Here is a 72,089-nt window from a genome sequence, read left to right as displayed (position 1 = left end):
GCAGGTTCGAGTCCTGCCTTGGCCATGGATGTGTGGGATGTCCTTAGGTTTTTTAAGTTTAAGAAGTCCTAAGTCTAGGGGACTGATGACCTCAGATGTTAAGTCCCATAGTGCTTAGAGCCATTTCAACCATTTTTAAAAATTAAGCAGGCAGAATGGGCTACATTCTCCCACAGACTGTCAACTGATGAAAAACCAGTACACTACCTTTGCCCTCCTGGACCCGATTCATGGAGCAATTACCGTGATGCCCAGTACTCAAACAATTCATACAGCCATAAAAATTCCATCACAGCAGAAGTCCCAGGTACCATAAAACCTATTTACAATGACCTGGAATATCCGGAATTACGGAAGAAGAGTCTGCATTGTCAGACTCAAAATCGCAATGAGTCTTTGGGCTCGCTTACCAGAATTGTTTTTGTTGGAATGAAGACACTAAAATGGGATGCCAGTGATGCTGTTAGTACTTTTAATGATGGCAATACTGGTAGGGTGAAAGTGCGACAGCATATGGTAACTAATCCTAGAGCAAACTGAATCAGAGGACTTGAACGGATGGACAAGGTTCGCATTGATAAAGCATAAAATGCCGCACAGTAGCCAGTAAGGAATCCAGAAAGAGTAAAATGAGAAAAAACTTGGAAAAAGATCAAGAGGAAGATATACAGCATGGTGCAGGGTGCTTGTGAGTGACTAAAAACCGTATATTATGTGAGTTACAGTCTTTTGAAACGTTAGAAGCCGTTTCCGAAAATTTGCATTTTCTGTTGCATTTTTCCCTAAATCTCTGAAACCACTTTGAGTAGAGTACTCATATTTTCAGTTTGTAATAACACACATGTCCTGAGTCTACGGAACTAAAAGAAGAACATAATGTTATGTATAATTAAAGTTATTTAGGATAATGTACAAAAAAGTAAACAAAATTTTAACCGTGCAATTAAACAAAAGTATTTCCGAAGGCAGTGGCTGAAATTCAATTATTGTAGTTCAGTAGACTCAGAACATACAGTTTAATGTCCTGTAAAAGTTTCATGTCAATGGCTACAGTAGTTCCTGAAATACAGGAAGCCATGTCACTAAATTTAACAGTGTCACAATAAGGCGTTCCAACTCCCTTTAACTGACCAACAATGACCAGTTAATATTCGGTTTCTGTATTACAGTGTCTTTGTGTATAAACGTTTATCATTCTGTCTGTCTGACTGATAGAAATCAGACGTGAAAACGTTGTTCTGCTAAGATGGAGAGTAATATAGCAAGTGAATCTCTGATTATTGGAGAGGAAATGAATCGTGGAACGAGGAAACGAATAAAGAGCAAATCAAAAAGGGAATTAGAGTATGAAAACTGGTATGAGTAAAAACTAATAAAATTACTATTATTGCAAAGCGATGCAAATTAATCTGTTTGTACTTATCTGTATAACTATTTCTCTAGTAATTTTTTATTGGGACATAAAGGGATAAGGCTCCAACCTCATGAGCTTCGAACCTCCTTGCCAGCATAAAGTAGGACGCTTTTGCTGTTGATCGACTCCTGTTGGCACTCTATACAAAACTGAAAGCGTAGTGTTTGCTAAACCAGACATAAAGGAACAAGATAAAGGACTTTCCTTCCTTCTCAATGTGAGCAGGCCTAAGCGCAGGACAGTCTGGAATCATCCGAAAAATAAATCAACTACTCTAGCAGTGCAGTATCATTTAAGTAACAAATCGTCAAATATATGAATTATTGCTCTCATAAAATGTGTTAGAGAAATGATATTGTAATTGTCACCTTTAATGCTTTTCAGGTTTGTTCAAAAGGTGGTAGGGTTCCTGTGTATGGTTTCTTCAGGAAGCTTTTTGCCATTGGTCAAAGAAGAGTGCATACCATCGCTTATGGCATTAAAACAGGTGAAAGAGTGCTTGATAACGGAGGGGGAGATCATAAAACTGGAAAGTATAGTGCAAAAAGCCAAAAGTTAACTAAATTCATTTCACATCTACAAGCAAGAGAGAGTCACTACTTCAGAAGTAAGAGCCAGCGCTCTCATCTGCCAAGTGACCTTAGTATAAACTAACTTTTCATCACGTATGACAGTTCAGTCACGTCTGATCCGGAAGTGAAGAAAACATTGTATACGAAAATATTTCATACAAAATTTAACCTAGGTTGTAGCTCATGTCAAGGAATTATCACCAAATGAAAACTGCTACAGACCTCAACACAAAGAATAAGCTAATGTTTGAACTTGGGTCTCACAAACTAAGAGATAGAACATTTCACAAATTAATGAAGCATTCGTATGATTGTAGTTTGACATTTGCCATCGATTTACAGCAGATACAACTTCTCCCAAAGTTATTTATTGGTGACTCACATTATGAAAGACAGATATCTCTGTACTCCTCATGTGTAACAAATATGGCAGATACAGAAACTACATTTTACATTTGGAGTGAAACGCAGGCAGGTAGAGGGTCACAAGGAATTTCCTCGGCCATTACCGATTTCTTTAAGAAATTCACGATTGACAAATCTGTGACATTTCTCAGATTGTTCGCGGATGGATGTGCTGGTCGAAACAAAAATCAGCACGTTATTCATGCAATTGCTTTCTGGTTATTCAAAGAATCTCCAGTGCATCTTACTGGCGTAGTTCTCTCCTTCCCAGTTCGAGGACTTTCGTTTTTACCTCTTCACAGAGTATTTGGACGAGTAGGAAAGAAACTTCGTAAAATTTCAGAATTATTAAATCCAAACACGTACCAGGATGTTTATACAGAAGTGTACGAAACAAGTATTTTAGCGAAGGACTGGGCAATATTTGATCTCAATTTAGAGGCCGGTATATGGGATCACTGATCTGAAGAGAACCAATTTGAAGAAATATACGGTAGGTGAAAGGGTAACTGATGTGAAAATAAAAACGCATATCACCTACTGTTCTGAAGGTTCTTCACAGCGCTTTTTGCCATTAGGTAAACGTGGATAGAGCTTGAACGAAGCATCAAATATCTCCAAAGTGTCAGTCACTGATGAGATTAAAACAAGAAAAGAAAGACGATGTGGAAAAACTACTAAGCCTCAGATATGTAAGCAACTGGAGAGCAAATGAAATACTTCAATTTTTCACTCACACTATCAGCCTTCCCTGTAACGAACTTATTGCCCGAGACACTACTTGAGATTGTTTAGAAGAGGAGCCTGTTTTGAGGAAAATATTTTGAACTTGGTTATTGTAAATGAAACACATTTTCGTTTTTGCTCCTACTTAAATTGTGTTAAAATGTTTTACTGAATGCTAAAAAATGTATTTTCAAACAATAAAAAGTATTTTGTACCAGTTCTATTTTACTGAAAACTAATCAAGACGCCTTATGTCCAAAATAGCTTACATTAAAAGGCAGATTTTTCAACAGAAACCAACAAAAACAATTTCGTCTATCACCAATGTGCCCATAGCTTGAAAGTATAAAAAGCGATTTTCTTGTATTATACACATTTTGATCAATAGCCCTACCTGAGTATGTGGTGTAAAATTGATAAAAATTAATCGAATATTTTTTGCGGTATGCGTTTTTCGCTTCTCGTGAAAAATTAATTTTCGGGACATAATGCGTTTTGGAAAGTAGCTGCTCACATACATATATATAGCGAGAGAGACAGAGACAAAGAGAATAGGTTGAAAGACCCTAATCTCACATTTGTTAGGAGAATCAAGGAAAAAAGTCTCTCTTTTTGTGTATAAAATATTTGTATTCAAATTACTGATAAGGTATTCTGATACCACATAATTATTCTGCCCGCCTCATCAATGCAAAAAATTGTGATATAAATGAGAAAGTAAATAATTTATTACTAATGTTTTGAGTACTATACTTGGAAAACCATTTCTAGCGACCCAAACCATTCAGGGTTGCAAAGCTTCAGGATGGGTCAGATTAATGGTGCGAGAGGCATGATTTATACCGAGGCGATTTATGGAAGAGTGGTAGTATTATTTTTTAAATTATTATTTTATTTCTTTTGAGTCAATAGTCTTCTAACATGTTTGATATGGCCCGCCTCCAGTTCCTCTCCTGTGTTAAACTTTTCATCTCAGAGCAGCAGGTGCTACGTCCTGAATTATTTGCTGAATGTTTCTCTAAAGTTCCCTCTAGTACCATGAAAGTGGTTTCCTGATGTCTTAACACATGTCCTATCATCCTGTCCCTTGTTCTTGTCAGTGGTTCTGCGGAGAACCATCTCACCCTTACCTTATAAGCGCACCTAATTTTCGTAATTCTTCTGCAGCAATGCATCTCAATACTTCGAGTCTGTTCTGTTCCGGTTTTCCCACAGTCTATTCTTCAGCACCGTATAACCCTGTGCTGCAAATGTACATTCTCAGAAATTTATTCCTTAGATGAAGACGCTTGTTAGATACTAGTAGACTTCTCTCGGCCAGAAACGCACTATTTGCTCATTCTGTTCTGCTTTTTATATTCGTTATGTGGGTACCAGAATTCTTTCACTACATCTACTTCGTCATCACCAGTTTTGATGTTACGTTTCTCTTTATTTTCATTTCTGCTACTTCTCATTGCTTTTCTCTTTTTTCGGTTTATTCCCAATCTGTATGCTGTATTCATTAGACTGTTCAGCCTCGTGAACACATTGTGCTATTCTTCTTCACGTTCACTGAGGATAGCAATGTCATCAGGGAATGTTACAACTGATAACCTTTTCTCTTTAAGTTTAATCCCACTCTGATACCTTTCCCTTATTTTCCTACGTATAGGTGAATGCGTGGTGTCTGTTCTTCCTGATATATTTGAAATAACAGACGACACGCGGAATGTGTAGCTTTGATTCGTCGCCGCTGATTCCGCATAAAGTCCCGATGCACCTTATATTATTAGCGTAAATAAAACCTATTGTCTCTCCGTTAATACCACTTGAAATATTATTATTCTTACTGACACGAAGCCTGAGGTCTATGCTACGTGAAAATGCAGTGTTTCAGTATTTTTATCAGAAGAATTTCACCTTTTGCGATGAATTTTTAAAATTTGTATATTGTCGTTTTGAAGCCGTCTGCATTTTATTTTTAATACTGCCCCAAATTTCAGGTCCCGTTCCCATTCTATATTTTTTAATTCACTTGCCTGAAGAGCGGAATATTGTAACGCTGTCAGCCCCACCCCCATCCCACCCATATGGGGCGAGGGAAATGATACAGCAATAAAGTTAAAAAAAAACATTGGTCAGTCTTTGATGGCTCACGTGAAGGTGACTGGCATGTGCCCATCTGAAATTTCACGAGCCGCGCGGAGTGGCCGCGCGGTCTTGAGCGCCATGCCACGGATTGTGCGGCCCCTCCCGCAAGAGGTTCGAGTTCTCCCACGGGCACAGATGTGTGTGTTGTTCTTAGCATAAGTTAGTTTAAGGTAGCTTAAGCACTGTGTGAGTCTAGGGACCGATGACCTTAGCAGTTTGGTCCCTTAGGAATTCACACACAATTCAACTTTTTCATTTTATGAAATTTCACCAGATGTACCGTATTAAAGGAGGACCGCCTCCAAGATCTAAATTCGTCTGAACATCCATTTCTCCGGGAAAGTTTTAAAATTCACTGTTTCTTCTAGTTTTAAAAAATAATGTATTTGGATCAGCTAATAGAAGTAATCTTCTATCAGGAGGATAATGATACAGCCGCTTTTCTTGTGTAGAACAGTAGCTTCAGTGTCCGCTGGCTTCTGCTTCCTCTGGAAATGTACATATGTGACCATTGTACTTCAGGATGAGAGCAACATTCTACCTGTCCCATAAAATGATATAGCTTTATATATTCCTTGGAGCCGAATTTGAGCCAACGTGAACAGTTATAGTCAGATTATCTTTTTCCGTTATAGCGTAACTCACATCCTCGATCAAATGAAAATACCTCGACTGGCCAGCGAAACTGTCTTTCCAGTCTGGCGTGATTTCATGAGTGTCCATCGGATTCCGTACAATTCATATCAGTATCCTTACATAGTATATCCATTCCCTTTTAAAATACTTTCAACGCCCAAACCAAAACTCATAGATTCTAATTTTTGTTCTACTGAGCTCATTCGAGTTCTCCATTAATGTCAGATTTGAAAAGGTGGCTAATCGTATCACTATTATATAGAATCCTCCGATTATGCGTTATCATCATTACGGCAGGGAATGCAAACTTACTAATGCCTAATTCATTATTTTTTTGGAATAGTTATTATGCAAACGAAAGTGTAATTCACAGTGTAAAAGGCAAGTCCCTACAACGGAGAGATGCAGTATCACAAAACTAAACCTAATGTACCCTATTTCTAGTTGCAACTTCATTTTAGAATAAAAAAAACTTCGTCTCCTACAGTTGTCTGCCTAATCCACACACTGAAAGAAACTTTTGTCTCCAAGAATCGTGAGATAATGCTGTATAACTGTTTATGGTTAATCGAATGGTTTTCATGTTCACATGTTTGTAAATTGCTTATACAGGGTGAAAAGTATTTAAACCGACAAACTCTGGGAGGTTGTAGGGGGGCATCAAAACAAATATTTTTCCGTGATGTCAATTTCTTTTTGAGGATCATTTAAACCGGTGGAGGCGGTATTACGCTCTTCAGTTGTTACAAGCCATATTACGGTCTTCAGTTGTTACACGGCGTATTACGCTCTTCACGTGTATAGGCATCTGCTGTCCACCATTGTAGTACTGCATTGTCTCTGTTTACTAATAGAGCGATACACCTGGGATTTTATGACTGGTGCGTACTACGTAGCGCACCGTAACGGACGAACTGCTCAGCGGGTTTATCAACAAAATATCCTAATCGCCGTATCCCGCATCACACGACCTTTTCTGCTGTGTACCAACGTCTGCGTGAGACCGGGTCATTTACCAGATTACCTGGACAGGGACGCCGTCGCACGGTAAGAACGCTGCAATCTGAGGAAGCAGTCTTGCAGCATGTGGAGGGGGATCCCTCAATCAAAACTCGTGCAATTGCACGTAGCATGGGGACGAATCAGACCAAAGTAAGAACAGTCCTTCTAGAGCAATTGTTACTTCCATTTCACTTACAGCGTGTCCACAACCTGGAACCAGTTGATTATCCATCCAGAGCACAGTTTTTGCAGTGGTACCTGGAACTGTGTGAATTGCATCCTACATTTCCATCCTCTGTGTTGTTTACCGATGATGCAACGTTCAGGCGTGATGGAGTCTTCAACATGCGCAATTCACATGTTTGGAGCGAGGATACAGTTACTAACGCTGATCAAGTGCGGTTCTTCGTTTATGTGTGGGTCAGTGTTGTTGGGGACTGTTTAATTGGGCCGTATCTGCTACCTAGGCCATTAAATGGCAGGCACTATTACAATTTTCTCGCCACAGCATTCCCATTATTGCTGGAAGACGTCCCGCTCCCTACAAGACAACGCATGTCGATCCAACATGACAGGGCGTCGGCACATTTAAGTGGTCGTGTGCGTCTATTCCTGGACCGACGCTTTCCAGAAACGCGAATTAGCAGAGATGGTCCTATACCATGGCCTGCTCGATCCCCAGATATGTCCCCTCTAGACTTTGTGTGGGAAGAGATGCGCAACCTTGTTTACGCATCTCCTGTTGCATCAGAAGAGGATCTGGTTGCCCGGATAGTAGCAGCAGCAGCAGGACCAATTCAGGATACTCCTGAGGTTTTTTCCCGTGTCAGACAGAACATGATCGGACGGTGTAACCTTTGTTTACGTCTCAATGGAGGAATTTTTGAAAATCTACTGTCATTGAAACTGGGTTTTGTTAATGCGTTGTCTCTTGGTCATAAAAAAAATGGAAAAGTGTTTGTTGGTTTAATTGATTTGCCGCCGGAGAAATCTTCCTCTACCGGTTTAAAGACTCCTCATAGGAAAAAATGACATTATGGAAAAATATTTGTTTTGATGTTCCCTTCCAGAGTTTGTCGGTTTAAATACTTTTCACCCTGTATACATTATTAAAGGGTTAGTAGAGATTTGTAAGTGTGGCGTCAAATTTCAATTTGTTCCACATGAATGATCGTTGTTGCATTTAAAAGACTTATTTATTGCGTTTCTTGTATATTATACTTATCTTTTGAGTTCCTGAATGGACGAAATGCGTGCGTTGGTTGGTTGGTTGTTTTGGGGAAGACCAGACAGCGAGGTCACCGGTCTCATCGGATTAGGGAAGGACAGGGAAGGAAGTCAGCCGTGCCCTTTGAAAGGAACCATCCCGGCATTTGCCTGGAGCGATTTAGGGAAATCACGGAAAACCTAAATCAGGATGGCCGGACGCGGGATTGAACCGTCGTCCTCCCGAATGCGAGTCCAGTGTCGAACCACTGCGCCACCTCGCTCGGTAATGCGTGCGTACAGGCACATAGTATCGTTCTGCTATATTCACGATAGCGTTGGTCTAATTGAAGACTTATTGCTTATTATGTGCTTTCTTATAACGCCCCATTGCAGGAGAAATCAATTCTTATTCCTATATACTCTTATGGATGATTATGCCAACTAAGGTCAACCAGAGGAGAATAAGGCTATTACTTTATCTATAGTAGGAAATCTACCCTCTTTTTTATCAGTCATTTTCTGAAGTTAAGATTTATTACTTTTCTTTACTTAACTGATTTGTAGATATATAAAGGAGAACAGTCCAATGCCCACTTGGTTTCTCAGCACAGTCTTAAGTACATAATTTAGAACCCAATAAAGCACTGGGAATCGATATATATTTATTATAAATATGGTGGTACTATACGTGTATGTATGTATGTTTCACACATCCTCCTAAACCACTGTATCAGTTTTAACAAAACTTGGTACATATATCGCTTACTGACTGGAAAGAAACGCTGTCGCTTTAAAACCACTCAGCTACCATAGGGGTGGGCGGAAAAAGTAGCATAACGAACGAAAGGCAAATACCTATACGTTCATAGAATAGTTGAGGATGAGAGCACTTAGTGAATTGCAAAACACATTACACATAGTTTCAAATCTTAACTAAACGTTTTCTAAGTAATAACGCCAATGAAGTGATGAATTGGAAAAAAGTTTAGCGCTTGAAACATAATCGCTGTTCAAGTCCTAAGAGTACCGCATGAGGCATGATGTAATAATTTATTAATTATTTACTAGTAACTGTATTCGCGACACATTTTACAGGCAGTATTCGCTTGCTCTACTGCATATACCAGCTGAACATCATTGTACAGCACACAGTGCAGAAGACATTAAGTCATACTAACATGAGTGAAAAACTGCAGCATAGTGCATGGCGTTTTAAGTTATTACTTATTTACTACCAACTCTGATCGGAATACAGGCCGCAGACAGTATCCATACTGGTTGTTGAATGTACGTGCAAAAATATATCACAATACGACAGAGTCAAAGAGATTTGACATAAAATACTGAGATGTGTGAAAACTGCCGCATTTGGCATGACGTTTTTAGTTTAGTGCTTATTTACTATTATTTCTATTCACAGCACAGTTTGCAGACAGTCGCTGCAAAATTACAATGTAGTTCAGGAGATACAACGCCTTAAACGTTGAGCTACATGTAAGTGAAACTACAGGGCGAAAGTCGCTAGAGATGTACACAATTATGTGTGAAATATGTTAAATATAGGTGAAATATATTTGCCATGTGTGTACACAGGTAAATCCATGAGCAAAAGGCTCGTCTTAAGCCCCTGAATTTCAACGAAATTTGTTAAATTTTCCAACTACGATCTGGAAAGAACATCTGTGGCGGAAGGAACCACCAGCCAGAAGTGGGAGTGATTATGTGAGAGAAAAAGAGTGAGTAGGAGATGCACGGACAAACCGGGAATAGACGGACACAGGTAGCGGAGGAGGAGATGAGCAGGGAGGTGAAATGGGCAGAAATACCGTAAAGGAGGAGATGGACAGAGGAAGGAAAAAAGAGGAGGTAGTTAGAGACAGGGAGGATGAGTATATCGACAGAAAAGGTAGGAGAAGTAGGTCGTGGAGAAGGAGAGGAGCAAATGGGAAACAAAAGGGAGAGAAAGAGATGGGCAGAGAGGAGAGGAGGATGTGAACAGCGAGAGTATGAAGGAGGAGATAGGGACAGGGTACGAGGTGCGACAATGAAGTAATGAGACTGATTTTCTTTGCAAGGTGTGGCAGTCCTGCAGGTTTGCGTAGCCACAATACCTTGGACCTTGGTCTATAAGCTACTTCTAGTCCAAGCGGCACAACGATGCAACTGCTGAGTCGTGAATTGTGCTGTAATAAGTTAACACGTGTTTGTGTTTCTCATCACGGAAATGGAATAGCATAATATTGCGCAACGGAATGCTATTTCTTTTTGCGTTAAATTGGGTGAATACGCGAAGACAACATACGGTAAGCTTGAGAAGGCTTTTCGAGAGGAGGTTATGTGAAGAGCTCAAGTTTTTCGTTGGCATAAAATGTTGAGTGAAGGCAGAACGAATGTTGAAGATGAAGACCGCAGTGGACGACCATCATTCTTGTGAGCTTCTTTGATTCCAAGGTAATCGTTCATAAAGAGTGGGTGCCTCCTGGCCAAACAGTTAAGCAATACTACTGCAAAGAAATTTTAGAAAGTCTTCATAAAAAGCTTTCTTCGTGTCCGTGCCAACATTGCTGACAATTGGATTCTACATCACGATAATGCGCTATCCCATACTGCTCTGTCAGTACAACATTTTTTAACCTCAAAATAAATTTCAATACTACCGCAGCCACTTTTTTTCTATTTCAAAGAGTCAAAACGACGGTCAAGGCACACCACTTTCAAACGACACAAGATGACCAAAAAGCCGTGACGTGGGTCTTTGAGGATGTTATAGAGGATGAGTTCCAGAAATGTTACCATCAATGGCAGAGGCGCTGAAAAAAGTGTCTGTAATCAGAAGGGAACTACTTTGAAGGAGACAACACTAAGCGTAACTAAAACGGTAAGGAACATTCTTTTCACGCCAGTCTCATTACTTTATTGTTGCACCACATATGTAGGGACGGGCAAACAGGGTGAGGAGATGTTAAGAGAGAGGTTGCAGGAGGAGATGAACAAAGACAGGGGGAGGAGGAGATAGAACTAAATGGGGGAGGAGGAGAGGGACAGGGGGGGAGGAAAAGAAGAACAGGGGCGGCGGCTGATGATCAGGAGGGAAAGGCAGATAAGGGTAGGGGCAGAAAGAGATGGACGCAGGAGCAGGAGCAGGAGCATGTGGATAGAGTGTGAGCGTGGAGGACTTGGACCGAAAGAATGGGTGGCTGAGATGGACAGAGAGGGCAGAAGGAGGGGATTGACTAACGGATGACTGGAATAAATGCAAACTAGGGTATGTACTAGTGTGCAGCTGCTTAGGTGATTCAGTACGATGAATTTAGTAGGTCAATGAAAATTTCTTAATTCCCAGAACCGTATAATGATGACTTAATTTTATTTTGTTTCTGGTATTCTTAACGCAAAATTGTGTTTTCACTTCCCTCTCAAAGTATAAACCAGGTTAATTACTGTTGCAGTCTCTATATTTTCGATCCTAATTCCGAGGTTCGAGGGAGGGAGGCAAGGGCCCATGAGCCGTGCCTCCAAACTTGACGCCACGGTGTTAGCGCCGATGTAGCTGCACTTTCCATGCTGCCAACGAGCTTTCCCCTTTGAGATCAACGAGTTTCAGTTATAGCGGACCTAGCAAGCTGCTTGGTCTCTCTGTTGTTGGCATTACCACGGGTCGGATCCATCTCGGAGAGACTGAAGGTTTCCGCAATGCCTTCCCCTATTTAGGATCTCTGAATGCCTGCTTTCCAGTAAATCACTTTGGTGCCAACTACGCATTCATCTTATTACCCGTAAATTCGCAGCCTATCGTGTGGCCCACACTCATAGGTTGGCAATCCTGTACAGCCATTTTACGTCCAGAAAATTTTATCCATCATACGACCATACGGTACGACAGCATACCTTCAAGACCATTAACAGCTGTAATTTCCCCTTTCTTTCAGCCGTTCGGGCTCAGTAAGTCCATGTATTCTGACGTTACAACGACAGATCAGTCAATCATTCAGGCAGTTGGCCCTACAAGATCTGAGAAAGCTGCTGCACCCCTTCAGGAACAACAAGTTCGTGTGGCCACTCCATAGATGCCAATCTTTGTGGATGCAACGTTACGGCTTTATTTCTCGCTGTGGTACACAATCCACCCCACCTTTGCGAGCTATGTTATTCGTGGGGACAATTGGAATGTTTAACGAATATTGTGTCAAAACTTTCTACTATCTACATCAACATCTATATCTACGCCTACATGGCTATTCTGCAAAACACTTAAGTGCCTGAGAGAGCCACCTTCGCAATAATTCTGTTATTCTACTTTTGAACAGCGCACGAAAAAAACGAATACCTATATCTTTCCGTGCTATCTCTGATTTCCCTTATTTTATTATGATGATGGTAGGTCGGCCTAACAAAATGTCTTAGCAATCGGAGGAGAAAGTTGGTGGCTGAAATTTCGTAAGAAGATTCCGCCGCAATGACGAACGCCTTGGTTTTAATGATGTCCACCCGAAACCCAACTCTCTTTACGTACTCCTTTAGTCCTATTTGTAAGGATCTACATCTACATCTACATCTACATCTACATCGATACACCGCAAGCCACCCAACGGTGTGTGGCGGAGGGCACTTTACGTGCCACTGTCATTACCTCCCTTTTCTGTTCCAGTCGCGTATGGTTCGCGGGAAGAACGACTGTCTGAAAGCCTCCGTGCGCGCTCTAATCTCTCTAATTTTACATTCGTGATCTCCTCGGGAAGTATAAGTAGGGGGAAGCAATATACATATTCGATACCTCATCCAGAAACGCACCCTCTCGAAACCTGGCGAGCAAGCTACACCGCGATGCAGAGCGCCTCTCTTGCAGAGTCTGCCACTTGAGTTTATTAAACATCTCCGTAACGCTATCACAGTTACCAAACAACCCAGTGACGAAACGCACCGCTCTTCTTTGGATCTTCTCTATCTCCTCCGTCAACCCGACCTGGTACGGATCCCACACTGATGAGCAATACTCAAGTATAGGTCGAACGAGTGCTTTGTAAGCCACCTCCTTTGTTGATGGACTACATTTTCTAAGCACTCTCCCAATGAATCTCAACCTGGTACCCGCCTTACCAACAATTAGTTTTATATGATCATTCCACTGCAAATCGTTCCGTACGCATACTCCCAGATATTTTACAGAAGTAACTGCTACCAGTGTTTGTTCCGCTATCATATAATCATACAATAAGGGATCCTTCTTTCTATGTATTCGCAATACATTACATTTGTCTATGTTAAGGGTCAGTTGCCACTCCCTGCACCAAGTGCCTATCCGCTGCAGATCTTCCTGTATTTGGCTACAATTTTCTAATGCAGCAACTTCTCTGTATACTACAGCATCATCAGCGAAAAGCCGCATGGAACTTCCGACACTATCTACTAAGTCATTTATATATATTGTGAAAAGCAATGGTCCCATAACACTCCCCTGTGGCACGCCAGAGGTTACTCTAACGTCTGTAGACGTCTCTCCATTGATAACAACATGCTGTGTTCTGTTTGCTAAAAACTCTTCAATCCAGCCACACAGCTGGTCTGATATTCCGTAGGCTCTTACTTTGTTTATCAGGCGACAGTGCGGAACTGTATCGAACGCCTTCCGGAAGTCAAGAAAAATAGCATCTACCTGGGAGCCTGTATCTAATATTTTCTGGGTCTCATGAACAAATAAGGCGAGTTGGGTCTCACACGATCGCTGTTTCCGGAATCCATGTTGATTCCTACATAGTAGATTCTGGGTTTCCAGAAATGACATGATACGCGAGCAGAAAACATGTTCTAAAATTCTACAAGAGATCGACGTAAGAGATATAGGTCTATAGTTTTGCGCATCTGCTCGACGACCCTTCTTGAAGACTGGGACTATCTGTGCTCTTTTCCAATCATTTGGAACCCTCCGTTCCTCTAGAGACTTGCGGTATACGGCTGTTAGAAGGGGGGCAAGTTCTTTCGCGTACTCTGTGTAGAATCGAATTGGTATCCCGTCAGGTCCAGTGGACTTTCCTCTATTGAGTGATTCCAGTTGCTTTTCTATTCCTTGGACACTTATTTCGATGTCAGCCATTTTTTCGTTTGTGCGAGGATTTAGAGAAGGAACTGCAGTGCGGTCTTCCTCTGTGTAACAGCTTTGGAAAAAGGTGTTTAGTATTTCAGCTTTACGCGTGTCATCCTCAGTTTCAATGCCATCATCATCCCGTAGTGTCTGGATATGCTGTTTCGAGCCACTTACTGATTTAACGTAAGACCAGAACTTCCTAGGATTTTCTGTCAAGTCGGTACATAGAATTTTACTTTCGAATTCAATGAACGCTTCACGCATAGCTCTCCTTACGCTAACTTTGACATCGTTTAGCTTCTGTTTGTCTGAGAGGTTTTGGCTGCGTTTAAACTTGGAGTGGAGCTCTCTTTGCTTTCGCAGTAGTTTCCTAACTTTGTTGTTGTACCACGGTGGGTTTTTCCCGTCCCTCACAGTTTTACTCGGCACGTACCTGTCTAAAACGCATTTTACGATTGCCTTGAACTTTTTCCATAAACACTCAACATTGTCAGTGTCGGAACAGAAATTTTCGTTTTGATCTGTTAGGTAGTCTGAAATCTGCCTTCTATTACTCTTGCTAAATAGATAAACCTTCCTCCCTTTTTTTATATTCCTATTAACTTCCATATTCAGGGATGCTGCTCGACGACCCTTCTTGAAGACTGGGACTATCTGTGCTCTTTTCCAATCATTTGGAACCCTCCGTTTCTCTAGAGACTTGCTCAGTAGTACTCCAAAAGAGGGCGGACAAGTGCAGTGTAGGCAGTAGATCTGTTACGCCTTATGTTTTCCCAGTAAAACGCAGTCTTCGGTCCGCCTTTCCCACAACATTTTCTAAGTATTCTTTCCAGTTTAAGTAGTTCGTAACTGTAGTTACTAGGTATTTAGCTGAACTTACCAGCTTTAAATTCGATTGATTTTTCTTGTAACTGTAGTTTAATTGATTTCTTTTAGCTCGCATGTGCATGACCTCACACTTTTCATTATTTACGATCAATTTCCAATTTCTGCACCACACTAATATAATATTTAAATCGTTTTGCAATTGCTTGTGATCTTCTGATGAGTTTCCTAGACGATCAACAACAGAATCATCTGCAAGTAACCAAAGAAGGCTGCTCATAATGTCTCCAAAAACGTTTACATAGATAATTAACAACAGTGAGCTTATAACACTACCTGGGGAAAGCCGAAAATCACTTCTGTTTTACCCGAAGACTTCCCGTCAATTGCTATTAGCTGCGACCTCTCTGACAGGAATTCACGATTCGAGTCAGAAAACTGAGCTGATATTCGATAACAACGCAATTTGATTACAACTCGCTTGTGAAGTACAGTGTCAAAAGTCTTCTGAAAATTTAGAAATAGGGAATCAGTTTGAAATACTTCATCGATAGCACTCAAAACTCCTTGTGAATAAAGAGCTAGATGTCTTTCACAAGATCGACGTTCTGTAAATCCGTATTGAGTACGTGTCAGTAGACCTTTCTCTTGGAAGTAATTCATAATTCTGGAACACAGTATAAATTCCAAAATCTTGCTGCTTACAGACGTTAATCATATGGTATGGCGAAACAAGCGCTGTATCATTTGAGAGATATAGAGGAGACCGAGTGTACCGGGACTTATCCAGTTCGCTGCTACTAGCACCACGTCATCATAACGAATCTCTGTATGGCATATAAAGTATTGCGCCATAATCTAAAGATTAAATTAAAAATTAAAGTAGCTTTTCCACACTCTGTCGACACATGCACCAGTTGATTCATGTCAAAATTGTTAAATCTTAGGATCTTTTGATAAATGTTTCAGTAACACATTGTTCTAAGTGAAAAACAAGTGGCGCTAAATAGTAAAGCTAGAAAGCCAGAAATTTTTCAGAATGTGTTGCTGTTTCTCACACTCAACTGTTAAAAGTCCCAACTGGATCAGAGCACTATTTTTGTCAAAATCGGCTTTTTTACGAAAAACTTAAGGAGCTAAGTATTAGACTCAGAAGCACGAAAATTTGTAAGAAGCTTCAGTTTGAGATATGAACATAAACTATAGCTTCAGCCTGTGATATAAACATAAACTATGTGACCCTATTAAGATACGTCTATTAGTTTTCAAGTAACTTACCGAAACCTAAATATGGAACAAAACTGTCTTATTTGTTCTAGATTAAGTACCTTTTATATCAAGGATAACAATTTCTGATTACAGCACTTGAATACAGCCATTAAATAATAAAGCTATAACAAGTTTCAAAACTTTAATGTAAATAACAATCAGTTCAGAGATCATCATCTACTGTCAGTTCTGTTCTAAACATTCTTGCCGGCAAAGTTCAAATGTAGTCGAGTTAAAACATTTTCGGTGATTAAAGTGATCTTAATTCCATTCATATGAAAATTACGAAGATTATAAATTGATACACAATGGTGTCATAATGTAGTGTGTGTTCGAGAAAATGACCATTTAGATGGAGCTACCTGGGCATTGCGCAGATGACAGCAGATGTTCCGTAGGGCCGTCCGCTGCGTCGATATCTAAACATGGCCTTAGAGGCTGTGAGGGACATACTTCACATCCAGCTATCAATCGGTCCGCGTCAGTCAAACACCAGCTTACGCACTGCCTCGGCTGAAACACAGGCAGTCTGCTACTAGAAGCATGTTTTCGGTACAAATAGGAAGTGAACTCGAAAGACTGTACAACGTCGTGGATCGCCTACCTTTCACGGATGTAACTGTGTGCCACCCGTAATGTTAATAGAACAGCGTGGTAAGAGGTCTATTATTTGCCACTTTGTTGGCGAGCAGTTAACTTCGATGATTTGATGTAACTGGAACGTACCAAAGAGGTCGCCCCTGACTGCTCACAGTGCTGTTATGATAATGACATTATAATTATTATGTTCAGGAATATTATTATGTTAGTACATGCGAACGTCTACCGAATGTATGAATCAGATAGAATTAAGAGCTTTCATTTATGATCATAGTTCCTGATCCCGGTGCATAAATAGAGAAAAGAAACATGTCTTTGAATGAGCACAAAAAGACTGTGGAATTTCAGGCTGGAAAATACGGTCAGTATGGGCTCCATCACTTTCTTGCTTACGACAAAAATTACTTTCAGGCTCTTGTAAGCAGTAGCGAATATATATTTGCGAAAAGATGGAACCAGTCTCTGACCATGAATCATCAGGGTCAGAAACTGAAATGAATGTGGATGGCTCCATCGAATCAATAAAACCAAGATCGGAAAGTGATTTGTCAATAGTAAAAGCTGAGTAAACTTCAACCTTACTGTAAAGTTAGAGCCATTTTCTGATGAAGTAATTGAAATTGAAGTCACACAATAAAAAATAGAATTAATAGAGGTATCAGATAAAGAAAATGTCTCTAGTATTACTGAAATTCAGCGAATTCAGAGAATGCTAGAAACTCCTTTAAAACTAATGAAAATGCCAAGTGGCAATATAGAAGCACCAAATTGGATGCAATTACTATTTTCTAAACTTCAATCGCATCACAAAAAACTAAACAGTATGACCGAATCTAATAGTAAAGAAATAAAGAACAGTCGTAAAGAACTGAACACTAAGATTGAATCCAGTAGTAAAGAACTAAAGTATAGTAATAAAGAGCATTGTAGGATGAAATAACCTCAAAAGTGAATAGTTTAAATTAGGAAATTGATGCTAAACACCATGATCTGCAAGCAGGGCAACAGTTAAATAAATTGCTTAATATTTTCCATACCGAAATTGGCGAAGTTCGCAAAGAATGCAACGAAAATTGGTTCAATTGGCTCTAAGCGCTATGGGATTTAACATCTGAGATCATCAGTCCCCTAGACTTAGAACTACTTAAACCTAACTAACCTAAGGACATTAACACATCCATGCCTGAGGCAGGATTCGAACCTACGACCGCAACAGCAGAGCGGTTCCGGACTGAAGTGCCTAGATCCACTCGGCTACAGCGGCCGACAATGCAAAGACTCACATGAACTTATGGAAGAGAGATTGTCAGAAGGAACAAGCAATGAAATTAAAATATGCTCTGATCGATCTGAAGAAGTAACTACTGAAGTCAATACTTGTCAAAATGATATTAAGAGAGTAAGATCTGAGTGTGTGAAATTATATATATTGATAAAACCTTTTCTGACAGAGTGGAAGCTGTACAACTACAAGTAGAAGAGCTAAATACTAGTAACCTCCGGTAGTTCCTGTAATACTACTGAATAATACGTTTCTTCAGTTTACACATCTTGCATGACGTCAGTTTTTACGTTCAGATCCAGAGGAACATGTTTACCCATTATAGTACTTGAGTGATTTTCATGATGTTTTACCAAATTCATGGTCAGAGAGAGAGAAAATTTGTTTCATAAGATTTGCCAGGAGATGCTTTGCGATGGTGAGCTGACATAATAGTTAGCTGCAAGACTCTTTCCGAACGTAAAACTGCATTTCATAGTGAGTACTAGTGACAACCAAAAAAACGATGTCTTGAGAGAGTTTTGGAATGGCGAAAGGTTTGCTCCAGGTCGTGAAACAGTAAAAGAATTCTATAGAAAGTAGGTTACACGGCTATCGCATCTAATAGAAAAGATGGAACAGTAAATGAATACCATGGGACTTGAAGGTAAACTGCCTTGGTATTAGCAGAAAAGAATCATTTCCGTAACTATAGATAATGTGCGTAGGGTCACTAATTACATAGAGCGAGTAGAAAAACTCGCTGCTGCTGAGGAGCAGGTAAATAACAATAGGTCCTCTAACAACAATATGAACAACAGAAATAATAACATTGGGGACGTCAATGTTAGAAACGTGTAGGCTCAAAATACAAGATCTAACTATTGTGTAAAGGCCGCCGTAGAAGAAGAGGGATAGACGGCCACTGCGCTTTCATAGAAATTATTATGACGAAAGTAGGAACGTAAATTCACCGCTGAGACCAGACGCAGAGCAGAATGCTGAACTACCTGTTCTGTATCAGATGAACAGACTGCGCGTGGGAAAATGTCTATGAGGAAACTGGCGCTCACAAGTCTGAAACAGTGACATAGCCAGCAACAAAAACACAAATCACAGTTAGTCAGCAAACAAAAACAGATAATAGGGATTATGAAATAGAAACAGGCAGTACCTGTGATGCGCTAAACCACTCTGAAACACCCACTAAATCACGCAGGGCTAACAGGTAATTAGGGTTGTGGAAAGGGCCATCGAGTTGCGGTCGGAATCATTTCACTATTGTAATTTATTATCATTTAGTTCACAAATACACTTTTGAAAGAGTTAAATTTGCTTCGTGGCTGAACGCCTCCAAACAGATACTTCACAATAAGTTCAATTTTGAAAAATACATGACACACAGTTAAATTTACGAATAAGATAATCCGTATACATATATGAGATCGGCATCGGAGCCGATTAAATCTTCGAATTTGCATATATGCAATTTTGATTACTGAACGCAGAAGGCCACAATGTTTTAAGATGCTAAAATGCTGATAGTCCGCAAGGTGCACAGAAAGAGATAAACAAACGCCATAAGATGGATGAAGGCCACAAAGTTATATATATATATATATATATATATATATATATATATATATATATATATATATATATAGAGAGAGAGAGAGAGAGAGAGAGAGAGAGAGAGAGAGAGAGAGAGAGACCAAATATCTCTCTAAAGAAGCATTAAACGAAAGAACTACAAAGAACGAAACTCGTCTAGCTCGAAGGGAGAAACCAGATGGCGCTATAGTTGGCCTGCTAGATGGCGCTGCCATAGATCAAACGGATATCAACTGCCTTTTCTAAAATAGGAACCCCCATTTCTATCACATTTTCGTGTAGTACGTAAAGAAATATGAATGTTTTAGTTGGACCACTTTTTCGCTTTGTGATAGATGGCGCTGTAATAGTCGCAAACGTGTAAGTACGTGCTATCACGCAACATTCCGCCAGTGCGGACGGTATTTGCTTCGTGATACATTACCAGTGTTAAAATGGACCGTTTATCAAGTGCGGAAAATGTCGATACCGTGTTGATGTATGGTTATTGCGATCAAAATGCCTAACGGGTGCGTGCTATGTATGCTTTTCAGTATTCTGACGACATCATCCAAGGTTTCGGACCGTTCGCCGGATAGCTACGTTATTTAAGGAAACAGGAATTTTTAAGCCACATGTGAAACGTCAACCACGACCTGCAACAAATGATGATGCCCAAGTAGGTGTTTTAGCGGCTGTCGCGGCTAATCCGCACATCAGTAGCAGATAAATTGCGCGAGAATCGGGAATCGCAAAAACGTGGGTGTTGAGAATGCTACATCAACATCGATTGCACCCATACCATATTTCTATGCACCAGGAATTGCATGGCGACGACTTTGAACTTCGTGTACAGTTGTGCCATTGAGCACAAGAGAAATTACGGGACGATGACAGATTTTTGGCACGAGTTCTATTTAGCGACGAAGCGTCATTCACCAACAGCGGTAAACTAAACCGGCATAATATGCACTATTGGGCAACGGATAATAGACGATATCTGCGACAAGTGGAACATCAGCGACCTTGTCGGGTTAATGTATGGTGCTGCATTATGGGAGGTAGGATAATCGGCCCCCATTTCATCGATGGTAATCTAAATGGTGAAACGTATGCTGATTTCCTACGTAATGTTCCACCGATGTTACTACAAGATGTTTCACTGCATGACAGAATGGCGATGTACTTCCAGCATGATGGATGTCCGGCACATAGCTCACGTGCGGTTGAAGTAGGATTGAATAGCATATTTCATGACGGGTAATTGGTCGTCGAAGCACTATACCTTGGCACGCACGTTTACCGGATCTGACGTCCCCGGTTTCTTTCTGTGGGGAAAGTTCAAGGTTATTTGGTATCGTGATCCACCGACAACGCCTGACAACATGCGTCAGCGCATTATCAATGCATTTGCGAAAATTACGGAATGCGCACTACTCGCTGTTGAGAGGAATGTCGTTACACGTATTGCCAACTACATTGAGGTTGACGGACATAATTTTGAGCATTTATTGCATTAATGAAGTATTTGCAGGTAATCACGCTGTAACAGCATGCTTTCGCAGGAATGATATGTCCACAAAAGTACATGTATCACATTGCAACAATCGAAATAAAATGTTCAAACGTACCTACGTTCTGTATTTTAATTTAAAAAACCTACCTGTTACCAACTGTTCATCTAAAATTGTGCGCCATAATTTTGTGACTATTACAGCGCCATCTATCACAAAACGAAAAAAGTGGTCCAACTAAAACATTAATCTTTCTTTACGTACTACACGAATATGTAATAAATAATGAGAGTTCCTATTTAAAAAAAACGCAGTTGATATCCGTTTGACCTATGGTAGCGCCATAGCGCCATCTAGCAGGCCAACCATAGCGCCATCTGGTGTCCCCCTTTAAGCTAGACAAGTTTCGTTGTGTGTAGCTTTTTCGTTTGACCCTTATTTCGCGAGATATTTGGCCTGGTCGCGATCAATGGACTACCCTATATATATATATATATATATATATATATATATATATATATATATATATATATATATATATATATAGGGTGTTACAAAAAGGCACGGCCAAACTTTAAAGAAACATTCCTCACACACAAATAAAAGATGATATGTGGACATATGTCCGCATACGCTTACTTTCCATGTTAGAGCTCATTTTAGTATCGTCAGTATGTACTGTACTTCCTCGATTCACCTCCATTTGGCCCAATTGAAGGAAGGTGCTTGTGTTGATATGCGACTCATTGCTCTACAGTAGCAGCATCAAGCGCATCAGTACGTAGCATCAACAGGTTAGTGTTCATCACGATCGTGGTTTTGCAGTCAGTGCAATGTTTACAAATTCGGAGTTGGTAGATGCCCATTTGATGTATGGATTAGCACGGGGCAATACCCGTGGCGCGGTACGTTTGTATCGAGACAGATTTTCCAGAACGAAGGTGTCCCGACAGGAATACGTTCGAAGCAATTGATCGGCGTCTTAGGGAGCACCGAACATTCCAGGTTGTGACTCGCGGCTGGGGAAGACCTAGAACGACGAGGACACCTCCAATGGACGAGGCAATTCTTCGTGCAGTTGACGATAACCCTAATGTCAGCGTCAGAGAAGTTGCTGCTGTACAGGGTAACGTTGACCACATCACTGTATGGAGAGTGCTACGGGAGAACCAGTTGTTTCCGCACCATGTACAGCGTGTGCAGGCACTATCAGCAGCTGATTGGCCTCCACGGGTACACTTCTGCGAATGGTTCATCCAACAATGTGTCAATCCTCATTTCAGTGCAAATGTTCTCTTTATGGATGAGGCTTCATTCCAACGTGATCAAATTGTAAATTTTCACAATCAACATGTGTGGGCTGACGAGAATCCGCACCCAATTGTGCAATCACGTCATCAACACAGATTTTCTGTGAACGTTTGGGCAGGCATTGTTGGTGATGTCTTGATTGGGCCCCATGTTCTTCCACCTACGCTTAATGGAGCACGTTATCATGATTTCATACGGGATACTCTACCTGTGCTGCTAGAACGTGTGCCTTTACAAGTACGACACAACATGTGGTACATGCACGATGGAGCTCCTGCACATTTCAGTAGAAGTGTTCGTACGCTTCTCAACAACAGATTCGGTGACCGTTGGATTGGTAGAGGCGGACAATTCCATGGCCTCCACACTCTCCTGACCTCAACCCTCTTGACATTCATTTATGGGGGCATTTGAAATCTCTTGTCTACGCAATCCCGGTACCAAATGTAGAGTCTTCGTGCTCGTATTGTGGACGGCTGTGATACAATACGCCATTCTCCAGGGCTGCATCAGCGCATCAGGGATTCCATGCGATAGAGGGTGGATGCGTGTATCATCGCTAACGGAGGACATTTTGAACAATTCCTGTAACAAAGTGTTTGAAGTCACCCTGGTACGTTCTGTTGCTGTGTGTTTCCATTCCATGATTAATGTGATCTGAAGAGAAGCAATAAATTGAGCTCTAACAACGAAAGTAAGTATTTCCGGATACTTGTCCACATGACATATTTTCTTTCTTTGTTTGTGGGGAATGTTTCCTGAAAGTTTAGCCGTACCTTTTGTTAACACCATAGTATATATATATATATATATATATATATATATATATATATATATATATATATATATAGCAACAATCATTAAAACAATACTGCGCAGAGACCGACAGCGGCCCAGTAGACTTCGCCGCACAGACATGTCCTTGGACGAACCCACCGATCAACAATCCACTAAAGGTCAGGCCCGGCTTTAGTGATGCGCGACAGCAACGGTCGGGCGGGCGATGTCTACATAGGGCTCTACTGCTGCAAGCCGGCGCCTGGCTGGCCCGGGATGCGCTTCAGACGCGTTGCAACTGACTGCCAGGTTTCTATTCTCGATCCGAACTGCCGCCATGAACTCTCCTCCTCACACGTTCCGACTGACCCCTCTCAGAATGCCGACAACATCTAAAATAGTCACTATTAAAAACAGTCTTGATCACAATTTATTTTATAAGGTGACCGGTTTCGACCACTGCTGTGGTCATCTTCAGACCATTGAGTGGAAACCCCTTTCTGTTGTGATTCTCCAACAGAAAGGGGTTTCCACTCAATGGTCTGAAGATGACCACAGCAGTGGTCGAAACCGGTCACCTTATAAAATAAATTGTGATCAAGACTGTTTTTAATAGTAATTATTTACAATTTTATTGATCACTGCTGTTCCCATAATGCATTCAAAAGTAATCTAAAATAGTCGTCAATGGAAATAGCGCTAACTAGACACACACTCTGAAAAACACTTGCACGAAGACCTGAACAATACCCAGCAGTAACTAAGCACACACGAAGACAAATTGGGAGTTGATGTGCACGCACACACACACACACACACACACACACACACACACACACACACACAAACACAAGCGACTCATGAACGATCGGGGAGCGAAAACGTGTCGTCCGGTAGGACGACCGACCGACGATCCACCAAGACCGTGGCTCGGCTCAAGTAATGCGTGGCGGCAATAGTCAGGCGAGCCATGTCGCCGCAGACCTCACTGCTGCTCCAACCCGACTGCACTAGTGCCGTATTGCAACTCGCCGATTGGCAGGTCCGGACGCGTTCCAACTGACTGGTAACATCACCTGTTCCTGGTTAGTGGGTGATGTGGCGAAACTAGCATTATACAGGGTGATTCAAAAAGAATACCACAACTTTAAAAATTTGTATTTAATGAAAGAAATATAATATAACCTTCTGTTATGCATCATTACAAAGAGTATTTAAAAAGGGTTTTTTCACTCAAAAACAAGTTCAGAGATGTTCAATATGGCCCCCTCCTGACAACACTCGTTCCACACTCTCTGTAGCATATCAGGCGTAACAGTTTGGATAGCTGCTGTTATTTCTGGTTTCAAATCATCAGTGGTGGCTAGGAGATGTGGCCGAAACACCATATCCTTAACATACCCCCATAAGAAAAAATCGCAGGGGGTAAGATCAGGGCTTCTTGGAGGCCAGTGATGAAGTGCTCTGTCACGGGCTGCCTGGCGGCCGATCCATCGCCTCGGGTAGTTGACGTTCAGGTAGTTACGGACGGATAAGTGCCAATGTGGTGGCGCTCCATCCTGCTTATATATGAATTGTTGTGCTTCTTGTTCGAGCTGAGGGAGCAGCCAATTCTCTAACATCTCCAGATACTGTAGTCCAGTTACAGTAGCACCTTCGAAGAAAAAGGGACCAAAAACTTTATTGGCTGAAATGGCGAACAAATGTACAACTAAATGAAACTTTATAGCTCCCTTAATTTGCCGACAGATAGTGCTTAGCTCTGCCTTTTGTCGTTGCAGAGTTTTAAATTCCTAAAGTTGTGGTATTCTTTTTGAATCACCCTGTATAATTTCAGAGAAACAGAGGTTACGGATTGTGCTGGGGCTTACTGCTACTAGCGCCACGTCATTATACTGCGCCCCTGCGTAGCATACAAAGCACTGTACCAAAATCTTAGAATAAAATTAATAATTTAAGAAGCTTCTCCTGACTTTGTGAACACATGCTTCAGTATATTAACGTTAAGATTGTTAAATCTCAGGATCATTTGATGAATGTTTCACTAATAAATTGTTTTAAGTAGAAAACAAGTGGCCCTAAGTAATAAAGGTATGTAGACAGAAACTGTTCAGAATTTGCCGATTTAGGTCAGAATCAAAGGTTACACGTCGCAATTGAATCGGAGCAATATTTTGGTCAAAATTGGCGTTCATACGAGAAATGGAAAGCACTAAATATTAGACTCAGAAGCATAAAAATCGGTATGAATCTTGTGCTTGAGATATATTTATAAACTACGTGACCCCATTAACATACTTCTAATAGTTTTCAACTAATTTACTAAATACAAAATATGGAACAAAAATGTGTTATTTGTGATGGATAAAGTATCATTTTTCCTACCCCCATGAACCATGGACCTTGCCGTTGGCGGGGAGGCTTGCGTGCCTCAGCGATACAGATGGCCGTACCGTAGGTGCAACCACAACGGAGGGGTATTTGTTGAGAGGCCAGACAAAGGTGTGGTTCCTGAAGACGGGCAGCAGCCTTTCCAGTAGTTGCAGGGGCAACAGTCTGGATGATTGACTGATCTGGCCTTGCAACACTAACCAAAACGGCCTGGCTGTGCTGGTACTGCGAACGTCTGAAAGCAAGGGGAATCTACAGCCGCAATTTTTCCCGAGGGCATGCAGCTTCACCGTATGGTTAAATGATGATGGCGTCCTCTTGGGTAAAATATTCCGGAGGTAAAATAATCCCCCATTCGGATCTCCGGGCGGAGACTACTCAGGAGGACGTCGTTCTCAGGAGAAAGAAAACTGGCGTTCTTCGGATCGGAGCGTGGAATGTCAGGTCCCTTAATCGGGAAGGTAGGTTAGAAACTTTAAAAAGGGAAATGGATAGGTTGAAGTTAGATATAGTGGGAATTAGTGAAGTTCGGTGGCAGGAGGAACAAGACTTTTGGTCAGGTGAATACAGGGTTACAAATGCAAAATTCAATAGGGGGAATGCAGGAGTAGGTTTAATAATGAATAAAAAATAGGAGTGCGGGAAAGCTACTACCAACAGCATAATGAGCGCATTTTTGTGGCCAACATAGACACGAAGCCCATGCCTACTACTGTAGTACAAGTTTATATGCCAACTAGCTCTGCAGATGATGAAGAAATTGATGAAATGTGTGATGAGATAAGAGGAATTATTCAGGTAGTGAAGGGAGACGAAAATTTAATAGTAATGGGTGACTGGAATTCAAGAGTAGGAAAAGAGAGAGAAGGAAACATAGTGGATGAATATGGATTGGGGGAGAGAAATGAAAGAGGAAGCCGTCTGGTAGAATTCTGCACAGAGCATAACTTAATCATAGCTAACACTTGGTTCAATAATCATAAAAGAAGGTTTTATACATGGAAGAAGCCTGGAGATACTAAAAGGTATCAGATAGGCATGGCTAGAGGACAAATGTAAGAATGTAGAGGCTTATCTCACTAGGGGTAAGATAGATACAGCCTACAGGAAAATTAAAGAGACCTTGGGAGAAAAGAGAGCCACTTGTATGAATATCTAGAGCTCAGATGGAAACCCAGTTCTAAGCAAAGAGGGGAAAGCAGATAGGTGGAAGGAGTATATAAAGGGTCTACACAAGGGCGACGTACTTGAGGACAATAGTATGGAAATGGAACGGGATGTAGATGAAGATGAAATGGGAGATACGATACTGCGTGAAGAGTTTGACAGAGCACTGAAAGACCTGAGTCGAAACAAGGCCCCTGGAGTAGACAACATTCCATTAGAACTACTGACGGCCTTGGGAGAGCCAGTTCTGACAAAACTCTACCATCTGGTGAGCAAGATGTATGAGACAGGTGAAATACCCTCAGACTTCAAGAAGAATATAATAATTCCAATCCCAAAGAAAGCAGGTGTTGACAGATGTTAAAATTACCGGACTACCAGTTTAATTAGTCACAGCTGCAAAATACTAACGCGAATCCTTTACAGACGAATGGAAAAACTGGTAGAAACCGACCACGGCGAAGATCAGTTTGGATTCCGCAGAAATGTTGGAACACATGAGGCAATACTGATCCTACAACTTATCTTAGAAAATAGATTAAGGAAAGGCAAACATACATTTCTAGCATTTGTAGACTTAGAGAAAGCTTTTGACAATGTTGAATGGAATACTCTCTTTCAAATTCTAAAGGTGGCAGCGGTAAAACACAGGGAGCGAAAGGCTATTTACAATTTGTACAGAAACTAGAAGGCAATTATAAGAGTCGAGGGGCATGAAAGGGAAGCAGTGGATGGGAAGGGAGTGAGACAGGGTTGTAGCCTGTTCCCAATGTTATTAAATCTGTATATTGAGCAAGCAGTAAAGGAAACAAAAGAAAAATTCGGAGTAGGTATTAAAGTCCATGGAGAAGAAATAAAAACGTTGAGGTTCGCCGATGACATTGTAATTCTGTCAGAGACAGCAGAGGACTTTGAAGAGTATTTGAACGGAATGAACAGTGACTTGAAAGGAGGATATAAGATGAACATCAACAAAAGCTAAACGACGATAATGGAATGTAGTCGAATTAAGTCAGGTGATGCTGAGGGAATTAGATTATTAAATGAGACACTTAAAGTAGTAAAGGAGTTTTGCTATTTGTGGAGCAAAATGACTGATGATGGTCGAAGTAGAGAGGATATAAAATGTAGACTGGCAATGGCAAGGAAAACGTTCTGAGGAAGAGAAATTTGTTAACACCGAGTATAGATTTAAGTGTCAGGAAGTCTTTTCTGAAAGTATTTGTATGGAGTGAGGCCATGTATGAAAGTGAAACATGGACGATAAATAGTTTGGGCAAGAAGAGAATAGAAGCTTTCGAAATGTGGTGCTACAGAAGAATGCTGAAGATTAGGTGGGTAGATCGCATAACTAATGAGGAGGTATTGAATAGAATTGGGGAGAAGAGGAGTATGTGGCACAACTTGAAAAGAAGAAGGGACTGGACAGTAGGACATGCTCTGAGGGATCAAGAGATCACAAATTTAGCGTTGGAGGGCAGCGTGGAGGGTAAAAATCGTAGAGGGAGACCAAGAGCTGAATACACTAAGCAGATTCAGAAGGATGTAGGTTGCAGTAAGTACTGGGAGATGAAGAAGCTTGCACAGTATAGAGTAGCATGGAGAGCTGCATCAAACTAGTCTCAGGACTGAAGACAACAACAACAACAACAACAACAACAAGTATAATTTACGTTAAGGATAGAAAGTTATGATTACAGCACTTGATTACATCCACAAAATAGTAAAACTATAACAGGTTTCAAGACCTTAATGTAAATAAAAATATATAACTACTTCTCTTAAAGATGTAGTTCAGATCTACTATTCTACTGTCAGTTCTATTCTAAAAATTCATGGCAGCGAAGTTTAAATGCAGTTCAACTAAAATATTTTCTGTAATTAAAGTGATCTTAACACAATTCAAATGTTAATTCCGGAAATTATAAATTGATACACAATGATGTCATCAAATAATATGTGTTCGAGAATGTGGCCATTTAGACTGGGCAAAAAGCAGATGACAGCAGATGTTTCGTTAGGCCTGAAACGTCCCCTTAGAAAAATTATACATGACTGTGCTTAAACTGACACACAATGTTTTTTTAGCACAACGCAATCTGACTATTAATTTGATGAACTGGTGTCAATTACAATTTTATAATATAACAATACAATGACAAAGGTACAAAATACATCATTGAAAACATAATAATACAGATAACATTTGTAGTAATACAGGCTTTACAAAACAATAGAAATAAACACATACATAAGTGTTACAGGAATTATGACATAAGTAAATACACAAAAGATCAGAATAACTTTTGAAACATCAACTTCACACATGAGCATTAAAACAAAACAGAATAAATAATGTCTATGCATCTTTACAAGGTAAATAACATATCAGAAAAATCTACAACATAAATCTTATTAGCTAAACACATACAGACAGGAAAAACACAAATTCACATAGTGTAATAACACAAAAATACAGGACAGGTTTTGTTTTCAGTGCAACATTTGGTGCTGCAGTCCAACCCAAAACTTCATTCCATAGATCTTTCCTCTGATTTCAACATAAAAAATCCTATCCCAGCATGCTTTCTGTATTTATATGCTCACATATATCTTACCTCATTATTTATTTTCCATTATCTTACCTCATCATTTATTTCCAAGAAAATGCTACCTAAGCCTGTTGTCCCTACTATTTTGTTCATACCCTCTTTCAAAATAGATTTTTGGCCAAACCATTTCCTTATAGCCTCTCAATCCATTCTTTCCCTATTTTCCATAGTCAGTGTCTTATATAGTCTACCCCCTCTTAAGCTAACTTAAATCTACTGAACTCATATGCATAAACTAAGGGACAAGGCAATGCAGCAACACAAAACAATTAACACAAACAGCAATGAAAAAATGCAAATTGGCAAAGCTAGCAGCATTAAATCTAAATTAGTAGAGCAATTGCAATATTACAACTAATATAAGGAAATGAGAAACAAACAAGAGAAACAAATCAGTGGTAAAACTGGCTTAACAGAATAATACAAAGTGAAATTTAATAGCACTATGCCCGGCAAGCAGCAGCAGCAAATGCAATAACTTATATCTAATCATGACAAAGCTCAAGCAGAAAAAAATATTAAGGTAAATTGGCCATGTCCAATACCTATGTCACATCTTAACACTAGAGTGATGCATCACGAGAACTTACTCTAGCAAACAAGTTACCAAATCGTAAAAAAATTATTTATACAATTCCTGTGAAGGGAAATGTCTATTTATGTTCCCTTGTTTTCTTGGAAGTACATCATAAAATTATTATTTACTGGATCTGTAGGCATAAAAGAACTATATTTGTACATCTATTAAATTTTATTTTAACTAATGCTGCGGTGCAGCTAGAAACTAGATATTAAACAAAATAAGCAATCTCTCAACTAGAAAGACAATAGATATAAAATGTTTCTCATCATTTCATTAGGCATTTTAGTAAATATAATATAAGAGCTCCACAGTGTAATCATATGTTTTCAAGTTTGAGCGTGTCGTGTCGTATTTGCGATGCTTTCTGCAAAGAAATGTCAACAGCGAGGATAATGGCCTCTGTTTTTCTCCACCTGTGCCTCTGAAAGGCACACACTAAAGGCTTTTTCTCCATGCAGGTCGGACAGCTGGGCGCCCACGACGCATTACGTGCTGGTCACTCAACTTTCTTACCGAAATATTTACGACAGCAGTTTGCACTACAGTGACAGTCTCATATAAAAAATTTCACAGGTCGAGAATTTGCGTTGCAAATGTGTAGAAACAAAATCCTATGAATATAACAGTGTGTAAAAACTTTTCGCCTGCTTTGTGATACATTCACGCATTTACACACATTTCATAACACTTAAAGTACGATTCTCAGCTTATTGATCATAAACATACCTCAACAGCATAATACACATCGTCATCATAATAACAACATCACAACAGATCAATCACATCTCAGAATCATCGCAGCTTCTTTCAATAATTTCAAGACCTTCAATAAAGTTATCTACCTCAAACGTACTTCAAAAATCATGATCCCTTACCAAATACATCATTCAAAGCCCTCATAGTGTCACAATGGTTCCGAAAAAATATGGTTCACAAAGTACAGACAAAATACAATTTCATAAATGTGAAGTTATCCAACTATGTAATTACATAAACATCTGTCACTGACGTAGTAAAAAAAAAAATGTTTGTCTCTCAGTTAAATGATCAGATAGCTGTATAATTTATGTGTTAGAGAAATATGGTACCGATGTGTACAGTTGTATAAGCAAATACCATATTAGCTAGGGCTCCTTGTGCTTGCTAAACACATGGTACACAAAGTAAGCATGTACCCCCCTGAGGATTAATGTAATTACACCCTCAGGTGTTACAGATTACAGCAATGGAATGAAATGTATCATGGAAAACTTTCTTTGTAATTCAAAAATATTTAAAAAATAAATGTTTTGAGTACAAAATTAATCACTCAAATACGTGTACTGTAGCGCTAAACTGTGCGTCTTGTTGTATGATAATCTCTGTGGAAGTGTCGTAGTTATCGTCCTCTGTAAGCAAAGTTCTGCTGAAATCAATGTACTTACCTCATCATAAACGATAGTGAAATGCTTTGCGTATGGATATCGTAGTTCTGATGCAATTCAGGTCTGTCGTTATGATTATATCGTCTGTCGTCATGTCGGTAGTTCCTGTAGTTTCTTTATTGTCGGTTAAGAGTTGGAGAATTTTTCCCGGAATCGTAACTGCACGCTGGGCCGTTGCGTGTGAAGTTCTTCTGTCTCCCTTGATAATAATTATTTTGGTTCCCATATTGTCTGTTTCTCTGATTGTCTCTGTGATAGTCACTACTGCGGAGAGGTGATCTTTCCCTGTAATTATTACAACTCTGCCAACGGTTGTCATACGGGTGGTGTCTGTTTTGGTCACGATTTGTGTTGTGAGAATAGCCTTGTAGTGCTCAGTTATTACTTCTTTCATCGCGGAATTGCGACGGATGTGACCTGTAATTGCTGTGTTCCTGTTTTCGCGTTCCGCGATTGTCAGTGTCAATTTCCAACTCTTGGAACAGTCCCAGAAATGCTTCAGTGTCGTCTTTGCAACGTCCTGCCAAAATAATATGTCATAAATGTTCAGGTAGTTTGATTAAGCAAATGTGGATGAGTTCTGAGGGGCTGTATGGGTTTGAAAGATACTGATTCTTATGTAACATGTCTTCGAAATATTTCACAAGACTTGAAAATTCAGATTGCTCGAAATGTTTCATCATTATGATGCTATGTTTTACTCGGTCTTGTGTAGCTCGAGACCAATATGCTGAGAGAAAGGCATGATAAAATTCTCCTTTACTGTGACAATCGTGAATGACCGATGGCATTCTTCCAGCTGGTTCATTCTCTAAGTAGCCACACATAAATTCTAATCTGTGCTCTAATGACCAGTTGGGAGGAAAACAATGAGAGAATTGATGGAGCCACGCTTGTGGATGAATGTCGTTGCCAGAATTCTTAAATGTTTTGAATTTACGTGTAATAATGAACAGCTTATAGTCAAGATCATCGTGACGGCGAGTAGCATATCGGTCATTGTTACGTCGTGTCGGCGGTTCCATCTCAAAATTCGGTGCACCTTGCCAATTTCTTTCATAATTTCCGAAATTCACTGTGTTATTATTTTGTGGCTTTTCCGTATTTCTAAGTCCCTCTTCCCGTGTTGGAGCGCAAATGTCCTCTGAAATATGTAATTTTTGCATTCCTTATGCCAACTGATCTTGTACTTCCCGGATTTCTCTTTTGTGTTGCGTATTAATTTGATTCTGATTTTGTTTGAATTTCTTAATTTGTTCATAGTCTTCTGTGTCAGTGATGGCTACAAGTCTTGTGTCATTCAGATCATCATCTACCTTTGCAGATAAGTTAGTGAGCTGATCGGAAAGTTCGTCTACTTTCTCCGATAGTGTACTTATTTCCTCAGTGTGTTTTTCTGAACCAAATTTCAGAGTGTCCATTTGTGTTGAAATCGTATCTACTGTGTCCTTTAAGTTTTCCTGAGTTTTTGCAAGTTGTGTAACCGAATTGGTAGATGAAACTGGGTCAGTTTTAGCTTGCAACGTCTCATGATTTTCATGAACATTAGTTTGCAGTTCTTTTATGGCTGCTTCATGATTCTGTAATGCAATTTCATGCCGCGAAAAAATAGGTTGAAAATGCTCACAAATTTGTGTTTTTACATCATTTCAGACTTTTTAACATTTTGATTCAATGTTATGTTACTCAGTAGTTAAATCTTCACGTGTTTGTTCAAGTGTATTGTGACATTACAGCCTTTATCACTGCGATTTTTAACATGTAAAAGTTTTTTTTTTTGTATTCGCGTCAGTATGTGCGAACTTTTAACACATACCAATGAATGTTGTAACCAGATATCTTTGCCGCGCTCCTGAAAAGCGCAGAATATCACGATAGCTATAAACTGTTACACGCTGCTATCGATCAGTAAAAAAACGATGCACTTATGTTTCAAAATAACAATTGCCAATTTTTACTTCTGCAGGGAGCCGCGCCGCTCTCTAGCTGTTCATCTGTGAATGTGTTGCCAGTCTGACGCAAAAGTATTGTGCTCCATACTGATATAATCATTTTATTGTAAGTTTAAGAGTTTAAGTGATTAAAAAATATATGTAGCCACAAACAAGCGAGAATGTATACCATGAAGATTCGCTCCATCGCCACAATCGGTGGCCATGTTAATGTAAGTTTCCGTTTCATAATATAATACTTGAAGCCTTGAAGTTTATTTAATTTCAAAGAAAATCTCTCAACCTTATTTTCATTAATTATACTTGTGATAATCTTTTCTGTTTAAAAGATTTATGCAGCTTATGATCCAGCGTGTGTTCTGTGGGAACAGGAGGCTGTCGTGACGACATCGTTATAGTATTTATTCCAAGTTCTTTCAGCTCCGTTTATATGTTCATACAAATCCAATTAGTTGGTCCCTTAGGTTTCTTTCATGTAACCTCCGTCTGTTTTCTCCGCACGATCTTCCTCCGAAAAAAAAAATTTCTGTTCATTTTTTTTAGTAATTTTCGATATCGCGAATGAGAAAAGACAGCCGCCTCCTGCTCCGAACGGAACACCACGACTTTTCTAACGTCGGAGAGTACCGCACGAATTTTCCGCTAAAAGGTAATAGAATTTCTTAAAGCTGGATCAATTACACATGTTGCTGCTGTTCTCCGACAAATCTGGTGTGATTAATAGTAATTTATTCTGTCACGACAAAAAGAACCAATTTTATTTTTACCAAAGCAACAAAGCTTTCAATTAAATTACTAAAAAAAAAAAAAAAAAACATACCAGATCTGGTGCCCGAACAGGGACTTGACTAAAATATTGAAAGTGTCACGGTACTTCTAATATATGATTGTCTTATTTCATGTATCGCTCTTTGGAACCCAATGCTGCATGAAATTACGGATGAGCAATAAATATACGCAATATTGAAGGACGCGGTATTTACACAAATATCTTGGGATTTAATAAGACGCAGATTTGCAGTTTTGAAGACAACGCCGTGTGAGTACCAAATTTTCGTTTGCCATAGTTCTGTGTAAAGAGTAGCTCATTTGACCTTCAAATTCGACCTCACTCTATCCTTTCTGTAGCTTAACGTAAAAAACCCCTTTCTTTCTACGTAAATATTTGAACATTTTCTGTAACCTTTTGCTTGACTATTTGTTTTATACTGTAGTTAGTATTCTCGTGTAAATTCAAGATGGATGCAATTTCAGTCTTTTCTGTGTAACAGCGTTGGCAATCAATTGTTTCAACGGCGTTGACTCCATCTTGTCTTTCTGCTACAGACGTGTGTTAGTTATTACCCACGTAACTTTAGACATTTGACGAACGCGCCGCGACTTTAACTTGCGCGGCAAGAATAATTGACAATCAGAATTTCAGTTGGCAGTACCCATTTTAAGTTGGCAATAGTTGAATTTCATTATGGCGGACGGACAATCGAGCGTGAACTCTGCAGACGAAAGCGACGGCACTGTTAACAAACATTACCGACTCCGCTCACGCGGAACGACGGCCAGGACAGACGACAGACAAGAGGTAGTTAACGTGGACGACACTCAGCAGGAAACACCCACCTCCCCGATAACGGTATCAATTGACATTGTCAAAATGTTACAGGAATTGATACTAGACAGACAGGAGAGGGAACAGCGCGAGCGTGATCGCGAACAACGTGAGAAAGACAGAGACAAGTTTTTATCAGAGTTGAAAACGGATATGACAACACAGATTGACTAAGTTAGGAATGACATAAATACCACCATTAATGCGAAAGTAGGTACCCTCACTACGCAAGTAGGCTCTCTCACAGCCCAGATAGACTCGGTTAAGGGTGACGTCACGGCGCAAGTAACCACTTTGACAACACAGATAAGCACTCTGAATAACAAAATTGATAACATTGGTCAGAATCTCACAACTCAAATGGAAGCGTGTCGCAAAGAAACCGATTCGGTTAAACTTGCGTATAAAACAGTTGCACGACAGGTAGACGAGTTCGCGACAGCGGTAGCCACTGTAGAATCAAAAGTAAGTGCAATGGCGAATGACATTTCGGACCGAACTATTGAGGAAAGAGTTAACAGTAGTGTTGCTTCGCACACTAAGGCACTTACCGAACATTACAAAGAATGGATTGATGTACAAGAGAAGCTTGTTGAGGAGAAGGTTACACGTGACTTGAAAGATGTTGTTAAATCCGCAACCTTAGACATATTATCTGCACCCGGCAGTTCAGGAGACACTGTTTGTACTGAACTAGGCCAAATTAGACGAGTGTTTACCCGGGATTTACCGGAATGGCGGAAGCAAGTAACAGATGAGATATCTGACCTGAAACAGCAAATTCAAACACTACAGTATGATAACCAGAGTGACGGGAAACACTCACTACCTTCTGAGCCAGATGAGCATCAATACCAGACAACACAACAACACAGCACACCACAGTACATTCCGCGACCGAAAAATGAATTTAACGATTCACACAACAACAACACTGAACAATTGACACTCACAACCCTCATGAAAGAGGAGAGTGTATTGAAACACAGAGTTTTTCAACCATTCCAACCGGAAAAGCGAAATACTCATCCAGTCGTTTCCCTAAAGAACTTTTCAGGAGTCTTTCCAGCTGCCTGGAATGACAAACAGAGAATACAATTCATTACCGGATACATACAAGGAGAAAGTGCTATATGAGGAACCGAGATGGCTGATAAGTGAAAAACATTTAGCGAGTTTGTGAAGAACTTTTTAAGCAAATTTTGGAGCGCAGGTGTTCAGCAACGCCTACGCAAAGAGGTCTACAACGCCGAACCTTTCCATTCGAACAGTGGCGGACTTCGCCGGTACTTTGAAAAGTACTTGAGAAAGATACAATATTGGGACACTCCCATAACAACAAAAGTTATTATGATCCTTAAGTCAAAACTACCCATTTCCATACGCGAAAAATTAGTGAATGTGTCAGAGGAAGATCAGGACGCATTTTTATCCGTCCTTGATTCGCTCGATCTTATACACGAAGACGCGCGTGCGTATGCTAACCGTAAGAACAACAACGCAGGCACGTATTCGAATGGAAACGGTAGTAATGGAAATGGTTCACACGAAACACAATGCGGAAACAAACAGTACAATAACCGCAATAGAGGCCGAAACAATGGTTACCGTAATGGTAAACACAAAAACAAGCATTACGGCAACCAACGGTACAATCCCATATACAACACGCAACAACAGTATTACGGGAATGCCCCATACCAATCAAACAATAACGGTAGTAACTTCTACCAGAATGGGAACAAATACAAGGGTAAACGTTGCAACAATCAAAATTGCGGAGGTCAGCTACCTCCACCACAATCCTATGGGCAACCACAACACCAGCAACAACAGCAATACACGCCTCAGCAACAACCATTCATGCAACAACAACAGTACACGCCACCACAACAGGACTTTAGATACAATAACAATAAACCAAGAAAACAATACAATCCACCGGAATATTTTACGCAGGCAAGTAATGTACCGATTTTTCAGCCTGGTAACCAAGTGCAGTACCAACAAGAGTTTGATACAAATCAACACACACAATGGGTAAAAAACCAGCGAGAATGGTCAAGTGATGTGACAGAAGAATCAAATCAGTCGGATCACAAGAAAGCGGAAAACTAAAGGCAGCACCTTTTCGCCTCCTTGGGGATGCTGCGGGACATAATGGGGGCAAACTCGACCTTGAACGACTTAACGTAATACGTTATGATCGCGACACTGACTTGAGAGACGATTTGTTGCAGGAAAATATTGAGACAGACTTGAATGACGTATGGGAAGACGAAGTACAAGCAATGACTAAAATTTACGTAGCTAGTACACCAATAGATGCTATTATTGATACTGGTGCAAACGTAAATGCTTTATCACTATGTATGTTTAAGAAAGTTTCTGCAGGAATGAAAATTTTAACGTTACCAGTACAAGGTTGTTCAGTAACAGGAGCAGTAGGATCTTTATCACAGCGAGTCAATTTGCAAGCTCAGGTACCGATAAGGATTAATTCTACTTCTTTCATGTGTGTATTTCTAGTAGTTAAGAATTTGTCAGTGTCATGCTTATTAGGAATGGAGTTCCTGAGGAAGAATAAGGCAGTGATTGATATAGAAAAGGGTATCTGTACAATCCGAGTAGGTGAACAGGAGGTAACGCTGCAATTGTTGCGCGGCAAGGTCAAAAGAGTCAACACTGAGCACAAAGTTAAGGTACGCAGACTGATACAGCGAATGTTTTTGAACCAAGCACACATGACAAGACAGGGTAATAGTTGGACGGATTTTGATACTGATGACGGACTTCCGACTAGAGAAGAGATTTTGAATAAAGTAAGCGAATCAAGTGAACTTGATTACATACAAAGGCAAGATTTACTGCACTTACTTATGAGGTATCTTCATGTCTTTCCTTCGAAACCTGGAGTAATACGTGACTACGAATATGACATGAAGGTCGCTCCCCATTCTACTTTTTGCAGGACAACGTACTCTGTCCCGTATGCAAGGCGCGAGGCTGTGAAAAATGAAATACGTAAAATGCTTAAGTGGGAGATCATTGAACCGTCAGACTCACCTTACAGTAGTTCGTTATTGCCAGTTTTGAAGCAGGATGGTAGTGTACGTATAGTTTAGGACGCAAGAAACATAAATAAAATAATTATTCCAGTAAAAACTCAACCTGTGGCTATGGATGAACAATTACAAAGGTTTCATGGAGTAAAATTCCTCACATCGGTAGACTTGAGATCGAGCTACCGGCAGGTCAAGATGACATCACAGTCTCGAAAATATACAGCGTTTATATTTGCAGGTAGATCATACCAATTCAAAGTAGTTCCATTTGGTTTGAATGTGAGTTCAGGTGTATTCATAGCTGCACTTGATCATGTATTAGGACCTGAACTGTTGGATCGAGTAACAGTGTATGTTGATGACTTACTGATTGCTACGAAATCTTGGGAAGACAAACTAGCAGCTATTAAAGACTTTCCTGTGCCAGTTGAAAGGCTTCCTCGGAATGACTTCCTTTTTCAGAAAGTTTATTTCTGACCAGTCGATGAACAGTCAAGCATTGCATGATCTTCTAAAGAAAAATACTCACTGGAATTGGACGCCAGAGTGTCAGGCAGATTTTGATCGCATTAAACAAGCACTTCTTAACAGCAATATTTTGTTCCATCCAGACATGGATAAAGAATTCTGTATTTCGTCATATGCTTCATTTCAGGGGCTTGGTTCTTGTTGGTTTCAAATAGAAGTAATTGATGGAAAAGAAGAGATAAGAGTTATCAGCTTTGCAAGTAGGGTTCTCACAGAATGTGAGAGGTCATACTCGGTGACAGAGTTGGAGGCTCTGGCCATTGTATGGTCCTTTAAAAGGTTCAATTACTACATCCATGGTCGGAAAATTAAGGTCTTTTCTGATCACCAAGCTCTTAGTTTCTTGCTCTCGTGTAAACTTCTTCATCCTCGTCTTACACGATGGAGTCTCTTCTTGTAAGAGTATGATTTCGAAATAGTATACATCCAGGGTAAAAACAACATTATCGCGGATGCTTTGTCACGCATTCCGCAAGGACTTCCCGAGTCCAGTGAACTTATCGAGCAGATGTCTAACTACCGAATTCTTCTAATGAAAGACCCACTACACAGAAAGTATTTCCTTCAGCTCTGCAAGCAGATGCGTATACTCCAAGAAACAGATCCCAAATGGCGTAAGGTCAAACAACTTCTTCTAACAAAACCCGATCACCACCTGTCCAAATTTTATAAACTACACAACGATGTTTTATTCCCTCGAACTTCTCTCCTCTCTGGTAGATGGTGTGTGTGTATACCACACGCATACGTTGAACACCTTATCTGGTACACACATCTTTCCTGGGATCATTATGGGCCTGAAAAATGCAAACGAAAGATTTCTGCGTACTGCTATGTACCAAACTTGCACCATCGAATCCCTAAGTTGTTAAGTACATGGCTTATCTGCCAGAAGGCAAAACCCTTCAACCATTCGAACCTAATTCCTCTGAATCCAATTATTACTGAGAGACCAAATCAAGTTCTGGCCCTTGATCTCGCCGGCCCCCTGCCGCAAGGGAGGGGAGGGGTGAAATATCTAGTCGCATTGATGGATCTTTTCACAAAACATGTGAGACTTTATGCAGTGAAATCATCCAGTGCACTTCCGATCATCCGTCGAATCGAACAAGACTATTTTCCTCGATTTGGCAAGCCGGAGGCCATTCTATCAGATAATGCATCGAATTTCACTGGCAGACAATGGCGCAATTTTCTTGCCAGACATGGCATCAAACGAATACTTATATCTCGTTTCAGACCGCAGTCTAATCCCACCGAACGTATCTTCAAAGAGTTCAATAGATTCATTCGAACCTACATACCTAATCGACAAAATCGTTGGATTGACTTTGTATCTTCATTCGAGCACTTTGTCAACAATCTTCCACACTTCTAAACTGGATTTACACCTGCGGAATTAATGACGAGTCATCGGGAAAGAAATGAATGGTTAGATCCCATACCTAAAACTGTAGAACCGGAATTAGATTTAGATGCAAAACTTAGGCAAGCATTGGCATCCTTAGCTGTACAGGCGTATCTACGCAAGAAGTCTTATGACAAGAAGGTATATAAGGCTCTTACATATGATATTAATGAAAAGGTGCTTTTATGGACACATTTTAAGCCATCGAAGTTGTTGAAAAGAAATCGGAAATGGAGGCTATTGTACGACGGACCATTTGTAGTAATTAGAAAACCACATACAGGATGTTATCTAATAGCGGATCCAGCATCTGGCAGAATTAAAGGATTGTATCACCACCAGGATCTCAAGAAGTATAACGAGGCAAAGTAACAAGCAAAGGAACATTAGCCTAAGGTTTAACCTGTGAAACACTTCGGTATTCAGACACACCAATACGAGTACGCACACTGGCGAAAAACTATGGAGGTAATTGAAGATTTGATTTATTATGGCGTACGAAAAAGAAAGCACATTCCATTTGAGAGGACAGATTCTCAATTAGTTTTAAGTTAGTCATAGGTGTAAGCAGTCCAAGTTGGCTGTTGGCATTGAGGAATGCCGTTATTGGTGAAAGGAGATACGGAAGGAAGTAGCAGATTGCCACCTTCCAACTCCAATGAATATATATGTATGTGAAATATTAGGTTAAGCAATTTCTTTTTCAGCCCTCAAGATGGAATGTTAGTCTTTAAGTGTACAGAGTACAGCCTATTACGTGTAAACTGTGCGTTATTGTAACACCGCCATGAACTATACCCTTTGTTAGCGCCATTTTCAGAATTAAACAGATTCGTGTAGCCAAGTGCTTGAACTGTCAAAAGCAGTAAATAACAGAGAGAGAGAGTATCACGTAGTATTTGACAGTTTTCAGGAGATTCAGATTCAAAGTATCATCTACGAACAGTAAGCCTCATAAAGATTTAATAGCTAAGCCACAAAGCATTTCCTTTATTCTGTTTTACAACAGCTGTTAGGTCATGTAGTCGAGAGTGCCACTACATGGAAACATATACGTCGTACTGACAAGTCTGAAGTATTCCTGATGGTAAACGTTTCTTCTTCAAACATGTAAGATGCACTAAAGTAATTAGCTATTTCACAGCCAAGCCCAACAATCGCCCAGAAGGAAGCGCGAGAAACTAGAAAGCTGTCACCAGATATGACTCACATTATAATAATAAAACTAAGATCAGATATTAGATTAAAGAATAGCCACTTGAAGGCACACGTGACGCATGTCATGCATCTAAGGTCACAAAAATATCCTAGTGTAGTTGTGCTAGAATTTGTATATGTATATAGTGTATTTATGTTCATATTTGATCCTCTCCTCTTCCACTTCCCCATCCTATCCCATTAAAAAAAAGTGAGGATTAGAATTTGACAGGCTCATCTGAGTGCTCTTTAGACGGTTGAAGTGGAAACGAAATTTGTGGGAGAGATCCGTTAGCGAAAGTTTTGTTCTAATCGCGTATCGCGAGTAGCAATGTTGAGAGATTATAATACATTCCGCGAGTAGTACTTGCAGCTAGTAACTTTATGAAGCATGAATCTTACGGAGAGAAATGCATGAGTATGCTCGACCAGTAGAGGCAGAATTTGTTCAATCTGTGCTCTACATAAACAGTGACACTAAATTTTGAAGAGAAACGAAATAACAAGCTCCTTAAAAGATTTGTTTTAAAAAAAAATTTACCTTTGTAAAAGGGAGAGAGAATAACCGAAATAATCGTGACTTGATGCACAAGTAGTGGTATTCAATACGCTAATCCGGCGTGGCGTGACTGAAAAGGTTAACAGAATTTTGTTAGTGTAAGCAAACTTAAGAAATGTATGTTTGTAATATATGGACATTGTTTAATCTTGTAATGTATTTACCTGTGAGTAACTTGAACTGTGAACTTTGAAATCACAATGTGAGATGGGAGATGTGAATTTGCAGACACTCTAAGACGTTCTAAACAAAATGCGTGTGATAAAGTGTACAAAATACGTGTGCAGTGACGTGTGTACACGCAAGTGCAGGTAGTGACAGCGATCACAGCAAAACATTTTGCAAAATATATGTAAAACGTTGGCTTCACTTACCTGTGTGTAAGCAGCATGGCAGGTCGCAGGGACTGTCGTGTGAAATCCTCGAAACAGACGGTGGTATTTTCTACCCAAGTTTTCGATACGCCGATCGACGATGGAGAAAGGACACTAGACGTGTGTTTTCCACGTGTTCTCATTTTAGCAGAGCACGAGTGACACACGTTAAACTTCATACGAGCATACACGAGCGCGTGTTGCACTAGACTAGTAACCTGCAACAGCGCAGAGCTGCTTGCAATTGGACTCAACAATTAACATTTGAAACACAACCGACGCGCGCGCTGTGGAGGCGTGTCATTGACCTTAGAATGTTTTCCGTCTCACAACTACGCAAGAGACATTGCTAAAGCTATCACAGTGAAACTTAATTATGAACTTTATTTATTCTGTAAAAAGAGAAGTCTTAGCTTCAAATTAATATCCATTTAATCAGTCACGTCGGATATTTTGCGATAGTTAAATAAAGACAAGGCATTACTGAGCACTGAAACGTTAACTGGAACGGAAGGATATCAATCCTGTCCAGAATCCTATAAAACCTTTACCTGTAAGTCTACATTATAGCACGAACCAAACACAGGTTTCTTTCTGTTTATTTGCATGTAAACGACATGACGCTTTATGCGAGACACTAGAGAGGCAACACGAGCGAACACAAAAATGACGCTACCCAGGGTCGTGACCTCTCGGACGACGCCGCTCACCGAACGAGAATAGACGTTGCAGACTCCGGTTAAGTGAGCGCATGACAAATAAAAGTGTACAGTGTAGTGTCAAGTGAAACGTCCTGATTAACAACGACATTCTAAAAAAATCTAATGAAACGGATAAAAAACATTACGAGACCAAACAGGTCATAGACAATTTTAGAGGACTGTTTAAGTAATTATTTCAATGTATCTGTGTATGTTTGTCTACTGACATGTTTTGTTTTCTATATAGAGTATTATTCATTTATCTTTGTGTGTGTTAGACTTAAGATTGTTTTTTGTCATATTTTGTTTCACAGTAACAGCAATTAAGATAACAGTGCAAGGACACCTTACAATGAACTGAGAGAAGTGCCAAAGTGCACAAAAGACACTGATAGACTATTTGTTTTCATAACTGTACTTGAAGCATAAAATAACTAGATGACAAACTCATTCCGATTGTATGTTGGAACGAAAGTAAACAGATGATAAAACACAGTAATGTCTTGAAACTACATGCGAGTCCTGATGATCCTTCCGGAATCATCATGCCTCACATGGGAGGCATTGTGACGTTACAGCCTTTATCAATGCGATTTTTAACATGTAAAAGTTTTTTTTTTCTATTCGCGTCAGTATGTGCGAACTTTTAACATATACCAATGAATGTTGTAACCAGATATCTTTGCCGCGCTAGTGAAAAGCGCAGAATATCACGATAGCTATAAACTGTTACACGCTGCTATCGATCAGTAAAAAAACGATGCACCTATGTTTCAAAATAACAATTGCCAATTTTTACTTCTGCAGGGAGCCGCGCCGCTCTCTAGCTGTTCTTCTGTGAATGTGTTGCCAGTCTGACGCGAAAGTATTGTGCTCCATACTGATATAATCATTTTATTGTAAGTTTAAGAGTTTAAGTGATAAAAAAATATATGTAGCCACAAACAAGCGAGAATGTATACCATGAAGATTCGCTCCATCGCCACAATCGGTGGCCATGTTAATGTAAGTTTCCGTTTCATAATATAATACTTGAAGCCTTGAAGTTTATTTAATTTCAAAGAAAATCTCTCAACCTTATTTTCATTAATTATACTTGTGATAATCTTTTCTGTTTAAAAGATTTATGCAGCTTATGATCCAGCGTGTGTTCTGTCGGAACAGGAGGCTGTCGTGACGACATCGTTATAGTATTTATTCCAAGTTCTTTCAGTTCCGTTTATATGTTCGTACAAATCCAATTAGTTGGTCCCTTAGGTTTCTTTCATGTAACTTCTGTCTGTTTTCTCTGCGCGATCTTCCTCCGAAAAAAAAAATCTGTTCATTTTTTAGTACTTTTCGATATCGCGAATGAGAAAAGACAGCCGCCTCCTGCTCCGAACGGAACACCACGACTTTTCTAACGTCGGAGAGTACCGCACGAATTTTCTGCTAGAAGGTAATAGAATTTCTTAAACCTGGATCAATTACACATGTTGCTGCTGTTCTCCGACAAATCTGGTGTGATTAATAGTAATTTATTCTGTCACGACAAAAAGAACCAATTTTATTTTTACCAAAGCAACAAAGCTTTCAATTAAATTACTAAAAAAAAAAATCATACCAGAGTATGTTCCACTGAGTCTAACGTTTGAAGCTTTTGTTCCATTGTGTCTAACTTTTTAAGCTTTTGCTGTGTTTGTCTCTGATTTGGTTCTATTTGTTGCATTAATTGCAATAATAGTGTATTAGTGTCTGGAATCTGTTCATCTATGGTTTTCGGCAGTCCATTTGCACCGGCAACATTCACATTTTGACAAGCAGAAAATGTATCTTGACTTATTTGAGAAAACAGTGAGGACGCAAAACATGAATCTACAGTATTTGCAAGATTGTGTCCTGTCATTTCGTAATCCTGAGGTGAGCAGTTGCCGACCGATCGATCGATAATGCTTCCTTGTTCACAAATTGTTTCACTGCCTACACCATTATTAGCAGCCCTCTCCATTTCCCTATGCACAATTACCAAATTAATACTCTGAACATTAGTTAATTCATTACTCGGTGGCGCTGATAAGCTATGCTCATTGTCACTATTATTTCTCAGTTTACTTTAGAGTCTAGTGTTACATCTTTCACACGCCATTATTGTCACAACATTTCACATGACAACACTGAAAAGCAGAATTTGAAGAGCAAAATTAGAAAACGGATTAACATAGCATTGAAAATAATATCTCGTTAATTGCAAGCGCAGCTGCGAAATAGTTGGTGCAAATGTACATGCATGCCACAACTGTTTTACTGTACAACAATGAAAGACTGCAACTACAAAGGAGATTCCCTCTACTATTATGCACTAGCAATAAACAAAATCTACACTAATTACACAAACTACAAGAAAAAATCAGAAGACTCCAGTGAGGTATCCTGGCAGGGTCGCCAAATGAAACGTCCCCTTACAAAATTATACACTCCTGGAAATGGAAAAGAGAACACATTGACACCGGTGTGTCAGACCCACCATACTTGCTCTGGACACTGCGAGAGGGCTGTACAAGCAATGATCACACGCACGGCACAGCGGACACACCAGGAACCGCGGAGTTGGCCGTCGAATGGCGCTAGCTGCACAGCATTTGTGCACCGCCGCCGTCAGTGTCAGCCAGTTTGCCGTGGCATACGGAGCTCCATCGCAGTCTTTAACACTGGTAGCATGCCGCGACAGCGTGGACGTGAACCGTATGTGCAGTTGACGGACTTTGAGCGAGGGCGTATAGTGGGCATGCGGGAGGCCGGGTGGACGTACCGCCGAATTGCTCAACACGTGGGGCGTGAGGTCTCCACAGTACATCGATGTTGTCGCCAGTGGTCGGCGGAAGGTGCACGTGCCCGTCGACCTGGGACCGGACCGCAGCGACGCACGGATGCATGCCAAGACCGTAGGATCCTACGCAGTGCCGTAGGGGACTGCACCGCCACTTCCCAGCAAATTAGGGACACTGTTGCTCCTGGGGTACCGGCGAGAACCATTCGCAACCGTCTCCATGAAGCTGGGCTGCGGTCCCGCACACCGTTAGGCCGTCTTCCGCTCACGCCCCAGCATCGTGCAGCCCGCCTCCAGTGGTGTCGCGACAGGCGTGAATGGAGGGACGAATGGAGACGTGTCGTCTTCAGCGATGAGAGTCGCTTCTGCCTTGGTGCCAATGATGGCCGTATGCGTGTTTGGCGCCGTGCAGGTGAGCACCACAATCAGGACTGCATACGACCGAGGCACACAGGGCCAACACCCGGCATCAAGGTGTGGGGAGCGATCTCCTACACTGGCCGTACACCACTGGTGATCGTCGAGGGGACACTGAATAGTGCACGGTACATCCAAACCGTCATCGAACCCATCGTTCTACCATTCCTAGACCGGCAAGGGAACTTGCTGTTCCAACAGGACAATGCACGTCCGCATCTATCCCGTGCCACCCAACGTGCTCTAGGAGGTGTAAGTCAACTACCCTGGCCAGCAAGATCTCCGTATCTGTCCCCCATTGAGCATGTTTGGGACTGGATGAAGCGTCGTCTCACGCGGTCTGCACGTCCAGCACGAACGCTGGTCCAACTGAGGCGCCAGGTGGAAATGGCATGGCAAGCCGTTCCACAGGACTACATCCAGCATCTCTACGATCGTCTCCATGGGAGAATAGCAGCCTGCATTGCTGCGAAAGGTGGATATACACTGTACTAGTGCCGACATTGTGCAAGCTCTGTTGCCTGTGTCTATGTGCCTGTGGTTCTGTCAGTGTGATCATGTGATGTATCTGACCCCAGGAATGTGTCAATAAAGTTTCCCCTTCCTGGGACAATGAATTCACGGTGTTCTTATTTCAATTTCCAGGAGTGTACATGACTGTACTTAAACTGACACACAATAGCTTTTTAGCGCAACGCAATCTTTCAGTAATCCCTACAGTTGAATGGCCCTGACAAAATTAACCTATATGTTTCACAAATCACTTACCTCACAAAAATCTTCGTTACTCGAACTACTGCAATACAGCAAGCGCTACTACTGCCAGCTAAATAAAAGATTCAAACTACAAAAGGCACTAACTACTGATTGGCATAGTTAGCAAATGAAAGATCTTAATAGAGAACAAACAATGTATTTACCTTAATAGTCATAATATAAATAGCAGTTCATGACATCCATTCTTACAATTGTACTGTTTCTGATGGACACACCTCCAGATTATCCATTCTCAAAAATCGGCCATCTCACTTCCCCACATCCATCACTGCTGGAGGCTCGCCTCCAACTGCGCGACGCTACGCGCTGTTAACATCAAACTGCCCAACACTACAATGGCAGACAACAATGCAAACTAGCCACAGACTGCACACCGCACAGCCAGTGATTTTCATGCAGAGCGCTACGTGGCGTTACCAATATAAGAACCTAAACAGCCTACTTACAGGCCGTCTGTTGCGCCCATACCTAAATGCGGCCTGAGAGGTAGTGAGGGACACACTTCACACCCAGAAATCTATCGGTCCGCGTCAGTCAAATCCAGCTTACGCGCTGTCTCGGATGACGTCACAGCCTGTCTGCTGCTAAACACACGCTTTCAGTACAAATAGGAAGTGAGCTCGCGAGGACTGTATTGTTACCTGGATCACATAGCTTTCACGGAAGTAAGAGTTTGTGTGCCTCCCGTAATATTCAGAAAAATGCGTGGCAAGTTGTGACATTGTTTTGCGCTTTTGTGGCGAGCAAATAACTCACAGTGGTGTTATGATAGTGACATTATAATTATTATTTTCAGGAATATTATTACGTTCTCGCATGTTAACTTTTACTGAACGTATCAACCAGATAGAATGCAAAATTTTCAGTTTATATTGTTCCTGATCCCGCTGCGTAAATACAGAGTAGAAACATTTTTTTTCAGTGATCCCAAGCCAAATGTGGAAATTGTCGACTGGAAACTATGGTCAGTGTGTTCTCCGTCACTTTCTGGCTGACTGCAAAAAGCCTTTTTGTGCTCTTGTAAACGACAACGAATTTATACTTATTTAACCCGACGCCCCATAACGGGCCTGTAACGAAGTGGGTTGCTCTTACTGTTTTCCTTGAATATTCGTGTGACCTGTGCAATTGTCCCGCCTATAAATTTTATTTTTTATTCTTAACCACAAGTAGTGTAAAAGCCGGAGTGTACACTAAAATTAAAGTGAAGTGCGAAAATTACAAATGTCTTGTCATTAAATGAGGGTCTATGGGGAAAGTGTTGCATCTGGAACACTTTTCCGACTTTCGCATCTAGCACTGTAATACAAGTTGAACATAATTTAACGCACATACACACATAGAGTTAGAAATCTCTTTAAAGTTAGAGCGACATTAGTGCATTAGCATTTTTACCAGGCTTTGTAGCTTTTATAAGGAATTTGAACAGAGACAGATGTTGAGTGATCGTTGTGAGGTGCACAGAAGTATTACATACTCATGTAAGATAAGGTTATTAGCACAAAATAGAGTATGAAATGGGTCTCATGATGAGTCACGAATTGGTCAATTGGATTCGTGGTGGATTAGGGTGAGAAGTGGCCCAATGTTGCGCCACAGTCAGTCTTGACTTAAAGGTTCTGGTCGTCTGATCACTACAAAGGAGTATAGCTATGCCTTTTCACTTCTGCACCTGCCATCTGGGAACAAGTAATGGACTGGTTGCAACATTATGCATCATCTCGAATCACTGGATCGAGATGTAGCAGCTGGACTGGGGAATTATGTGCTACTATGAACTCCCCAACACAATGGGAATAGTCCCATTAATGGGAAGCATGCTCAGCTTATGAATGGCTATAAGTTACAGTCCGGAATGAATTTTTCGTTATGCACTGTGTAAGACGTCTAGATTTTGATGGGCCTTACATGAACTTTATCCATAATGACAATACGATACAGTACGAAAGCCTCAGAAAATAATAATTATATTATCAACAAGAAGCAATTGCAGTTAATCTCATGTACCTGAAAATTAACAAGACTAGCTATATATGGACAGTGGCATGAAACAATCAAGTTAAAGTGAAACGCATTTTGGAGACAAGCCGAGCAGGTCGCTAATGATATCTTAAAACTCTCATTACCGAGAGAACGGCGGGCTTCAGCGTAGCAAGGGATAAGACCAGAACAATACATTATTCGTTTTAGCGTAAATAAGGCCAGAACCAAGGGTAAGTGCCTGCAAGTCATTAACAGGACTAGACCGCGACCCAGAAAGAAAAAGAAAAATGTTTATTCACCGCCAGTGAGATGATGATTTGCTGAAGCCATACTTGGCAACGCAGACATGACACGGTGGGGAGTTCCCCATTATATAAAAGCAACTTAAGACCTAAAATTAAGGCTCTCTCTCTCTCTCTCTCTCTCTCTCTCTCTCGTCTCGCAGTGGACTGCACAAATGTGTGGGAATATGCGAAAGCAGTGAGAGTTTGCTTTCTGCGGAGTGAGGAAGATACGCTACACGTATCGTGGCGATAGATAGCAAAGCGGTAGTTAAATATTCCTGCTGAAATTTTTGCCGGCAAGGCAACCGTTCACTTCGCTCCAACCCACAGAGAGTGTGCAATAGCCATTATTTTGTCTACGGAAAGATTAACGTTCTACGGAATGCAGGAAAGTTGTCACTGAGTTCAGTCAAGGACAGAGTAGGGAATTAGCGTTTCAGGTCCAGCATGCAGACAACGCTGTTGCGAATGTCACTTGGTAAAGTACCATTGTGCTTTGGGCCACGGTAAATGTTGAGTCTAGATTTTTTTCACTCCTACCTGCGTAATCTTTGACCATTGAATATCAAAAGCTAGGATACTGAAGTACCCTCACATTGAGTACATGCGAATATTTCATTGGTTCATGAAGTAAATTTATTCTTCACCAACTCGGTGCATTGACGAGCTATAACAGCATAGAATTCAATAACCTGATGAGGAATTGACAGCAGCATTTCCAATGATTTTTTTTTTACGTTGTGCACCTGATATTAGCTGCCTTCCAGGGCCAGGGACGTATTTATTTTGAATATCTATTTGACACCCTGGACTTGAGGAGGCAGTTCAGAGGTTTTGTCAATTTGCGCACTAAGTGATAAGCTAAGGTTGCTGTGAAGATACAAAGGTTGGACATACGACAACTATACTTATGAGCATCGTTGCCGCTGCCTGCTATGGCGACAACCTCGGAAAACTGTTTTGTCAAGCCATAGCAGTGTTACCTCTGGAGACATGATTTGGGGGGAGATCCAACATCACTTCAGGTCAGGGCTGGTAATGTTTGAGGTAGCTCTGATGCCCCATGCAACCACTTCAGCACAGGTGGTATTGCCTGCCCTCTGGCACTAGAGCACAAATCAGCTGCATGGGTGTCGAAGTCTGCGACAGGTATCTTTTTTACGTGCTCAGAAAAGGTGCATATTGCCAGACTGGGGATGGAAGAATTTGTACTTTTTTCACAGTATTCATCTACACACAATAACTCTCCTATGGGTTTTCAGTCGTATTGCCACTGGCGTTTCAGGAGATATCTGCAGTTTTGTTTTTGCAACGTGTAGATGGAGTCAGTGCAAACGAATCATGTTCATACTGTCTTTCATGCGACGTCCAGAGCCGACGGAAAACGCTGCTTTTCTTCCGCATTGGGAACAGAATGATTTGTTAGTAGGAATTTTACTTGGGCATTCGATAAAGTAGCCCCATATTGGTCTAATGCAGCGTTCGTTTTATTTTCGCATTTGTCAGTATTCCACTCCTCTGTCAGTACGCCACGAAAGGGCGCGAAATAGAGGCCTCGTAAAAACATAAATACACATTGCTGCTTTGGATCACGTTAACTTTTTTTTCGCGTATGTGGACACCTTTCTGTGTGAAAAGTCAGAGAACCGAAGGGTGAGGTCGTAGCACGCTTTTGCACAATAACGAAGACTGAGGAACCTTTGAGCGAAATTTCGAACATATGCATCGGAATGGGAGGCAGTTAAGTGGTTTCGAAGAATTGATACTTTTTTCCACAGTATATGTATACACCGGATGTCTCTCCTATGGGTCGTCAGATCTGTTACCTCTCGTGTTTTTGCACATATTTTCAGTTTATTTTCTTAGACGTGTAGCTGGAGTCAATCCTGACTAATCTTGATTATCACACCTTTCATGCGACGCCCACTGGCGACGGGAAACGTCGCTTTCTTTCCTTGCGAACAAAATTATTTTTAATGTGGGATTTCACGTACCCCTCGATAGAACTGTCCCAGATAAGTTTAATACGTTATTTGTTTTATTGGTGTGTATTAACATTGACAATAAAACACGAAGAATAATCAGTACTACAGCAACTACAGCAGCGCTCGATGCATGCTGGTAGCAGTCCACACTGTCCAGGGCAGCCTGGAAGTACTGGTTATTATTCCTGATTTAGAATCCCTGTTAACACACATCGATAATAGGAGTATATCACAAGACTAAACGGGTGCGCTCTGTCGAAGGCACACATAAAACGCCACTTTAAAGTTGATTTTGTTCGTAATATTAAAAACCTAAGTTTTCAACTGACGCTCGGCCGACTCCAGGTACACGGTGCATAAAAAAAGTTGCAAATATCTGCCAAAACAACAGAAAAATTGCGCCTGACGACTCTCAGGAGAGACACACTGTGTAAACCAAATTTCAAACTTAGCCATCGAATGAGAGACACTTACGGGGTTTCGAAAAAGTGATTTTTGTACGAGTATATAAAATATGCTGTTTTTAATACTATTTAGCGTTTATTTGTAGTTTGTACAAACGAAAATATATTTTATTTTCTAGTAGAAGTTTCGTATTTTTGTAACAGATTTTAATTTATCATGAATCGTTGTTAAAAATATAGGGTCTTATCTGTAGCAGAAAGGCATGATTCAATAATATTTAATTAAGACTCGATTTAGTATTACAGAATTCAATAAAGGTTTAAAAATCAATTGAAAGAAGTACGTTTCAAAACATTAACGTTGCAATTTGTAGGGCAGGGCCGCAGCGCAAGTTGCTGCTAGAGTCATTGTTGAAACGTCCAAATGTTTTGCACTTAAAAACGCTGTAGGAGTGTCTGTTCTTCAATGTTGACTCCACTGAGTTGTTTTGGAGAAAATGAAATTATTGTGCGAGCACCCACCTCCAGTGCCTGGGAATATTAAGAAAACTGAAGAAAATTTGTCAATAAAGTCTGCTCTTTACACAACACATTCGTACACAACTGGCCATTAAAATTGCTACACCAAAAAAAAAATGCAGATGATGAACAGGTATTCATTGGACAAATATATTATACTAGAACTGACATGTGATTACATTTTCACGCAGTTCGGGTGCTTAGATCCTGAGAAATCAGAACCCAGAACAACCACCTCTGACCGTAATAACGGCCTTGATACGCCTGGGCTTTGAGTTAAACACAACTTGGATGGCGTGTACAGGTACAGCTGCCCATGCAGCTTCAACACGATACTACAGTTCAACAAGAGTAGTGGCTGGCGTATTGTAACGAGCCAGTTGCTCGGCCACCATTGACCAGACGTTTTCAATTGATGAGAGATATGGAGAATGGGCTGGACAGGGCAGCAGTCGAACATTTTCTGAATCCAGAAAGGCACGTACAGGACCTGCAACATACGGTCGTGCATTATCCTGCTGAAATATAAGGTTTCGCAGGGATCGAATGAAGGGTAGAGCCACGGGTCGTTACACATCTGAAATGTAACGTACACTCCTCAAAGTGCCGTCAATGAGAACAAGAGGTGTCCGAGAAGTGTTACCAATGGCATCCCATACTATCACGCCAGGTGATACGCCAGTATGACGATGACGAATACACACTTCCAATGTGCGTTCACCGCGATGTCGCCAAACACGGATGCGACCATCATGATGCTGTAAGCAGAACTTGGATGCATCCGAAAAAATGGCGTTTTGCCATTCGTGCGCCCAGGTTCATCGTTGAGTGCACCATCGCGGGCGCTCCTATCTGTGATGCAGCGTCAAGGGTAACCGCAGCCATGGTCTCCGAGCTGATAGTCCATGCTGCTGTAAACGTCGTCGAACTGTTGGTGCAGATGGTTGTTGTCTTGCAAACGTCCCCATCTGTTGACTCAGGGATCGAGACGTGGCTGCACGATCCGTTACAGCCATGCGGATAAGATGCCTGTCATCTCGACTGCTAGTGATACGAGGCCGTTGAGATCCAGCACGGCGTTCCGTATTAGCCTCCTGAACCCACTGATCCCATATGCTGCTAACAGTCATTGGATCTCGACCAACGCGAGCAGCAATGTCGCGATACGATAAACCGCAATCACGATAGGCTACAATCGGGCCTTTATCAAAGTCAGAAACGTGATGGTACGCATTTCTCCTCCTTATAAGAGGCATCGAAACAACGTTTCACCAGGCAATGCCGGTCAACTGCTGTTTGTGTATGACAAATCGGTTGGAAACTTCCCTCATGTCAGCACGTTGTAGGTGTCGCCATCTGCGACAGCCTTGTGTGAATGCTCTGAAAAGCTAATCATTTGCATATCACAGCATGTTCTTCAAGTCGGTTAAATTCCATCTTCGTGGTGTAGTAATTTTAATGGCCAGTAGTGTAGTTGGGCTTTGTTTTTTAATATTATTAATTATTATCAACAGTATAAAGCAGAAAATGTTCATCCACCTTCGACATTCGTTTCATAATCGTCTATTCCTTATCTCGTTTAATTCGAAGCATGGTTCACTGCCTTAATGGCCCTGACCAGAAACCGCGCCATCTGCCCGTTTAAGCCTCGCAGAAGGCCAACGCCTCTGCAGCGAGCGGAGTGTCACGTCGCCGACGGGCTGGTATTAACGTCGGGCGCTGCGAGGCGCAGCCCAGCGCTTGCGGGGCCGTTTTATTAAGATCCCTGTTGTTTGTGCGTCTGGCGCACGCTCTCGCTCGTTTTATTAAAGATACAAGACGAATTGCGCTGTTTGTATTCAGGCGACCAGCGCCGCATTTTAATTAAGCCTTTTCGGAGCTGATTTTGCTGGCGATTCAGAATTAGCGTAGCTCCATTCAAAGGCACAAACGTTTTAGTATTGTACTACGTTTATTTGGGCGCTCATTCCAAAGCCGCTGCTGTTTCGAGGCTGATAAGCGCTATGTTCATTTTACGACGTACACTCCGAACGCTGATATCTATATTCCTTGCAAGATTGGATACACTTTCAATTAATTATAGAGAGAGTACAGTAACTTTGAAACTGTTTAAAAGCCGGCCGAAGTGGCCGTGCGGTTAAAGGCACTGCAGTCTGGAACCGCAAGACCGCTACGGTCGCAGGTTCGAATCCTGCCTCGGGCATGGATGTTTCTGATGTCCTTAGGTTAGTTAGGGTTAACTAGTTCTACGTTCTAGGGGACTAATGACCGCAGCAGTTGAGTCCCATAGTGATCAGAGCCAAACTGTTTAAATTTCATGCAAAATACTAAAAATAACAGTTAGTAGGATTATGTTTCCTTCTGGTATGACGCACATCATATTGTAATGGATGACAGGAAGATAAATTATAGCGGTATACCCATGAACAAGGCGGTTTGTTAGATCTAATAAAGTGTGAGATTGACCGATGTGAAATGTTAACTTTCAAGGCCGGATATTTCACAATTAATAAAATGTTCTGGGCTGTTATGTTGTGGTCGAATGGATTCATATTAAATCCCAAAGTTTCGTCCCAATCTGTGGAGGACATTTTCAAGGTTTGTTTTGTGATGGCATGGCAGGGAGGTACTGTATCGTTTTCATAAACATCTCAACGTGATCAGTCCGAAGATTCAGGCTGCCTTGGAGGAGGAGGCAGACTGAATTTTCTTGATGTACTGGCTTCCAAGAAGGAAAGTAGTACGTAGCTTCGGCCACGGGGTTTACCGGAAACCCACCCACACAGACTGTTACCTACACTGGGATTCGAAACACTATCCACAACAAAAGCGGAACATCATAATAACGATGGCGGATAGAGGATAGAAAATCTGCAAACCAGTGCTGCTTGACGCAGAATTAAAACATCTCACCAATGCATTGCCCAAGAAAGATTCCTCTTTCACTTAGGTGAAAAGAGCTTAGAGATTATAGGTATGCTCGAGCACCGGTGAATTCAAAAATTTTCATGCCTTTCATTAAAATCGTTACTGACCGCGTAGGAAAAACCTTGAAAAAGAGGAACATCGTGATAATATACAATCCCACCCATAAAATACATGAACACATAAAATCGACCGAGGATGGTCGCCAATCACTGGAAAAAGTGAGAAGTTATAGGATTCAGTGTAGTTTGTATGTGTGTGTGTTGGGGCTTACGGGCTCTCAACGTCGAGGTCATCAACGCCCTGACACACATTAAAGGGAACGAATGTGGACAGACCTAATAAAACTGAAACACACACGCAAAGAAAGCAGGAAAAGAAGGAAAATGCTACATAAGAAAGTAGAACGTAAGGAAAGGGAAAACGTAGCAACAAGAATGCCACAGTAAATTGTCATTGGCTGGCCACTTACATAAAATATGGGCGAGCTTGTCACACAGTGAGCAAATTAAGATCCTCTCCCTAACATCTTTGTAAAAAAATTTGACATGGCACAGAACTTTAAAACTTTAACCACATTCGTCTGAGTGTTGCCTGAAGGAGATGGCAGGTCCGCTGGCAAGTCAGCCGCGGTCCATTGGTCAGAAAATAAAACGCAATCTAGTAAAACGTGGCGCACAGTGACCTGGACGCCACAAGCACCACACATTGGAGGGTCCTTCCGCCGGAGCAGGAAGCCATTTGTCATAGGGCTGTGGCCTGTCCGAAGCCGAGTGAGGAGTACCTCGTCCCGTCGATGGGGCTGAAAGGAAGTACACCAGACACGCGTTGTGGGCTTGACTATACGGAGCTTATTGTCAGTCACTTGCAGCCACTCATCCTCCCACCGACGCATGACTCGTGACCTCAACAGCGAGGTGAGTGCGTGCAGGGATATAGCACACTGAGATACTTGTGGATCATGACACGCCTCCTCGGCTGTGATACCTGCCTTTTCACTCCCAGCAAGGCCGACATGCCCCGGAATCCAGCAGAAAGCCACTACCTTCCCCAATCGCTGTAGGTGGACGAGGGAATCCGGGATGGTTCAAAATGGGTCAAATGGCTTTGAGCACTATGGGACTCAACTGCTGAGGTCATTAGTCCCCTAGAACTTAGAACTAGTTAAACCTAACTAACCTAAGGACATCACAAACATCCATGCCCGAGGCAGGATTCGAACCTGCGACCGTAGCGGTCTTGCGGTTCCAGACTGCAGCGCCTTTAACCGCACGGCCACTTCCGCCGGAAATCCTGGATGGTCTGGACTATTCTATCTGCTGGATACAAACGTTGGAAAGAGTGAAGGGCACTTAGTTAATCGGAACAGACAAGAAATTTAGGACAGGAAGAATGTCTCATCTGCTCCAGTGCCCGCAAGATCGCAGACAATTCTGCATCAAAGACAGTAAAAGTCTGAGGCAGTCGGACCTTGAGGACACGATCTGGAAAAACAACAGAGCAACGAACGGAATCCCCTTGTTTCGACCCATCCGTAAAAACAGCTACATAGTCGTGGTGCTCGTAGTTTTGAGGAGGTGTACGTGTGTACTACAAAAAGAACGGTCAAATATCGACTAGAAGAGTACAATGACAACGGCAGAATAGGGCATACTGACAAATCTGCTGTTGCGGAACATGCCTTGCAACCAGGAGACCACCACATTCATTTCGATAGGGCTCAAGTACTGGCAGCCACAGGCGGAAAGGTTATACAGAAAAGACACAGAGATTGTAAAACATCTCGGCAATATCAGTAGGATGGAGGAGGGCGTGAAACTGAATGACATAAAGATTACAGTGCTGATAAAGATGTGTACCAATTTTCCACCATGGGGTGATAGCAACAGCAGACGACGGCAGTCGACAATTGCCAATTGCGTTACCGCATTCAAAACATGTGACGTCACGCGACTGCGAGGAAGCACGAGGAAGCGGAATAGTGCTGTAGTCAGTAGCGAGCCAGGATGTTAATCGCACATACAAAGAAGCTACGATTCCCCTTTAAAATGTCCTCCGCAGATTGGGTTTTATAGGTGAAATCCTTAGAGCCTGGGACATTTTATTAATTGAAACTGTTTGAACACTAACAACCATCTCACTCGCTTAAAGACTTAACGCGACAGCCATAACATAACGAAAAATGATAACAAAATAATTCAAACGAGTGCCAGAGAGGGTGTCTTAAAACTGTTTCTGACGCGCGGGATTAGCCGAGCGGTCTTGGGCGCTGCAGTCATGGACTGTGCGGCTGGTCCCGGCGGAGGTTCGAGTCCTCCCTCGGGCATGGAAGTGTGTGTTTGTCCTTAGGATAATTTAGGTTAAGTAATGTGTAAGCTTAGGGACCTTATCAGTTAAGTCCCATAAGATTTCACACACTTTTGAACATTTTTGTAATGTTCGATGTTGCCGAAACAGAAATGTATATTTTACTCCTCCGGCTCAGCTTCAGGTAATGATGATGATGAATCCTTGTCTAAATTGGAAGGTTTCCCTTGAACATTTAGCGCATTACTGCAACCCCTGAGCTTCTTTCTTTGGAAGATTTCAAAATAGAATATTCTCTTCCCTCTTGGAAGAATGAGGTGAACTGGTGAAGTGGGGTGAAAAGCTGAATTTATCTCTCTCCTCGCACGTGTGGTACCGGCGGTTTTCGTTGGGATGGCCAAAAGAGAAGAAAATGATCACGATGATTGAGCGATGGCTGTCAATGCGAGGGCAGACTTTTCTTCGGCAAGAGAATTTCGGGAGGTCGAGTAAAGATACTATCCGCGAGAACATCTTGGAAGGCATTAAACCACCCCACAGATCACGCCTAATGTTATGTGAGAAGTCAGCCACCTTCGCCCAACTGGATGGACTGGTAATGAACATCGATTAAGTGCGATTTGCCTACGAACGGCGAGAAGGCGTAACGGCTGTTGAGTCCACCGACGTGCCAGTCTCCGGAAAAGATAGGAGTGTTAAAATCAAACGCTGTTTCCATTGCAGGGACCCTAGTCAATCTGTGAATCGATGTCCAGTGGCACGTATGTCGCGTCCGAACAACTGACGCCAGAGGGAAGTAAGCGTTTCGAGAGTGAAACTTCCTATTGAAGCTTATAACCGCATCAGGGCATCCGTTAATTCCTTTTTGCCTTTTGCCTGTACCGAACCCAAGTATGAACCTGTATGTGCCTTAATCGATTGCAGAAGCAGTTTTTCATTGATTATGAGTGGTACATTCATTGGTACCTTCAGTGCTACCTTCTTTGATTATGAGTGGTACCTTCAGAATCGTAATATTTGCAAACCTCCCGCTTTGCAACCGGTCCGGATGGGATATCGTACTGCCAATGGGCAGCGGTTGCCTCTTATGGGTGTTTGTAGGGTGAGTGTTCCTACACAGGGTTTTTCTTGGCCTTTTTCCTTTGTGGTCACTAGAAAATTATGGGCGAAAATTATTTTGTGGTGTGATTGTATACTGGTCTAATTTTGAATTATTTGAAGTCATTTATGTTTTGTTGTCGGCGACAATCTAATTGTGTCAGAGCAGTTCCATAACAGGGGCTAATGCGGTCATGAGACGAGACTGTAAGTTTCAAGTGGACCATCCTGTATATGCGCAGGCTCAGGACTCGTTACGGGTTCTTAGCAACTCCACGATGTATTAGATAGACTGGGTATCACTAATAGCACTAAATTTAGGATTCATCTTACCGGTGACATTCCGGTGCGTCAATCTCCTTATCGACTGTCATCCCCTAAAATGAAGGTCTTGCGGCAGCTCGCCGGCCGTGGTGGCCTAGCGCTTCTAGGCGCTGCAGTCCGGAACCGCACGACTGCTATGGTCGCAGGTTCGAATCCTGCCTCTGGCATGGATGCGTGTGATGTCCTTAGGTTAGTTAGGTTTAAGTAGTTCTAAGTTCTAGCGGACTGATGACCTCAGATGTTAAGTCCCATAGTGCTCAGAGCCATTTGACCTGGCGGCAGCTCATTGAGAAAATGTTCCGGGATGGTGTTATTAGGCCTTGTAACACTCCCCACGCCTCACCCATCTTTTACGTACCTAAGAGGCAGTGATGGGCGTACCGACTGGCCATCGATTACCGTGTATTAAATGTAACGTTGTCCTTCAGTCCCCTTGTCTGACTTACATCACTGTTTTTCTTGGTTTTCTCCTGCTCGATTCTTTTCTGTCTTGGATCCTAATAAAAGCTACCATCAAATCATATTGACCGACGATTTGAGACAGAATTTGTACGAATTGGAATTTATCTGAAATTAAACGCGTTTCATTCCGCCCTTAAGCAGAGGCAGCGGATATTTCAAGACTTTAAGATAATATCTTAGGCTATTTAAAATTTATATCTTTCTATCATTATTTAGGGAGTAAAATAAAGAGTAGGGAGTAAAATAACTGATGATGGTCGAAGTAGAGAGGCTATAAAATGTAGACTGGCAATGGCAAGGAAATCGTTTCTGAAGAAGAGAAATTTGTTAACATCGAGTATAGATTTAAGTGTCAGGAAGTCGTTTCTGAATGTATTTGTATGGAGTGTAGCCATGTATGGAAGTAAAACATGGACGATAACTAGTTTGGACAAGAAGAGAATAGAAGCTTTCGAAATGTGGTGCTACAGAAGAATGCTGAAGATAAGGTGGGTAGATCACGTAACTAATGAGGAGGTACTGAATAGGATTGGGGATAAGAGAAGTTTGTGGCACAACTTGACTAGAAGAAGGGATCGGTTGGTAGGACATGTTTTGAGCCATCAAGGGATCACAAATTTAGCACTGGAGGGCAGCGTGGAGGGTAAAAATCGTAGAGGGAGACCAAGAGATGAATACACAAAGCAGATTCAGAAGGATGTAGGTTGCAGTAGGTACTGGGAGATGAAGAAGCTTGCACATGATAGAGTAGCACGGAGAGCTGCATCAAACCAGTCTCAGGACTGAAGACCACAACAACAACATCATTATTTAGATGGCGTGGTCGTCTGTAGTGCCTCCATAGGATGGCACTTACACCATCTTGAGAAGGTTCTCCACCGCTTTCGCGATTTTAATGGCGAGAATCGCAGAAGTGGCCATTTGAGACCATTAACATAACTTTCCTAACCCTCCGGTCCTTGTACCTGATTTCGATCGACCTTTCATTGTCCAGATCAATAACTCGAATTCCAAGACTGCTGCTGTTCTTCTTCGAGATCTCTTTCGGTCACAGAGCAGAAGTACTGTGTATGAATGACTGAGACCTTGGTGGTAATGTTTGTGCTTGGAAAGTCAAAGTTTATCTCGATCACCGTGAGATTTGTTCCGAAACAGACAAGCAGGCCCGGTGCTGGTTAGGCCAAGGAAAACTGGCCGGATTGCACAATAGGCCGTGCGAATGTCAAGGCTTAAACCAGAGGCTCAGACGATTCTGCGGAGTGCGGAGATCTGGGGTGGAAATTTCTCGACCTCCGCTATCGGGTGGGGACATGTAGGGTCCCCCTGAATAAGGGACTACTAGGAAGCGACTACAAGGGTTGCGGAGTACGTGTGGAGTGCACATGTGGGTTTTTTTAGGTTACAAAATTCCCTCTCTAGGCCCGACAAGACGCCTCCTGAGAGGCGGCAAGGTATGAGTAGGCAAAATGCAACAGGGAATAACAATATTAATCTGCTAATAGTAAACTGCAGGAGCGTCTATAGAAAGGTCCCAGAACTTCTTTCATTAATAAACGGTCACAATGCCCACATAGTACTAGGGACAGAAAGTTTGCTGAAACCAGATGTAAACAGTAATGAAATTCTAAATTCAGATTGGAATGTATACCGCAGGGACAGGCTGGACAGTGAAAGGGGAGGCGTGTTTATAGCGATAAGAAGTGCAATAGTATCGAAGGAAATTGACGGAGGTCCGAAATGTGAAATAATTTGGGTGAAGGTCACGGTTAAAGCAGGCTCAGACATGGTAATTGGTTGCCTCTATAGGCCCCCTGGCTCAGCAGCTGTTGTGGCTGACCACCAGAAGTATAATTTGGAAAATATTTCGAGTAGATTTCCCAACCATGTTATAGTTGTGGGTGAAGATTTTAATTTGCCGGACGTAGATTGGAAGACATTTATAACGGGTGGCAGGGTAAAAAATCCAGTGAAATTTTTTTAAGTGCCTTATCTGAAAACTACCTTGAGCAGTTAAACAGAGAACCGACTAGTGGCGATAACATATTAGAACTTCTGTTGACAAACTGACCCGAACTATTTGAAACAGTTAACTCAGAACAGGGAATCAGCGATCATAAAGAGGCTACTGCATCGATGATTTCAGTCGTAAATTGAAATATTAAAAAAGGTTGGAAGATTTTCTGTTTAGCAAAAGTGACAAAAAGCATATATCGGAGTACCTGATGGCTCAACACACTGCTGCGGAAGCAAAGGGAACTTCACAGCAAACATAAACATAGCCAAAGCCTTGCAGACAAACCAAATTTACCCGAAGCGAAATCTAGTGTGAGGGCTATGCGAGAGGCTTTCAATGAATTCGAAAGTCGAGTTCTATGTACTGACTTGGCAGAAAACCCTAAGAAATTTTGGTCTTATGTCAAAGCGGTAAGTGGATCAAAGCAAAATGTCCAGACACACTGTGACCTAAATGGTACTGAAACAGAGGATGATAGACTAAAGGCCGAAATACTAAATATCTTTTTCCAAAGCTGTTTCACGGAGGAAGACTGCACTGTAGTTCCTTCTCTAGATTGTCGCACAGATGACAGAATGGTAGATATCGAAATAGACGACAGAGGGACAGAGAAACAATTAAAATCGCTCAAAAGAGGAAAGGCCGCTGGATGTGATGGGATACCAGTTCGATTTTACACAGAGTACGCGAAGGAACTTGCCCCCCTTCTTGCAGCGGTGTACCGTAGGTCTCTAGAAGAGCGTAGCGTTCCAAATGATTGGAAAAGGGCACAGGTCAACCCCGTTTTCAAGAAGGGACATCCAACAGATGTGCAGAACTATAGACCTGTATCTCTAACGTCTATCAGTTGTAGAATTTTGGAACACGTATTATCTTCGAGTATAATGACTTTTCTGGAGACTAGAAATCTACTCTGTAGGAATCAGCATGGATTTCGAAAAAGACGATCGTGTGAAACCCAGCTCGCGCTATTCGTCCACGAGACTCAGAGGTCCATAGACACGGTTTCAAAGGTAGATGCCGTGTTTCTTGACTTCCGCAAGGCGTTCGATGCAGTTCCCCACAGTCGTTTAATGAACAAAGTAAGAGCATATGGACTGTCAGACCAATTGTGTGATTTGATTGAAGAGTTCCTAGATAACAGAACGCAGCATGTCATTCTCAATGGAGAGAAGTCTTCCGAAGTAAGAGTGATTTCAGGTGTGCCGCAGAGGAGTGTCGTAGGACCGTTGCTATTCACAATATACATAAATGACCTTGTGGATTACATCGGAAGTTCACTGAGGCTATTTGCGGATAATGCTATGGTATATCGAGAGGTTGTAACAATGGAAAATTGTACTGAAATGCAGGAGGATCTGCAGCGAATTGACGCATGGTGCAGGGAATGGCAATTGAATCTCAATGTAGAAAAGTGTAATGTGCTGCGAATACATAGAAAGAAAGATCCCTTATCATCTAGCTACAATATAGTAGGTCAGCAACTGGAAGCAGTTAATTCCATTCCATTCCGTTCCAGGGAGAGCACATTACGAGTGCTTTAAAATGGAACGATCATATAAAGTTGATCGTCGGTAGAGCAGATGCCAGATTGAAATTCATTGGAAGAATCGTAAGGAAATGCTATCCGAAAACAAAGGAAGTAGGTTACAGTACGCTTGTTCGCCCACTGCTTGAATACTGCTCAGCAGTGTGGGATCCGTACCAGATAGGGTTGATAGAAGAGACAGAGAAGATCCGACGGAGAGCAGCGTGCTTCGCTACAGAATCATTTAGTAATCGCGAAAGCGTTACGGAGATGATAGATAAACTCCAGTGGAAGACTCTGCAGGAGAGACGCTCAGTAGCTCGGTACGGGCTTTTGTTGAAGTTTCGAGAACATACCTTCACCGAGGAGTCAAGCAGTGTATTGCTCCCTCCTTCGTATATCTCGCGGAGAGACCATGAGGATAAAATCAGGGAGATTAGAGTCCACACAGAAGCATAGCGACAATCCTTCTTTCCACGAACAGTATGAGACTGGAATAGAAGGGAGAACCTTTAGAAGTACTCAAGGTACCTTCCGCCACACACCGTCAGGTGGCTTGTGGAGTACAGATGTAGATGTAGATTCCGGCCGAGCGGAGTAACCGCGCGGTCTATGGGCGTCTTGTCGCGGTTCGCACCGCTGCTCCTGCCCAACTACCACCCCCCTCGGTAGGACGTCCGAGTCCTCTCTCGGGCTTGGGTGTGTGTTGTTCTTAGCGTAATTTAGCTTAAGTTAGATTAAGTAGTATGTAAGCTTAGCGACCGATTACCTCATCAGTTTGGTCCCATAAGACCTTACCACAAATGTTTTCAGCATTTCGTTTTATAGTGAGCCTTATCAGGGGTAGGTAAACACGGTCGCCGATGACGTGAGTCGAATGTTTGAGCAAGGAGGTACCACTTATTACAATGGGCATGTAGTTGTCGAACCAGGTTTGGTTGCCGAACGCAGTTGTCTGAATTATTTTGCCACTTGAAGCTGAGGCAAAACCAGGAACGTATTCTGAGCAAGATTAAGCAGTACACTTTGAGTGGGAAGGCTACTCCCCGATATATGTTACAAAGAGGCATATTTTGTTATCAGGAGAAGCTCGATAGTCAAACCATTACTTTCACAGCAGTGTTGTGGGCTGGTGGGGGGTGGGGGGGGGGGCACCTTGTGATTGGGTGCACCCTAAATAAGGTTAGAGAAATTCTCACTTGGTCTATCTTATACAATGACATTAGACGGTTGGTGGGGAGAGTGTTATAAATGTAAAGAGTCTAGGTCCAATTTCTATACCGACAGTGGGTTTCCGCAATTGTCTCGGAACGATTGCACGATAGATAGGCTTCTTATTGATTATGTCGGCCTCTTGCCGCGCTCTAGTAATGGGTGCTACTACATTTGGTTGCCATTGATGCATTCTCCCGGTTCGCTTGGTTGATATCCAATGACAGTGTCATTGATGGGGTAACCATTCGCTACCCCTTAGGTATTCTTGCTGTATTTCGGCCTGGTTAGTGACAAAGCACTTAGCTTTCGGCAGTTTAAGAAATTCTGTTTTGATAATTTGGCTTTAAGTAGGCAAAGGCACCAGACATACAATTCTGATGTTGCTGTTTATAATGGAAGCAAAACTAAACAAAATTTTGAACACGTTCATAGGATTTTTCGACCTGAAAAAAGCGTTCGACGACGTAAGGCGGTGCAAGATGTTCAAAATGCTGTGAAAAGTAGGGGTAAGCTGTAGGACGAGCCAGGTAATATACAAGAGCCAAAAGGGACTATAGAGACTGCACGACAAAAACGAAGGGCTCGGATTAAAAAGGATGTAAGACAGCCCTATAGTTCAATCTGTATACAGACAAAACAATGATGACAATAAAAGAGAGGTTCAGAAGTGGGATTAACATTTTAGGTTAAAAGAAATAAATGATACGTTTCGCGGGCGACATTGCTATCTGAGTGAAACTGAAGAAGAATTACGGGATCTACTGAATGGAATAAACAGTCTAATGAGTATAGGATATGGGTTGAGAATAAACCGAAGAAAGACGAAAATAATGAGAAGTAGCTGAAATGAAATCAGCGAGAAACTTGACATCAGTATTGTGGTCACGAAGTTGATGAAGGAAGCAAAATAACCAACGACCGACGGAGCAAAGAGGACATCAAAAGCAGACTAGCACTGGCAAAAAGTGAATTCCGGGCCGAGAGAAGTCTACTAATGTCAAACATAGGCCTTAATCTGGGGAAGAAATTTCTGAGAACGTATGACCGCAGCACAGCATTGTATGTTAGTGAAACATGGACTGTGGCAAAACCCCAGCAGAAGAGGATCGAAGTAGTTGAGATGTAGTGCTACAGACGAATGTTGAAAAGTAGGTGGACTGATAAGATGAGAGATCAGGAGGTTCTGCGCAGAATCAAGGATCCAAGAAATAAATGGAAAACACTGACTGGAAGAAAGGACATGATGATAGGAATCTGTTACGACATCAGAGAATGACTTCCATGGTACTAGAGGAGTTGTAGGGGGCAAAAGCTGTAGAGCGATTGGAATACATCCAGAAAATAATAGAGGACGTAGGTTGCAAGTGCTACTCTGAGATGAAGAGATTGGCACAGGAGTTCATGGCGGCATGCATCAAACCAGTCAAATAAAACAAAAATAACCCACTCCATCAAAGTAACATACTATCCCCCGCCGTCCTTCGGCGAAAAGGTTAATCGAAACTTAACGAGGCGTTTAATATATATTATTTCCGTTCAGCCACCAGTGGAACCGCTACATCCCGGGATTGAACTGGGCTTTTAACTCCGCCCACCACGAGGCCCTTAAGAGCTCACCTGCTGCCTTTGTATTTGATCACCGTCTTAAGTCTCCTTTAGCCAACTAGTGGTCTGTTAACGAATTCCTTCCTGAAAAGGTGACACATGGACTCACTCAGAACCGGAGGAGGGCACAGCGAAGCATTAGTGATGCTCATCAGAGGCAACCGCGCGGTTCTAAAAGGGCATCGCGAGTTTAAAGCTAAGCAGGGGGATAGAGTTCTTGTCCTCAATTTTGCACCGGTCAATTTGATTGTATTATCGATAAGTTAGCCACTTGTTTTGTTGGGCCTGGCAAAATAATTGAGCTCTTTAACCCAGTTCGCCTGTTGGTACATAATATCGTCACCAGGAAGGTGTCCTGGGTTCACATTTCCCAAGTGAAACCTGGTGCTAAGTCTCCGCTTCTCGGTCGCGGGTGTGTTGCGTTTTTGGTGGGAGAGGTTGAGCCATGGTTCGCAGTGTGAGGCGACGCTTTTCCTTCGGCAAGAAAATCTTTGCTAGTATTTCAAGAGATCGAGTTGAGAAACCAGCCGCTAGAGTCGGGTCTAGCGGCGTGAACGTGGAGACGCGTGTGGATAGCGGTCGTGAGGGTTAGTTGAGAGGAGTTCTTTGGGCCCACGTAGGATATGGAGACCGCCCCGGAGTCAGTCGGTTGGCGCTGCCTCGGTCGGCTAGCATTGTCCTTCTTTAAAGGTCCGTGGAGCTGCGAAACGGTGGCCTCGTGTCTATTGATACCACTGTGTATGCTGCCCGACGGAACCAATTCCAGCAATTGGAAACGGGGAGCCTTGGCAGCGCAACGGACAAACCTGAGTGTAACGACTGATTACAGTGGTGAGTTGGATTACAAGATGGGTGTGAATGTTTCTTATGAATCGAGCTTAATGCTTGGAACTGTGTACACTGGTTAAAGGTCTCACAAGTGTAGTAGGCTCAAGCATGCGTTTGCACGTGAGTTCGTGCTTTGAATCGGTCATGATCTAGTCTATTAGCATTCGCAACTGTAAACGCTCCCTGCCATGTCGCTCTTGCTGTAAATACATACGATGAACCTTACTAGTGCAGTCTGGCAGTAACTTGGTACATTGTTTTTATTCTTCTGCCGCGCGCTGTAACCGACGCGGTGGTTCAAGTCCTCCCTCGGGCATGGATAATGGATGTAAGTGCTGTCCTTAGCGTAAGTTAGTTTAAGGTAGCTTAAGTAGTGTGTAAGCCTAGGGACCGATGACCTCAGCAGTTCAGTCCCATAGGAACGTACCACAAATTTCCAATTTCATTCTTGTCAGATAAGGGAGTTAATCTTGTGTCAGTGATCATGTGCCAAGCGCCCCTTTAAGCACTGTAAGTTTTCGGTGTGGCCAAATATTGCTCCTTGGTAATCGACAGGGCCCCGCATGCGTTAGCTGTGATGGATACCGGTAAAAACATCAAACAACGCCCGAAGGCCAATGCTTTGAATACGTGGAAGTTTTGGGGGATACGGGCAGGCCCTTTTTTATCTTTAAAATTTTACAACTTGATTAACTTGTTATAAAATAGTGAGTGAACATTCGTTGTCATGAACAAAAATATCCTCAGTACAGTTTGTTAATGAAATTTCCTTAAGTATCTTAACAGATCAAAGAACAGCTCTCAGAATCAATTTACAACGCTTAAAACTCAAAATTCCTTTTAAAGCAAAGGAAAAATTATCAACAGCATAATGCAATGTTAAATAAAAGATCCTAATGCCACATGGCAATACTAAAATATCGTAGAAATGACCTGTGTCCTCTATAGGCAATAAAATATTCATCAAAAAATTTAGTGATTGCTGTCAACGTACACTCAAACACCGTAGTGTCTACGATGCGCACCGCCACAAATATTTTCCGTCCTTTTAAACACTTTACACCATAAAAATCCTTATATGTGATGCATACTACCGCCAACGAATTATTTCAATTAATTACGCATAAATGTTATAATTAACAAAGCATGTAAAACTTATCCTTTCAAAATAAAAAAACACTAATCTTCCGTCAAAAAATGTACAGTACATATCTTCTGATTTCGTTGTGGTCATTCTCTGTTGTGCACCGTGCTGTCCTTCAGGACCACATGCGGCACGGTACAGTTTTTCCGCGATGGCTAAATCGTTAACAGGGCGTAGCCAACTTAAAGAAATTGCGTAGTACTGTTATACGGCGATGTGGGAGAGGCTCGCAAATCTTAAAACGGGCGAAGTAGTAGATGCGATACTACAAACAACCTCGACTGTACCACACCGCACCAAAGAGCAGTACTGTGGGGTAGAAGATAGACAATTCAGCAACTGTTGCTAGGCAACCTCAGCAAGCCAGTAACAAAATTTTTGGGACTTTAAACTCTTGGGAGGGCCACACCAAACCACAGAATAACGTTCCAACTGAGCTATGAAAATACTATCGGCAATTTCGCCACGACAAGTAGAACTGTAAAATACCATAAGAAGTGAACTGAAATTAACACACTTCATAAGCGTCCGGCTGAAAAACTCCACAGTCAATCTTTTCCTTACTACAAATACTTAACATCAGACCTACCTCAGAAGTTCACTTATGGATGCTACCAGAGTGTCAATAACTCGTTATAACTGCAGATAACAAGTTCAATACACTGGTTACCAACTTAGGTTTTCTTAATAATGATTCGGTCCTTCACTTGGATCCACCCTCGATCCAAAACAATCATTTACCTTAAAGCAGCTAATTAGATGATAATGACGACATCAACGATCTCTTCCCAAGCAAGGCTCTAACTGGAGACTACAATAGCGAAGCGAAGCTTACACCACTCACAAGTCTGGTATAAGCGCCACCAAAGTGCACCGTTTTAGAATTTTTGTCTTCACCTCATGCACCAAACTTGCCGTAATTCTTCGTCGGAATCGAAGGGCAGAACCAAAAATCACTTCTCAGACCTTGAATGACGACAGGATGATGGCCCTCGGGACAAAACCGGCCCTTCACGCCAGCATCTTCGGGCCCACGGCGTTCCTTTCCCAACCGACTGCTTCTGCGGGGCCCACCGACAAAGCGGCCTTGCCCTCCGACACCGACGTCGTTCCTCACTCACAGTCCAGCACTAACTTCCAACAAGCCCGTTCTTCCTCGTTGTGTCCGCCTTCGGCGCGCGGTAAGCCAGCTCGCCAAAGATATGCGGCGACCAGAGACTTCAATCCGATCTCGATATTGACATAGCGGCGAGTACTAAGAGGGCTGGTAGTTTCAAAAGACAAAAAAAATTTAAATAGCCAGCCGTACCGGCTCAGTAATGTTATAAACTTAGTCTGTTTTAGTGCACTATTCTTCTGGTCCTGTAATTGGTTACCTTCCCCACCATGTTGTTGTGCAAGCAATTTAAGTTGTGTATCACGGTCCAGATTGTCTGGGCCCGATCAGTTGAAAGTTGAAGGAAACTGCACAATGCAGTAACAGCATTTTTAGTACTGCTGTCACGAAGGAGACCAGATCAGCGCCTTGTTTTTCAATTGTTGTGGACTAAGTAGTGTACATAACAGTTCAGTCATTTTCTTAACGTCCCAATTTGTTAGCCTCTACTTTTGCCACAAATTCAGGGAGTTGGTAGTGGTTCAAGATGTGGATTGCCTTAATGATTGCTAAATATGTAAAACTGGATTTGCTTCTGATTCTGTGATGGCAGAGCGGGACTCATGATTCAGGAATATGAACGAAGGAAAGAATTTGTGTGAAGGTATTTTGTTGGAACTGAAGGGGAAATTTCATTGGACTGTAATCTCTTCACATCATTTCCTACATTAGTTCAACGTCTCCAGGTGAAACCGTATATTTTACCAAAAACAAATTTCGTAATTGGGGTTGAGTGATTATTGTGGATAATTAGGCTACGTAAATACATTAATAAAGAGCAAGTAATACATACTGTGTGATTCTTGAGTTTCTCCCGGCGTATTTGATAATCAAAATATCCACGGGTATGCTGCCGGTCTATAGTGTCCAACGGGCACAATACTTCGGCTATCATACATGTCGCCATCATCAGGTGAACTGACGGACTGAGCTCCTGTAAACGTGCCGGCACGGACATCCGTACGCTATGGCTGCTCAGAGGGAACTGGGTTCGGTCGCGGCGGCGGCCGATTTAAATACTCTCCGCCCGCGGCGCGCTCCCTCCGCCGTCCGCGCCCCGCGCCACGGTTGCGAGGTGGAACAGATTGCGACGGCGTCTGAGATGACGTCGGTGTGATGGCTCTGTCCGCCGTGGTCGTCACAACTATACGTTTGCTCGATTTACTCGTGATTAACCCGATCGCTGGTTCCCAAGCCTTGCTAAGATTATAGCCACAGTCACGGTTTATGAGGTCGTCATTGGTGCGAATTTCGATGGTCTCTCTAACAACGCTGTCCCAGTATCTCGACGTCTGTACCAGAATCCTCGTGCGGTCATACTCCATGGCGTGGTTTTCCGACAAACAATGTTCAGCGACCGCCGACTTGCTCGGATACATCAGTCGAGTGTGCCTCTGGTGTTCACGGCATCGATCCTCGACGGTACGCATCGTCTGACCAATATTCGACTTGCCACATTGACATGGAATCTGGTACACACCGGCCTCCCTCAAACCCAGGTCATCTTTGGCGCTCCCACCAGTGCACGAGTTTTATTTGGAGGACAAAACACAGTTCCGACCCGGTGTTTCTTCAGAGTGCGGGCGATTTTCCCCGAGAGTGCGCCTGTGTATGGAATAAATGCAGTGCCTACCTCCTCCATTGTGACTTCATCCATCTCAACAGGTTGTGCTGCAGTGGTTGGGCGGAGAGCACGTTGAATCTGCCACTCTGAGTACCCATTTTTTCGAAATACAGTTCTCAGATGTTCCAATTCCTGGGGTAGACTCTCTGCGTCAGAGATAGTGCGCGCCCTATGTACTAGAGTTTTAAGTACCCCATTCCTCTGTGAAGGGTGGTGGCAGCTGTCTGCGTTCAAATACAGATCAGTGTGCGTAGTCTTCCAATACACCCCATGACCTAGGGTGCCGTCAGCCCTTCTCTTGACCAAGACGTCAAGGAAAGGTAATTTACCCTCCGTTTCAGTCTCCATAGAGAATTTGATGTTGGGGTATCCGTTACGTGAACGACACATTCGTCATCTGGCCACATGGTATGGATAAACTCCTTGACTTCCTTACACATCTAAACTCCATACACCCCAACATCAAATTCACTATGGAGACTTAAACGGAGGGTAAATTACCTTTCCTTGACGTCTTGGTCAAGAGAAGGGCTGGCGGCACCCTAGGTCATGGGGTGTATCGGAAGACTACGCACACTAATCTGTATTTGAACGCAGACAGCTGCCACCACCCTTCACAGAGGAATGGGGTACTTAAAACTCTAGTGCATAGGGCGCGCACTATCTCTGACGCAGAGAGTCTACCCCAGGAATTGGAACATCTGAGAACTGTATTTCGAAAAAATGGGTACTCAGAGTGGCAGATTCAACGTGCTCTCCGCCCAACCACTGCAGCACAACCTGTTGAGATGGATGAAGTCACGAGGGAGGAGGTAGGCACTGCATTTATTCCATACACAGGCGCACTCTCGGGGAAAATCGCCCGCATTCTGAAGAAACACCGGGTCGGAACTGTGTTTTGTCCTCCAAATACAACTCGTGCACTGGTGGGGAGCGCCAAAGATGACCTGGGTTTGAGGAAGGCCGGCGTGTACCAGATTCCATGGCAATGTGGCAAGTCGTCTATTGGTCAGACGATGCGTACCGTCGAGGATCGATGCCTTGAACACCAGAGGCACACTCGACTGATGTATCCGAGTAAGTAGGCGGTCGCTGAACATTGTTTGTCGGAAAACCACGCCATGGAGTATGACCGCACGAGGATTCTGGTACAGACGTCGAGATACTGGGACAGCGTTGTTAGAGAGACCATCGAAATTCGCACCAATGACTACCTCATAAACCGTGACTGTGGCTATAATCTTAGCAAGGATTGGGAACCAGCGATCGGGTTAGTCAAGAGTAAATCGAGCAAACGTATAGTTGTGACGACCACGGCGAACAGAGCCATCACACCGACGTCATCTCAGACGCCGTCGCAATCTGTTCCACCTCGCTACCGTGGCGCGGGGCGCGGACGGCGGAGGGAGCGCGCCGCGGGCGGAGGGTATTTAAATCTGCCGCCGCCGCGACCGAACCCATTTCCCTCTGAGCAGCCATAGCGTACGGATCTCCGTGCCGGCACGTTCACAGGAGCTCAGTCCGTCAGTTCACTTGATGATGGCGACATGTATGATCGCCGAAATATTGTGCCCGTTGGACACTATAGACCGGCAGCATACCCGTGGATATTTTGATTATCAAATACGCCGGGAGAAACTCAAGAATCACATCATACACCTTTACGGGGAGGAGATGTATCGCAGCATGAAGAAATTTGAAAAGTTGCGCCACCGTAGATGTCGTTTGGTAAGTACTCTTGCCTTTCTAAAGAGATGTCGTTCCGAGAATGTTGTTCCAAAGTTTGCTAAG

This window comes from Schistocerca americana, chromosome 7, assembly GCF_021461395.2.
Source record: "Schistocerca americana isolate TAMUIC-IGC-003095 chromosome 7, iqSchAmer2.1, whole genome shotgun sequence".
NCBI classification, from domain to species: domain Eukaryota; kingdom Metazoa; phylum Arthropoda; class Insecta; order Orthoptera; family Acrididae; genus Schistocerca; species Schistocerca americana.
This window is presented reverse-complemented; position numbering follows the sequence as displayed.